Raw genomic sequence first — 72,089 nt, 5'->3', positions numbered from 1 at the left:
ACGACAGCCATGAAGATAGTCCCCTAGACACCTCTCTGTTCCGGTGTTTCCTGAAGACGATACCATCATCGACAATAATATCTCTGGCTCGTCTCTTTCAATGAAGCGGAAAAAATGCCTCAGAGATCGTAGAGGAGACCGAGGGGGAGTATATGCTGTGAAAAACTAAGAGATTGCACTTGAAAAGATATGTGAAGGATGGCTAGTAATCGTTGCCAACTCAGATCTTCAGTACCAAGATCAGCTACCAGTGACCAGCGAAAATAGAAAAGGGAGCTCTTCTTGTATCTTCTATAGATAGACTCTAATCAGATCTCCCATACTCGGCGACACGGTAAGAACAGTGAAGATCAGCGACCGATCCTTATAACGGCAGAAATAGAGATGGAGAGATCTCCGATGGTGAGATCTTCCTCAGGATCACTCACTCACTGAAACTCAGATCTGCATTTCTCCTCAGTCCTCTTCTTCTCGCTTCACCAACGAACAAAATTTTCATTTTGTATGCAGTGGCAGGGTTCCATTTTGACATCAGCCAGTTAAGGTTTTTACACGAAGCTGGGAAAAGAAAACATTGAACAATGGCAATGGATCTCTGTGCTCTGATACCAATATAGTAGATCGACTTCACCGGAGAGATGAGAGTCGAGTTCGCCGGTGACATATGGTACCAGTTTAGAGAAGAAGAAGATAACAGAGTGATCGGACGATTTCAGTCTCCACTTGCATTAATATTTTCTGATGATTATTCCAACTCTTAAAACCAAGTTTTATGGGAGTCTATAGAACCGTTGTGGAGAGTCCAACGGTTCCTTCCTTAACGCGGAATCGCCCCCACTTTATTCTCTCCACCTCCCATGATATACGGGAGCACTACAAGGATAAAGACGTGAAGAGATTGACGTGGCCACAACTCCAACAATTGGAGGGTTTAGAATTAGCTTATCTTTTTCCTTTTCTTCTCCTATTTCTTGCATCATTAGTGCTAACCCTTTTAAAATCCACTTATCTTTATTTTTTTGGTAAAATCCAATCCACTTATCTGAGAGCCACGAACACAGTGTCGGTGTTTCCAGAAAGAGAGAGAAAAAATTAAGGCGTCGGACTCCTCTCTAGCATTGGGCTCTCTCCAGCGGGCATCCAGTGGCTGAGCTAACATGAGCTGCACCGGGATGTGTGTCTAGGTGCAAATCATGCCAACCCAGTCGTTTGATGCTCACTAGGCACTCGCTGGAGAAGAGCCCAATCCAGGAATAAGAGGGAGAGGATAAAACAAGAAAAGGGAGATTAAAACCCCATTTGTTTAGAGGTGAAGGTGGGGGTGGAATTGTTGGAAAAATGGGACCCACATGTTGGTGGGATTTTGTTATGATGGAAATGTTGAGGTAAAGTTGAAGTAAAATTACTTTTCTCATTAATAGTAACCAAATACCAAATGATAGCAGAGGGTGGGATTTGAAGTGCCACATTAGCAAGCAAAACCACTAATGGTCTCTTGAGCTTTTGTAAGTTCATCACCCCAAATTAAAACAAGATTGGGGTGGGATTTTGAATTGCCACATCAACATTTTTCCACCCCAATTGTCCTACTCCACCTAAATCCCCTTTAAACAAATGGAGCCTAAGAGATATAGATGGATAACCGAAGACATGGACAATGGGTTTCTTCCTCTCTTTTTTTTGGTACTCGAAGTCAAAATGCCAAAACTAGACACCATGAGGATTTGCATTAGAGATATAGATGGATAACCGAAAAATCCAATTCGATTCCAATTCATATCAGTTTATTCAGATATTTATTAGGATATATAATAAAATATCAAATACAAATTAAGATAGCAGTTGATATCCAGATGATAATCGAATACGAATTTGAATATTGATGCATCGACTTCGATAAACATGCAATTGATGTTATTCATAGTCGTACAAGATCGGTCCCAACTCAATGTCAGACCATTGTCTCGGGTGTGTTTCAAATGGAAACTTTTTTTGCCTCCTGTAATTTTACCCATGTTTCTAGGGAGTCAAACGGTGTCGCCGATACCCTAGCAAGGAAGGCCCTGGCTAGTAGGTGTTCGACAGTGTGGCCAATTTCTACTCCGTGGTTGACAGAATCTTGTAATTCCTCATCTACGTGTACCACGCACAATGAAAATATTACTATTTACCAAAAAAAAAACTTTGATAACTTTGACTTCAAGAGTAACTTCATATTATCTATAACTATTAAGAACTTAGGGTTGATATATATTATATAGGAGAAAGAACGTCAACCTATCATGTTAGACACACCACCCCTGCACCCTGCCACAGGGGCACACAAAATAACTGCCATGCCCTTGGTCATTTTTGGGGTTACGGGGATTGAGGCAATCATTTCGCGTGCTCCTGTGTCAAGGCACAAGGGCTGCGTGTGTTGTGTGATACCTTGGGGGCACGTGGAATCAAATCCAGGTCAGACGAATGATAGTGATCCGGAGCCTGAGATGTCATGTAATGAGCAACGCATTGGGTTATGATAGTGATCTGAAGCCTAACATGTTATGTAACAAGCAACGCATTGGGTTGCCCTTGCCCTGCAACGGTCCATTGTCAGTCACGAAGTCTTTGAAGTCGCGGGCTACCATATCGAGAAGGAAAGGGTAATTTCGCGACCTATACTAAAAATCGCTAGGGGATGGGATTCATTCACTTGCATTTCTGCTAGCACTACAAAAAGCTCTAGTCTTAACCCCCTAACTACTGTTGTGCAAACTTTCCTCGGGTTCGTAGAGTCGGGTTTCCCGTTTACCCACAATAGAGGAATCGCCCCCACAAGGCAGGCGGCCATGGGTCATAACGCCTCTTCACACAACAAATCCACTTTGAAGTTGACTTATTCGCTCGGCCAATCGCCAGAAGTGACGTTCTCTTTCCTAAATTATATATTGTATGTTTATTTATATTCTCATCTAGTAGAAATAATTGTGCATTATTTTTATTTTATTTTCATTTATATTTATAGATTAAAATATGCAATCAGATATTATTAGATTTGAATTTGGATATCTGACTACTTGGCTAATACGTTTTCGGATGCTCAATTGAAATATCCATCGGATATCTGATCAAATTTAATTAGATACATATTCAGATACTAGTGTATCCACTTCGAATTCGCTGGTGTATCCACTTCGAATTCGTTTTATTGACATCACTAGTTTGCATCATGGCTTCAAATATCGGTATCAGCCTCAGCCAATTTCATAGGGTGGCATGGTTCTAATGGTTAATCTGTCTAGAAAACAGATGTTTTATTATAATTGAGAGCAAAACCGTCCAATAAGGCCCGATACAATCAATATATTATTAGTATTTGTATCAACATCGGCCAATAACAGTATGGATATCGATACTGATATTAAAAACCAAGGTTTGCATTGAGGATCCGAAGACGGGCACAATGTCCCTCCCCCAACATATATGCTTCAAAGTCAGTGTTTTTTTAAGATCCATGGATCGGAAATAGGCCATACTATCGTACATGTCAACCGATGATAGGGCCTTCCTTGCCAAAGAGTCAACCAAGTTGTTAATCTCCCTTGGAATAAAGTGAAAAGCTACATGTTTCCAAATAAGAGGACAAAAAAATAATATCTTCCAAAATAGGTCTGAGGTTAAGTGGTGAAAAAGATAAACCTCCCTAAAGATAATTGATGATGCTCTTGTTGTCAGACTCCAATTGTTCATGATCAAAACCCTTTGAAATAGCCTCCAATTGTAATACTCTTATGGCCAATACCTCCCAAACTGCAGAATCATTGAAACACAAGGGAATGAACATAACATGAAGAAGTTTCCCATGACAGTCACGAGTTTGGTGAGTTTGGTTGTAGATTGGCATCACAAGTGATCTTCACCACACCAAGAGGAGGAGCAGTCCAGGATGGTACAACATTGGAGAGATTTCAAAGTCAATTATTCAAAGAACCTTTCAACAGGCCCAAGTAGTACACAAATCTTTTAGAGAATGGAAATTGCTAGACTCTTTTTGTCACCGAAAAAAATGGATGATTCTTCACTACCTACTATAGTAGATTGTTCATGTGGTATCTTCTTAGATTTTGCACGTGTGATACATGTTCCTTCTATTTCTTATTTCATAGATAGATCATACTAGATGATCACAACTGACAAATGCTCTCATCAAGGGCATTGCTTTCTCAATCTCAATCTCACACTCGAAAAGCATCTATCAAGCTAGCCTTTTTTTACCCGGAATAGCTATTTATGATACTATGCAATTTGTGCCACTAGATGTGCATACAATATGCATGGGATTAGCCGCTTCAATGGGATCTTTTATCCTGGTCGGAGGAGAAATTACCACGTGAGCAAACTTGAAAGCAAAGGTTCAAGGCTTGGTAGAGTAAAGGACAGTTAAAAAAAAATTTGGATTTTTTTTTTTTTTTTGGTTAAAAGGGAGCTTATATTAATAGGGATTTAGTAAAGAGATTACAATCTAAAATATTTCTTCCCAGTGGCATCATTCCAAATTAGTTCAGAAAGTGCCACAGGAAGGCTCTGTAGAAAAAAATGGGATTCTTGAGAAGAGTATGTAAACCCCGCCAAGAAGTCAGCATAGCTGTTGAGTTTCCTTGCATGATGTATGAAGGTGCAGCTACGAAAGGAATCTCGCAACTCTCGTATCTCCTCAATCAACCATAAAGCATCCCACAGGATCTGGTATTGACCCACGATCATTTGAATAGCGACAAAAGAGTCCGAGCAAACCTGAATTTGAGGTAGCTATAGCACTCTGGCCCTTAACAATCCATGATTGATTGCATGAAGCTCAACATTAACCACATTGGATGGTCTCCTTCAAACCACCCGTAAGAGCAAAAACTGGTTTACCCAAGATGTCTCTACCAATGGCCCCATATCCACCCATCTCATTCTTCACTGATCCACACAGTTTATAGCAACCCAGACAAGGGGAGGGGGAGGCCAAGTATAGGTGGTTGCCATAAGTCGTGAATAGGTTACCCGAATACCCCATTTATCAAAAAAATCTCTATTCCTGCTGTTGTCAAGAATTAGAGAAGGAAGATCAGAAAACTTGCCTTGAGTATCTAAGACAATGCGATGAAGCACACCCTCTGGAGAATTGGCTTGCTGTTGAAACACTCTCACATTCCTCTCTTCCCATATATAGTACACAACGGCAACAAAGCTGAATTTGCGAACGCTATTCACCAAGGAATCAGGGTTAGTAACCTCAGAATAATGAAGAACTTCGTAATCAAATTCATCAAGAAATTTAATCATTTTTCTTACATATTTATTTTTATTTGGACATTCATTTGTAAAATGCCCTTTTTCATTACACAGGTAGCAAGTACATTCGGACTTGTTCTTTCTTGTGTAAGGAGTTTTCTTTTTACTAATAACCCGTTTTTTGGTAAATGTTTTATCTCTTTGGTTAAATGAAAAATCATTTGGTGTAAAGGGTTTCCATCTATATCTTTTGTTAGAAAACCGTTTGGTTTTCTATTTATTTTTCTTATGATAATTTGGCTTTATACCAAATTCAAATTCATTTTTAAGCATATCTTTACAAAGACCAGGTGTGATCTTATGCTCTTAGGATTGCTCACAAGCGAGCAAGAGTAATATTTGCTTATGTTCTAAGAATAACAACGAGGATCTATCCCAGATCGTCGCTTCTATTCTCAAGATCAGCGGCAGAGTGAAAGAGGAGAACTTATCTCCGACTACTTGAATTGAAAGTAAGTATTAAACTTCTTCTGGTATTTTTCTCTTCTACAACACTTGTTTTTGTTTTTGTACTGTTTCCTCACAGACGGTTCTACTGCTAACGAGGTGTGAAGTACGTTTCATTATTGCTTTACTTTCAGTTATTTTCATTTGTGGTTTCCACGGCCATATATTATGTAGTGGTTTGATGTCTTGTTAACCTCAAGGCTAGAATGCCAAAAGTGATATTTGGACCATTGTCAACCTATACTATAGAACGGGTTTAGCCCCCAGAAAATCAACTTGTGATTTATTTGATTTTTCGAGTAATTATGACTCAATATCAAACCCCTTGTTATGCCGACAAAGAACATCCGTATCTGCATAGTACTCATGCTACTTCTAATACAACCCTTAGCAGTACGTTAAATTTTCTTGTACATTTAAATATTTTAAACAATGAAAAAGTCACAAAAAAATTAGATTATATTGAAAAACTGTTATCGAAGTCGGTTGACACACAACCAGACTATGATATTCCTCCAAGGGCAACATTCTTATGTATAAGCACTATTACTGAAGACCCTGACCCTGATGATGATATTCTTTATTTAAAAGAAATTATGGATCATTGGAAGGATCGTTATAAAGAAAGTTCCAATCTCACTGAACAAACCCGAATTTTGGGGATGATGCAATAACTCTATGCTGACCACCAACAGAGTTTTGAAGCACATCAATTCATTTTATTTTCGGACGAAGATGAAAAAACCATCTATGTCGAATCCTCTTCTAACTCTGACAACTCAGAATCAGAAACTGAACCTCCCAGTATCCATGAGGAAGGAACCAGTTCCACCTCAAAACGAAAGGTTGATAGTCATGATCATCTCAACGATGATGAAGACTTCCATCCTCGACTTGACCCATATACCTTTCAAAGACTATGATAAAGCCATTAATGAATGGGCACAAACCTTTGCCATTCTAATAGTCAATAATAAAACTACCTGGAAAGCTGAGATGTTCTTAGAATATCTTAGCGGATCCCTACAAGGTGACGTTTTTCAATTCATCAAAAAATATGACCAAACTGATGAAGGAAAAGCGACCAAAACAAACTTGTTAACCTTACAGACCAATTTTGAAAAAATATTGGTTGAATTTACGAAGATCATAAAAATAGAATTTTGTGGTTTTCATGCGCCTGATAAACTTGTCGAGGATGTTACTTTTAATTTAACAAAGATTAAATTAAACAACCTTGATGAATTCAAAATTAAACAACCTTTTCAAAAAAATATATGAGCCTATATCAATTTCTTGATTCGGCCAAGTCTGAGTACTGGCGCGATCAGTTTTTTCCAAAGTTACCCCCACCTTGGGATGAACTATGTTACACAACCTATCTTGAATTTATCAATACTACCAAAAGTAGCGATACATTGGGCAATCGGATAAACTTTGTTTTTCATAAGATCACGCCTGGTCTTTGTAAAGATATGCTTAAAAATGAATTTGAATTTGGTATAAAGCCAAATTATCATAAGAAAAATAAACAGAAAACCGAACGGTTTTCTAACAAAAGATATAGATAGAAACCCTTTACACCAAAGGATTTTTCATCCAACAAAAAAGACAAAACGGTTTACCAAAAACCAATTTATTAGTAAAAAGAAAGCTCCTTACACAAGAAAGAACAAGTTCGAATGTACTTGTTAGTCGTGTAATCAAAAAGAGCATTTTGCAAATGAATGTCCAAATAAAAATAAAAATGCAAGAAAAATGATTAAATTTCTTGATGAATTTGATTACAAAGTTCTTCATTATTCTGAGGTTACTAACCCTGATGAACTCCTATATGAACTCATTTCTGAGTTAGAAATTAATGATTCTGACACTGAAGATTTTGTGTTTATGACTAATGAATCTACTTCTTCCCCAGCCATTGAAATTACAAAAATTTCGGAGGAAGAAACGGCTTTCGTCTCTCTTAACGATCTTGTTAGAGAAGATGTCTCTTTTGACTTAAATCTCTTTGACAAAACAAAGGAGATCACACATAGCGAGGTTTACAAGCTATCCAAGCTTAACCTCTGGAGTAATCGTTTCTTGGATCAGACTAATGGAAATACCACAGCCCAGTCTGCAGACGATGCCAATCTTGAGATTAACCTATTTAACCCTGACCAAATCAAGCGGTTAATTAAAAAACATTCTAAATTGAGATACAAGTATATTGGTCTCATACAGGTTGAACTCACAGCCCTTTTCCATCAAGGAATAGACACACTTATCATGGCGGCTGTTTTTGACAAAAGATTCCTCAAAGAGCCACTAAATGCTCTAATAGGTGGAATCGAATCAAATATGATTAATGGTTCGGTTTGGTTTAAACTTAAACCAAATTTCTTCATCTCCATCCATGACCCGAATCTTTGAGATTCTATGGTTTTAAAAATTAAGACGGGATGGATTGGCATGAAAGCTGATTCCCACAATCTTGTTGTGAGCTGGAAATGCTTACATGAGTTGACAAACGTCACCTCTACAAAACTTCTGCCCCCTTCCGATAAAAAATTCGTGGAACTTTTTGAGTCTCGACCGTTTGAATCAGAAATTCAACCATGAGTGCTTAATTGGAGAGATATTAAATTACCAAAAGAATGGTTAATCAATGATATCCTTGATACTCCAAAGCATCTTAGGTTAGAACAAAATCCAACCTTTGCACTACAATCCTCGGGAAACAACCTCGACATTAAACGTAGAAATTCTGTTTCTGGCCCAGCCACCTCTTCTCTTTCCGGTACTGCTTCCTCTTCTTTTTACAAAGGAAAGCAAGCTTTACCTTCGCCACCTCTTCATTATCTTCCAGCACGGTTATATAAAAGTAATCAATAGCAGGATCAGACTGAAGAACTAGGTGTAGTAACCACTTCTTGGACACCCCCTGTACTATGGCCTAATTACTTAGTCTTGCTAACGTTTGAAATAACTACTTGAACACCCCCTGCAGTTTACTACTTCTTTCAAGTAACCCTATCCGTTAGTCAATCACTGTTACCATGGACTAAATATTTAATAAATTTCTAAACTACCCTTAAGGTGTAATGAAATGATATATGACAGATTTACCCCTACTTCTTCCACCTGCAACCCCACGGCCCCTACCCCCTACTGCATCGCATCTGCAACACGATTGTTCAATGCCCGTGGAATGGAAAACAAAATTGAAATAACCCTAAAAATTGATACAAAGGCTGGTTCTAGGGTTCTTGGGGATCGACTGTAACTTCAAGTCCCGATGAAGCCTGAAGTTGATTGCGATTACAAGATCCGTCGGCTAAGAAAGAACTCTAGCAAAGCTTGGAATCCGTTAAATCCTTGCCTCAAAGGAGCAAACTTCTCCAATCGGACTGGTTCTCTGAGTTTCTGAAGACGAAAACCATTCTGAACGGCTGAAACCCCTTTCGTTTTCTCTCTTTTCTTCTCCGATTTGGTCTCTCTGCCCCCCTGATTTCACGATATCTCTCCCCTTCTCTCTCCCTGTTCCCCTATTGTCCCCTCTGTTCCCCCGATTTCTTTCTTGCTCTCTCCAAAACTAAAAACCAAAACAAAATGCAGAACTTCAGCTCAATCTTATGATACAGAGGCTAGATCTGTTCCCCTATTTTCCACTATGATACAAAGGCTTTGATCTTCTTCCCGTGGCTCAAAACTGTTCCCTACCCTGAACTCCATTGCGCGTCAGATTTGCACCTCCATTGTTACCGCCCAGTACAGATTTTCATATGTAGGGATCATACTTTGGACTTGCGATTTAGGTGAGTCAATACCTAGACTTCAGAGGCGCTAGATTGGGCATGGCGTTCTAAAATCCCCTGTCGATTGGGTTCGTATGAGGGGTTCCTTCCTTCCAAACGATTCTGATTTCCGCCATTGTTCATGATAGAGTCGTGAGGTTGAAGACTCTGGTCTTCTTCCCTCAGTTTATTGCTTTAATTTATTAATCCTCCACTTTTTATTAATGCTCCACTTTCCATTTATATCGTCCTCCTTAACTAAAATTCTGTTTTGTCCTTATTTTGCTTTTGAATCAATAGTAATTCATTTGAGTCTGCATTTGAAGAAAAAGAAGAGAGTGAAACGTCATCTGGTTTTAGAGATGAGATGAGATTTGGAGTGAAGCAGCATTTGGGCTGTTAGAAGATTGTTGCCATGAGGAAGAGAATCAGAAATCTCTCAGATGACGAACTATCTTTTGTCACCAACAAAATAGAGAAAGGGGGAGAGAGGAGCTGTTTTCATCTCTGCAGCTCCTCGATGGCTTCACAGAGGAGACTCGTGAGTGTTATACAAGGAGGTTTCCCCAATCTCAGCTTTCGTGGGTTGTTTGCAGGAGGAGGAAGAAGAAAGGAAGAAAGCAAGAAAGCAAGAAAGAAAGAAGAAAAAGGGCAATTTGGTAATTTTCATTTTACTGTTTTCTATTGAATAAGTGATAAGGGTAAAACGGACATTTCCATTTAAACACTAACAGCAGACTAACACCATCAGGTTTCAGGGGGTGTCAAGTAATTGTTTGAAACGTTGGTAATCGTAAATAATTAGGCCATAGTACAGGGGGTGTCCAAGTAATTTTCTCCATTTTTAACCACTACATCACAGAAAGGTCGGATATGATTTTTTCGACTAATCAAAGTCAAAATTAAAAAAATTATACTTATGTTAAAGGACACTTTATTTTTTTTGGATTTAAATCTTATACCCTTGATGTCCATATGGATACCGGAGCTACAGGTTGTATATGCAAACGCAATGCTATACCTAAACATTTCTGGACAAAATTGGACAAACCAATTTTTGTCAGCGGAGTCTCTGGACCTTCTATCATTTTAGAGTACAAAGCTCTAAATGTCCCAATTACCCTGGACAGTAAAAAATTCATAATACCAAAAATCACATGTTTTCCTTCAATGCATGGTGACTTCATATTAGATACCAATTTTCTTTTTAATTATATGCCTATCACCATCTTACCTCATGTCCTTCGGATACAACATCCTACGGGCATTGTAGATTTAAAATTACTCTCATCCCATTCTTATGTTTGTGATAGGGGATTTACACAGGTACCTATCACAATTACCATAATAGAATCAACCCATTGGCTCTATGATCAGCTCAAAACCAATTTTAGTGACAATCCTTTGTTATTTTGGGATAAAAGCCCCAGGTTTTGCTCTATTAAATTGGATCATCCACATAAAAATTATCCGTGTAAAACCAATTCTTTATTTTAAGCCGGAAATTGAGGAATTTGACAAACAGATTCCCGAACTACTTAATTTAGGATTAATTGAACCTTCAACTAGTCCTCATACTTGCCCGGCATTTATGGTACGCAACCATGTTGAAATTAAGCGCGGAAAGGCTCAATTGGTTATTAACTACAAAAGATTAAACCAGAATATTATCTTTAATGGATACTTCATTCCACGCAAAGATGTCTTGATCCATAGAGCTAAAGAAGCCACTATTTACAGTAAATTTGATTGTAAATCAGGTTTCTGGCAACTTAAGTTAACTGCGGAATCTAAACCGCTAACTGCTTTCAGTATTCCTTTTAATAAACACTATTAGTGGACTGTTATGCCTTTCGGATTATGCACTGCTCCACAGATCTTTCAGAGATGGATAGATTCCATTTTTGGAGATCTTCCTTTCTGTGTTGCATACATTGATGACATTCTCGTTTTTTCTAAATCATGGGAAGAACATCAAACACATCTTAAGATAATTGTTGAACTATTCCAACATCATGGAATAATATTGTCACCCAACAAAATCAAATTGGAACAAACCAAACTCGAATTTCTCGATGTAGTCTTATCTGATCAAGGCCTCCAACTCCAAGATCATATTTTAGTCAAAATTAAAGATTTTCCTACCAAACTGATTGATAAAAAATATTTACAACAGTTCCTAGGAATTCTTAATTATAGTCGAAGTTATATAAAAGATCTTTCTACCAAAGAAAAGAGGCTTTTATTAAAATTAAAAAAAGATGTTGAGTTCTCTTGGACAGCCGAAGATTCTCAACTTGTTCAATCCATCAAGGATGAGATACAACAATCTTGCCCTTCTGTTTACTTTCCCCTTGCTGGCGATCTGCTAATTTTAGAAACCAACGCTAGCAACGAACATTGGGGCTGCGTCTTAAAGGTACGTCCGCTCAAAAATCCTGCAGATGAGCAAATTTGTGGATATAATTCTGGTAAATTTACTCCTGCTCAAATCAATTATCTAATTTATGAAAAAGAAATTCTTGCAATCGTAAATGCTTTGCAACGATTCAAAATTTACCTTATTCCTGAAAATTTTCTTATTCGCACTGACAATCAGGCTGTAAGAGATTTTCTTAAATCTAAAAAACGCGAAGAGAATTCCCGACGGATTAATTGGTACAACACCATTAATCAATATACTTTTGAACTTGTTCATATTAAGGGCACTGACAATTTTTTGGCTGATTATCTTAGCAGAGATGAATCCTCGTCCCCCAGACAAAGGTAAATCACCTCTTAGGAGTAAGCAGAAGAAATCCTTAAAGGGAAAACTTCCCTTTATTCCCCGTCCTGGCGGAATTCTCATCCGGGAACCCCAGTCAACAGTTACATCTCCTACCCCAAGGAATGCTTTTGGATCATATTGTCCTACCCAAAGGACTGATTATATACAAATTCCTGCCACCCAAGCAGAATTCACTCCATCCGATTTTCAACCTTTTAGTCCCTATTTCTACCCAGGAAATAGTAATGAATAGGACAGTCAAGACCCTTATTTTCTGTGGAATATGACCCCAGTCAGCTATTCACAAGCAGTACAACAACTGCCAGCAATGACTACTATTCCATCTTTTTCTCAGTCTGTTACCCAAACGACTGATTTCCACAAACATGATGGTGTACCTACAAAATGGTATGAACTAATCAACAAATTATGGAAAGCACATTTGTCCGATCAAAAGAAACCCTTCCGGACAACACTAACATAGTTTTCCAAATCTCTAGGCGCTTTCTACAAAAATCACCTAGAATTTCAATCTATTGTTCTTCACTCAATCAAACAAATTGATTGGGATGATACTGTTTCTCCTGAGAAAGTACACACCTTTCTAAAAATTTCTGATTTCGTAGATAATGATCAAAAGGACCCCATTTTTCACAAAATTAGAAAAATATATTTATATGAAAAAGCACGGGATACCCTTCCCAGAAAAATCTTCCCATTGATACAACGTCAATGTGATGAGGAACAATATTTTGTCTACAAAAATTTTATGCTAGAGTATAATAAAAGCATATTTCGCACACATAATCAACAGCATAGACTTATCTTCTACCCCGGACATGAACCCTGGAGTATTGCTGCTGTTGAATGGGGCCTTGTCGGACAGTTAATATTCCAAAGCGACTATACTCAGGTCCTTGATCAGCTACCCATGATGATCCGCACCATGGTGGCATACACCACTGCCAACTGGCGATTCTCTGGAGGACTAGAGTTCACCATTACCAATACATTGGGATGGAGACAAAGAGAACATTTCTTCCAGCCGTATAAAATCTGGCACCTTCGACCGGCCTCCTGTTACTCATTTTAGGAACCTTCGATTATTTCTGATGATGATGAAGCCGCTACCATTGCGAACCTCTTCATCCATGTAGACCAGCACTATAAGCAGTCTTTAATGGCTCTACACAAAGAGGCTCTTAATTACTCTTTTAGTATAATCTACCTGCTTTTCGGTACATTGTGGCTGACGGAAGACGTATTTTTGTCACCCAATTTTCTATGGATTACAAAATCCCTGAAGAAATTGCTAATGCTACTTGAGAATTAGTCTTAAATCTTCAGCAACTAACTCTATTAGACGTTCCGGCCGATCTCCTTTTTGAGGTTGAAGAAGCTCTCACAGAACTTGAAGCTCAGGCTGTAGCTGATGAAGCAACTGCACCTCCAATTACGGCTTCAAACTTTCAAATGGATTCGGATGATCCCAACAACGGATCCAATTGATTTTGCTTATGTCACCACCTACGTCAGCACACTTTATGAACAGTACCCGACAAAAAACACAATTCATGAATAGTGCCGGCGCTCCGCACCTACCTTTACTATTCAGATTTAAAAACAAAATTTTAAATCCGGATTTCTTTATTTAAGGAGGACAACGCTCTTACAAGAGAGGCATCTGCTGGAACGACATCGGCGCTCCCATCTCTCTCTTCTCCTTTCGTCTTTGTTTTATGATTTCTTATGTTTGTAAAGCTTCCGTTTTCGCCTGCTTATTTGTATCTGGTATCCTTAAAGTGATTAACCGCCCAATTTCCTCCATCCAGGGATTTAGAGGCTCTCTACTAAAGCCGTTCAGGCACAAAACATTCTTTCAAATTACCGTAGAGAAAGAGCATTTGAAGAGTAAATGGTCTGTGGTCTCAGGAGTTGCATGGCATAGATAATAGGATGTATCAGTAGCCATCCCCCATTGAGCAATGATACAACGAGTAGTCAGTCTACCCAACACCGCTAACCAGGCAACAAAGGAGAACCTAGGTTGCGTATGGGAAAACCAAATCAAGTTGTACCACCCCACTTTGTCACCATGAGTTTTCACTGCCTCCCATGCTAACTTGAGGGAGAACTTCCCATTTGAAGAGGGAGTCCAAACCGCCAAATCACCTTGAAGTCTTTTGTGAATCTTGGTGTTCACAATCTCCTCCCATCTAGCACGAAGCACCAAATCACTTACAGAGTCATCCCAGGTGGTATCATCTGCATGAATCATGGTTACTCGATCAAAGTTGGATCGACCGAGAGCTTCTGCTATCAACATGCCTGGCCAAGCAATAGGACCATTAGGTAGCCATGGATTAGTCATAGCAGTGTCTGCGTTCCCGTGTTGATAAGATGATGGGTGCACCCAGCTGCAAGATGGCAGATTTTCAATATCTCACGAAAGCTGGTGGAACCCTGAGAAGGTTGAGGTAGAGACCAGATAGAATGTTTTTTCAACCCCCTATGTCTAACAAAATGAGACCAACTCTGATCATTTGAAGGGATGGACCAAATGTGTCGCATTAATGCAGCCGTATTCCAATCCCAAATGCGACGTAGGCCAAGACCTCCCTCTTCTTTTGGTCGACAAATAGCAGACCATGCAACCTTGTACATCCCAGAATTAGAGTTTTCCTTCCACAAATATTTTTCCATTATCTTCTCTAGAACATCAACAGTGTGTTGAGGGATGCAAAAGACATTGACCCAATAGGAGATACACCCATAATAACAGATTTGATGAGTACTAGCCGGCCAGCAAAGGAGAGTGCTCTTGCTTTCCACAAAGAAAGCTTCAGCTCTACCTTAGAGATAAGTTCCTGGAAGTCATGTGCTTTAGGACTACAAGTTACAAGTGGCACTCCAAGGTATTTTATAGGCAAACAACCCGCTGCAATGCCCAAAGTATCTTCAAAAAATGATTGAACCCCACCAGAGCAGTTCGCAAAGAACAAGGATGATATGCCTTGATTAATGTTGAGGCAGGAAAGGCAAGAGAAATCATGCAGCAAATTTTTCAACGTAGATGCATTGATCGATGTAGGTTTGCAGAAGACAAAAAGATCATCTGCAAAGCAAACTGAGGTTAATTCAGGCTTATCACAGAATTGATGATAAGCAAAGGAACCCGTCTTAGCCGCCGCAGTTAAGGAATCTTTTGCTTGTAGAATAAATGACAAGGGGCGTTGTTACATATAAACAGTAACCAAGCAAGAACCCCAGCAACATTGTACATTAGAAACCATTTTAGTGTAGAGAAAGAAGTGGGGATAAGACAGAGACCCAAACATATACCTTTTTTTATTACAAGCCTGCCTATAAAGTTACAAGTAAAACAGAAATCTACCTTCCCTAAGCAAGAACTGCACTCAGCTTAACCATTCGTCCCCCGTCTCTCCCCCCCCCCCCCCTCTCCTTTCAACCTCTACTGGCAGTAAGCACCTGATTAAGAAGATACTGTCTACTTTTGATGTACAAAAAAAATGTGAGAGAAATGCCACCACCTTGAAGCTTTTTTAGCCTCCTGTGGTTCAATCATCTAGCAAGTCTTCCTGATAAATAGAAGGCCGAATTAATAACAGTAAATAAATCAAAATGACTACGCTCCTTAATACTATATCCAAACACCCATTTAAACATCAACAACCCACCCCCTTAAAAAAAATTTTAAGTAATAATAAATAAAATACACTGGAGCTAAAAATAAATTCTCCTTACATTATTCAGCATGACTGGTGCCCAAGAATTGAAGGGGGAGAGACAGGCTCTCAAGTATGGAGATAATTAGCCGCCATCATTAACTCAAGGGTCAATTCAGGTTCGATATGGAACTCAGTCTCCTTTCCAATGTCAACAAGTAACATTACGATGTAAGAACTCATAAGACTCCAAGGACATGCGACATCAAGTACGGGTGACTAATGTGTACTGTACCAGCCAGGTCAGTTTCATATCATGTTGGGAAGCTCTCAACCAGGGGTTGTGGGGGGGGGGGTGTTAACCATCCAGTTATCCAAGTCCTAACAGTTCAAAATCCAATTCTAGGAAAGCAAACAGACAATGTACCAAAGACTGAGACCCAGAGTGCCAATTACCAAACACAAAAACAAACATGGTAAGTTCTAATTATTAATTTAATTAGCTGGCCATTCATAAAAGTGAAAACATAACAGTTAATTCAGTGTATAATTAAGTTGATTATTCAATTATCAATAAGAAAGAAGTTTATTAGGCTACATTTGTTTGTCAAGAAATGGATAGAAAAGAAAAGAGTATTGGGAGAAGAGAAGTGTTCTAATATGGGGTATAAGGGTAGAATTGTCCGTAGGGTTTATATTGTGTTGCCCTACGGGCTTTATTCTCTTTGTACTCCATTACTCATTATTATAAATAAAGGCGGGCTGTGTCTCATAGACACAAGTCACAATTCCCAAAACCATCATGGTATCAGAGCAGGGAGAATTGACCTAGGGATTCTCGCTGCCGCCGCCATCTCTCTCCTCTTCCCTTCTCTTTCTCGCTTTCCCCTTAGCACCGCCACCATCTAACCATCGCCTTTGCGTTCCATCTCACCACTACCGCCTCACCTTGCGCCTCCCTCTCTCTCGGTCTCCCTTCTAGTGTCAGCGAGATTCAAAGAGTTCCACCTCCCTTCATCCGCCACCCCTCAGAGGTGCTGTTCTCCACCACCAAGAGCTTTTTCCCTCCTTGTTTTAATCCCCAGCCTTTATTCATGAACTAAAAAGGCTATGGTTCTTGCCCTGAGAAATTTTTTATGGAATTGTTGATGATCTAGTATTTCCCTTCAGATCTGTGGTTGATTATCCCCTTTTTTTGGAAACGATGTTGGATCTTTCTTCTGCTACATCTGGTATGGAAGGGCAAGTTTGTGGTTTTCATGACGGCATCCCTACTTTCCCTGTGTGCGTCATCCGGTTGGATGGAAGCAATTATTTGATGTGGTCTAGATCTTTTTATCTCAACATCAACTCCCACAAGTATTTGTGTCATCTCACTGGAGCAAAGGAGAAACCCACCACTACAAGTCCTAAACAAGACAAGTGGAGTTCTTCCAACTCCCGAGTGATGTCCTATCTTCTCTCCAGCATGACACCTCAACTTGCTCGTGGTTATTTCATGTTAGACACGGCTGCAAAAATTTGGAAGTATGCTCAAGAGACCTATTCACAGGTTGGGAATGATGCACAAGTCTATGAATTGCGTAAGAAACTTCATGAGACCAAGCAGAAGGAACTCAACCTATCCCAATACTACTCTAAGTTGCGGAGCTTATGGCCGGAATTGGATTTTTATGATACATTCCAGGGCTCTACCCCTGAAGATGTGATCAAGTTGAAGAAACAAGAAGATAAATTCAGGATGTATGATTTTCTTGCTAGACTTAATGTGGAGTATGATCAGCTCCGTGCCCAGGTTCTTAGCAGGGATCCGTTCCATACTTTGGAACAAGCTTACTCCCTGATCCAACTTGAGGACAGCCGTCGCTCTGCTATGCTGTCCCCCTCTTCCCAGAACCGATCGACTCCTCTGTTTGGTCTACCTGTGCAATCCAAAGGTAATTCTGCTCGCCCTAGTGATCATTCTGAATGCGATCCTATTAAATGTGATTAATGTGGGAAAGAGACACACACCTTGGAAAGTCCATGGGTGCCTCAATGCCCCTCCCAACAAGGGTCGGGGTCGTGGTCGTGGGAAACCTTCAACAAATCATATTGAGGCTACTACAGATGATTCTCCTCCGGGTACTGCCCCTTCTCCTCCTCCAAATGAGCTCACTAAGCTTCTTCATCATTTGGTAACCAATTTGGACTCCACTGGCCCTACTAGTTCCGCTTCCGCTTCTTCCACCTTGGTACCTTCGGGATTCTGCAACCCCAGATATTTCTTTTGCTGGTCTTTGTGCACCTACTATTTCCCAATCCTGGATTCTTGACTCTGGTGCCTCAGACCACATGACCGGTAAAGCTAATTTTTTCTCCATATATTCTCCATGCCCTAGTAAGGATAAAGTTTGCATCATTGATGGCTCTCTTTCCTCTATTTCTGGGAAGGGATCCATCACATGTTCTCCCACCTTGACATTAAATTCTGTTTTACATGTTCCTAATTTTACTACAAATCTCCTTTCTATTAGTCATTTCACATCCGACCTTAATTGTAAAGCGACTTTTTTTCCTTCTCATTGTCCTTTCCAGGATCTAGTAATGGGGGAAACGATTGGATCTGGTAAAGTTTATGCTGGCCTCGATTTGCTTGATGTAGATCTCACTCCTCTTAGTCATGCTCATCCAACTGTTGTTGATCCCATTGTTCCTCCTAACTTATTACTTTGGCATAGATGTTTAAGACACCCCCTGTGGGTACTTTAGTTAAAGCATTTTCTAAATTATTTTCTAAGTGTAATTTCAAAGATGTTTTTTGTGATGCTTGCATTTTAGCCGAAGCAAACACGTTCTTCTTATTCTAGTTTGAATTCTCGAAGTACTGCTCCTTTTATGTTAATCCATTTGGATGTGTGGGGCCCTGCCCGGGTTTCTTCCATTTCTGGTTATAAATTTGGTTTGTTTCCTTTATTAATTGTCATACTCATTGCACTTGGCTTTATTTGATACACCATAAAAGTGATGTTTTCAGTTGTTTTCAATCATTTCATAATTTTGTTCGTACCCAGTTTAATGCCCAGATTAAAATTCTCCGTAGTGATAATAGAAAGGAGTATACATATGGAGCATTTCAGGCATATCTTACATCTCAGGGCATTCTCCATCAAACTAGTTGTGTTGACACACCTACTCAGAATGGGGTGACTGAACGCAAGAACAGCCACTTATTGGAAGTAGCTCGCGCCTTGATGTTTGAAATGAATGTCCCACCACATTATTGTAGTGAGGTTGTTCTGACCGCTGCATATTTAATCAACATGATGCCTTCTCATGTTCTCAATTTTAGCTCTCCTATTCAGGTTCTCCAGGGCTCCAATACCTTTATGGTATTTGGCTGTGTTTGTTATGTCCGAAACCATCAACATCCTAGTAAGTTGGAGTCGTGAGGTATGAAATGCATCTTTGTTGGTTATTCTCCTACTCAGAAGGGCTACCGCTACTATTATCTGCCAAACCGTTGTATGTATGTGACTATGGATGTTGTCTTCAATGAAGCTGTTCCATATTATGCTTCGGCATCTCGTCAAGGGTGTGACTTGGTTAGTGCCGATATGCCTGATATACTTGATATGCCTATGCCTTCCCTTCCCATGCCTTCTGTCCATGGGAGTCTCTCATTCCCATCCAAGGGGAAACTCAACTTCTTGTTATTCCACCAATTGTTCATACCTACACTCGTCAACGTACTCATGGGACGCAAATAGACACTACCATAGTTGTTGCTCTAGATCCACCGGCTCCTCCTATATTGGATCCATCACCTCCAGGTAATCTTTCTCCACCATCTCCCATTCTTTCAGATCCTTCTTTAGCTTAGCCCATTGCAATCCGTAAAGGAGTTCGAGCTTGTATGCAACACCCCATTTCTCAAGTTGTTTCATATGAGCCTCTTTCACCTTCATACTGTGCCTTTGTTACGTCTTTGTCCTCTGTTTCTCTTCCTAAAAACTGGCAAGAAGCTCTTAGAGATCCAAAGTGGAAGGTAGGTATGATGGAAGAAATGCATGCTCTGGAAAAAAAATGGCACTTGGGATTTAATATTTCTTCCTTCACAAAAAAGGACAGTCAGCAGCAAGTGGATATTTGCTGTCAAACAGAATCCTATGTATTGTGGATAGATACAAGGCATGATTGGTTGACAGGGGATTTGCCTAGACCTACGGTCTTGACTACCAAGAAACTTTTTCTCATGTTGCAAAGATGAACAAGATACGAGTTCTTTTGTCATGTGCAGTCAACCTCGTATAGGAGTTGCAACAATTAGATGTGAAAAATGTTTTTCTCCATGGGGAGCTGGAAGAAGTATATCTGGACATCCCTCTTAGTTTTGCCACTCAGGAGACTCATGGGAAGGTGTGCAAACTAAAGAGTGCCTTGTATGGTCTAAAGTCCAAGGACTTGGTTCGGAAGATTTCATGGTGCAATGGTCTCATTCGGCTACACCTAGAGTAATGTTGATCACGCCCTTTTTATCAAGAGATCGGGAACCAAAATTGCTGTTCTTATCGCCTATGTGGACGCTATTGTTGTCACGGGCAGTGACACTGAAGAAATTGGTCGTCTCAAATTATATCTTGGAAAGGAATTTGAGATCGAAGACCTTGGGCCCATTAAGGTATTTTCTTGGAATTGAGATTGCCCGTTCTACCAAAGGAGTATTTCTTTCTCAACTGAAATGATTTGTTATCCGAGACTAGCATGTTAGGGTGTAAACCGTTCGATACTCTTCTTGAAAGCAAATGCTCGCCTCTCTAGTAAAACCGGTGACCCTATGGACAAAGGAAAATATCAAAGGTTGGTTGGGAAGCTGATCTAACTTTCCCATACTCGGCCGGACATAGCCTTTGTTGTCAGTGTGGTAAGCCAGTGGGGTAAGCCAGTACATGCATGACCCGTATACTTCCCATTGGGATGCTGTGATCCATATCCTATGGTATTTGAAGGTTGCCCCCGCAAAATGAATTTTGTTCTCTCCACATGATCATCTGCGAGTGGAGGCTTTTACAGACTCTGATTGGGCTTGTTGCGTCAAGAAACCTCCGATGGGGCCGCCAAGGGTAAGACCTAGGTAAAGACCTGCACAGCACAACAAACGAGCAAAGGGAGGTGAGCACCGGCCCGGGGGGCGCCAGCAAGGGATTCTCTGATGCCTAAGTTAGGTCTCTCTTAGCAAACAGATGAAACAAATAAGAGTTTCATACCTTTCAGTTGTCTCCCCCTGTAAGGGGGGTTATCTTCCTTTTCATAGGGCTTGATCCCCTTGGGGGCGTAATGTCGATGAAAAGGTCCTGATGTGACCAATGGAGAAGCCTCCTCTATTTAGGAGGCGGAGTATTTCTCTGTTTCTGATGTTGAGTCCTTTGTTGAGGTGAGGTCCCCTATAGAACATAGAGTTCCCTTTTCTTATGAGCATCGTGGGAGGCTCATAAATGTGATAGAGAGTTTGGATAATGGATGCCCTTTCCAGAGAGTGGTATTGTCCACTTGATCGCTGCTTTTGGGGGCCATTGGTATTCTTAGGCCTTCTGCAATACGGCTGCCCCTAGTGAGAGGTGATGTCTTGGGGTGTATAGAGTTGGCACTGATGGATTGATTGACCAGATAGGCACCAGCTTCTTCTTGCTTCCATGGGACGTCCCGTGGACCTTTTAGCTATGGATCTTTGGGCGGGTAACACTCTACCCAACATACTCATCTTAAGCCTTTTACCCATCCTATCCGTCATGGGTCTTCGGACGGGTGGTTCTTACCCATCGACCCTCTTTAGTTGTCTTCCCTGGTGCCATGTGCCGTGAATCTATTGGATGGTCATTATATGGTATAACAGGGCTAATTCTCTTACTGATCGAAGGTCGACTTCTGGTTACTGCACCTTTGTTGGAGGAAATTTGGTCACATGGCGGAGCAAGAAACAGATTGTTGTTGCCCGATCAAGTACTGAAACCGAGTTTCGTGCCATGTCCCATGGAATTTGTGAATTGATGTGGCTCGAAGGACTGTTGAAAGACTTGGATCTTCCTACATCATTACCTATGATGCTTTTTACTATGACAACAAGTCTTCTATTAGCATTGCCCATAATCCGGTTCAGCATGACCAAACCAAGCATGTGGAGATCGACCATCATTTCATCAAAGAGAAATTGGAACAAGGGCTGATTTGCACTCCATTTGTCAAGTCTGGAGACCAGTTGGCTGATGTTTTCACCAAAGGCTTAAGTGGTATAGTATTTTGTCCTCTTGTACGCAAGTTGGTCATGTGTGATATCCATGCTCCAACTTGAGGGGGAGTGTTGTAATACGGGGTATAAGGGTAGAATTGTCCTTAGGGTTTATATTGTGTTGCCGTAGGGGCTTTATTCTCTTTGTACTCCATTACTCATTATTATAAATAAAGGTGGGCTGTGTCTCATAGACACAAGTCACAATTCCCAAAACCATCAAAAAGAAATGAAAAGGAAAAAATTCTGGTTGTTCGGTTAGGATAAAAAATTTAAAAAAATTGGGACAAAGGGCGAGATATCTGAGAGAGAGAGAGAGAGAAGCTTGTTGGGGAGGTTGGTGTTGTGTCTATGGTGGCAGCGGTGGATATGAATAACGAGGAGGCCCAACAGGTCGAGATCCAGCAGCGAGCGTTGGTGGTGGTGGACCTGGAGGTAAAGGTGGAGTAAGAGGATTCTCGCCATTCTTGTTGGACCCAACAACCCAATAGGATTCCTTGAAGAAGGAAACCCTTCTAACTCCCTGAGCAACAATGGAACTGTGGCCAGATTACCACGGCGAACTGCAGAGAATCCTGATGAAACAAACCTTCATGGGTCGGTATCTCAGTGCGTACCCCCAATGGGGAGAAGCTCCTCTGGAACTGAGCAGGACCCTTCTCCCCCGTTCACTTTCTCTCTCTCTCTCTCTCTTCCCCCACCTTCTTTGCATATCTCTCTCTTTCCCCCCAACACTGTATCTCTCCCCCTCTCTCTGCATATCTTTCCCACAGCCCTCTCTTTCTCTAACTCGCTTGGACTGACATAGCTGCTGTTACCCGTTGTTTGGCTGTGGCTTTGGCCTTCTGCCATAGCTGTACTCGTCACTGCCCCTGGGGGATACTGAGGCCTGGGCTTGGAGGCGTGCCGTAGTTGAAAACAGAGGGGTGAGAGAGAGAGAGAGAGAGAGATTGTCGGGGTGGGGGGAACAGCAGTCTCCTTGCCCGGAGAGATTTGTTTTGTGGTGGCGAGAGAAAATCATGATCAGTCCAAGGTGATTTCAATTTTCAAAACCAGAATCTTCTATCGACGCCAGTGCCTTCCAAACACCAAGAAAATTAAGAGCCAAGAAACACAGCCTAGAAGAAAAGGAAGAGATGATGCAAGGATAGGCAACAAAGCCAAGTAGGGAAAAGCATTAAAACAAAAAACAAACTTGAAATTACAAGGCCAAAACAATCATACTAGAGCTGGACTGAGAAACACCTACAAATTTGAATAGCCAGATTGGGACATTGCCTGAACTAGAATAAAGATCCAAGCCTCCCTAAGAAATATGCACAACCTATTGAGGGAAAGTTTCAGTTAAAATAATTTCAGAGGTTAGGGTTTCCAAAACGTAGTTTAAGGTTCTTAATTTTGAGAATAAGGTTTACGCTTTTGGGAAATTTAAGAATATTGATGAAGATGTAAGAGAAGAGAATCAAGCATTTTGACATATCAAATAGATGATTTGGTTTAGGGCTACTCAGTTAGTGGTATATGATATAGAAATGAAAACAAACAAACCCACACACACATACAGAGAGAGAGAATGCAGATTATTAAGTTGACTAGTTGGGCATTATTGTAGTGAAAAGAAAACAGTTAATTTGCAAGTATCATTGTTTTTAAATTTACCAAAAAGATATCTACTACAAAAAAAGGGAGAGATGATGCAAGGAAAGATGACCGAACCAACAATGGAAAGGAACCAAAACAATAACATACTTAAAATCAAAAGGAAAAAAAAGATTGTACTGCGAGCTGGGCTAGAAACATTTTCATTATTGATAAGAGTCATAGACTTGAGTAATTGCTTGATCTTGAGGATAAAAGTCCAAGCCTCTGTTAGAATATATATGCAACCTCTACAAAACTTGAGAATTAGGGTTTGGGTCTTAGGAAATTGGAGAATATGGAAGATTGTGAGTTTTGAAATATGGAATAGATGGATGATTTTGGGCTACTCAATAAGTGGTATAGGCTAAAGAAATCAAATTATGCAGGTTGGTTGACATGCATTAGCAATCAATAGATGTATCAATAAAAGCTCTACTGTTTTAGGGGATTGTATAATTTGAGAAGGGCTTTCCATGTGACTGATAGATATCTAAGCATGGTCTGAAAGCATCACACTTCTGAGAATTAAATATTTGAATTGAAGACCAAATGAGCATGTATGCAAGCAATGTCATCACGCAAAAAAATTCAAAACAAGAGACCTTTATATAAGCTTCACATGACTGGACCAAGACTTGATTCAAATTCCAACATAGATAAATCCAATACCCTGCCCATATTGTCGCCATAACTATCCCAATTCATAATCAACTTGAGAGTTCTCACGTTCATTAATAGGTAACTATAGAACCTTCCTAATTGTGGAAAAGTTAAGCTCAATGGACAAGTTTTGACCAGTGGAAATTAGATATAAGTCGCAACAATATACCCGTACCAACTCAAACTACTAGAAAGGGTGTACCCAGTGCACGAGGCTCCCGCCACTGCAGAGTCTGGGGAGGGTCATAATGTACGCAGCCTTACCCCTGCTTTCACAGAGAGACTGTTTCCAGACTTGAACCTGTGACCACTTGGTCACAATGGGGTAACTTTTACCATTGCAACTCAAACTACTAAAGTGGAAAAAAGAAAATAAAGACAACTTCAAAGAACAATTGTACATGAAGTGAAAATATAAAGCTACCCAAAAAATAGCACACTAAACCATCCCCCACCCCACCTTAAAAAAAAACAAGGACTATACTTGAACTCAATGCCAAATAAAAATATAAAGCAGGCACATTCTATTATACAACTAATAATTCCTCAGCCTATGATGCACAGAATCATGAACTGTGCCTACTAGCTGAACCTCTGTGAAGAAGTTGTTTCCATCACTTTTATTTAGGAGGACTTCTCTTGGGGTAAAACCTTCCATTCAGCATGACTATGATGGTGTTCTAAAGTTTGCCCAGTTAAATTTAGAATGAGACCACGATCTTTCAAATAGAACCATAGAAGTTATTTTAAGAAACTTATGACAAAATATGAGGAACTTTTAATTAAAAGAGTCCAATTTCTGTTTTTCAGTTGGTACTTGTCATTAAGGAGGATCAAACACTCATAGGAGTTGCTAAACTGTAATTGGAGACAAATATTAGTGTCCATTTATGGACTTTTCAATCTTATTAGGAGTAAAATTAAGAGAATCTGTACAAGTGGTGTTAGGATGTCCATGGTGATCATCTTATTTCTTATTGAAATTTTAATCCTTCAAAGGAAGAATTTTGCTCGATTGGAGCTGTTTAGCTCAGCAAGTGCTGTTTTCATGCTAATTCTTTTGATCAGTTGATGTCATTATCTTCATTTGCTTTGTGTTTGTACCTTCCTAAGTTCCTAACTGGAATGTTTGCAGTTCCTAGCTTTTCTTTTTTTATTGTTCTTCGAGTCTGTAGGGCCTACTACTAGCAAGACTTGAATTCATCTTGCAAAAAGGTATAAGGTAGAAGATGCCAAAAAAGATCCATGTAATACCTCCATAAAGTAATGTGTATCCGGCTTTGTGCCACTACAACTCAAAGACAGAAACAGTGAACCACTGAGCCCTAACCCTCACAGAAGTCCCTCCTAACCCCCCCCCCTTTCTTCTTCTTCCATTATATGTTTATCTTTGATTTGATGTAAGGTGGATATTACTTAGTGATTGAGCCAGGCCTTTACCCTTCTTAGTCCTTGTCTTTGACCAAATCATGAATTGCATGTTCATTATTTCATTCTGAATCTGGATTCTATATTATAAGCTTGGAAATATTAACTCTTTTATAGTTGTCAAAACAGGTACCAGATCAATTCCTTTATGTTACTGCATTACTGTTGGCTTTTGCTTCTTGAGGAGATTGAAGCCTTGGCTGGAAAACAGATTGGAATTCCTACCATCTTAAATCTGTATATATGTGCATGTGTGCGCAAACTCTCAAAAAGAATATTGTGGATTGGGCCAATGAAGTTAAAAAATAACGCTAATTCTTAATAATGTAAGGCTAGAGTATAGGTAAGCTAACTCGAAGAATACCCACAATACAGTATACCCAAACAGCAATCAAATCCCTTGCCGCGGGTCAGTGCTAGGTCTAAGAACAGAATCCCAATGTCCAGCCTTTTGATAGACCTGAAACTTAAGTCAAGTGTAGGCCTAAAGAGGGTAAGCTAGCCCTCCAAGTTAAGGCTAACTCTGATGGCCAGATAGGAGTGTGAAGGTTGGTCACAGAATTAGAAAGTAAAATTGAAATTAGGAAGTAAAGTTGTATCTAGCAAACCAGCAGCAGTGATGACTGCAAACTGGGATAGAAGATAGGCCTCAATGATAGGTAATAGCCCTCCAAAACTCAGTTGATTCTGATCTGCAGTTGCAGAGATACCAAGGCCTGAAGTTGCAGCAGAATCTGGTCTGGAAGTCTGAGCCCCAGGTGTGCAGAACTCTCCTAATGCCTGTGTGCAGCAACAGCAGCCTAAAAGTATTTAAAACCCAACTCAGAAGTAACAGGATAAGGACCCCATACATTAGAATGGACTAAAGCAAAAGGGTGCATAGACCATTTATTGACATGAGGGGGAAAACTCATACGATGAAATTTCCCAAACTGACACGACTCACATTCTAAACTAGAAGGAGAACGAAAACTAGCATCCAATTTTTGTAGATTCTGCAAAGACGGATGACCCAAGCGGTAGTGAATCTGATGAGGTGACAAAACACTTAAGCATGCAAAGGAAGGAGAATCGTCTTCAAGAAGATACAGACCCCCCCCCCCCCGGATTCACAGCCCCTACCAATCATCCTCTTCGTCGTAAGGTCCTGAAAAACACAAGAATCTAGATAAAAAGTTACGGAACAATTATAGGCACGGGTAAGCTTGCTTACAAATAAGAGATTAAAAGGAAATTGCGGTAAACGAAGGACAGAGGATAACGACAGAGAAGTAGGATAAACAGTGTCAGTACCAAGAAGAGGAGAAAATACCTGAAACACTAGACATGTGATCCGAAGCACCTGAATCAATGATCCAAGGACGCGAAGTGGAGAGACATGCAATGGCATTACCTATCTAGACAAAAGTAGCAGTGGAGGACTTAGTAGGCGGAGAAATCTAAAAACTGATTATACCGTGCAAATTCTTCATCGGTCATCATAACCATCTTACTCTTAGGTTGGACAGGCTGAGGGGAAGACACATTAGTTGTTGCTGAATTACCAAATTGCTTTTGAAAATGTTTGCCATTAAGTTTCCAACAAAAACGATGGATATGTCCTGGTTTACCACAATGGTCCCATGTAGCATCATCAGCAGGCTTCACCTTGGTGAGATGATCTTGTTGTTCACAACCAGTCAAAACCAAATGCACAATTTTCTTCCATTGTGGAAAATTGGCAACCCCAGTAAGCTTCTTTTCTGTGATCCGGTGAGAGGATGAGGATACAACCTCAGCCACCATATTTGTTGGAATATGTAATCCAGAATACCGTGGGGGTATTCTGGTCCTTTAGGGCTTACTTAGTTGTTAAGTTATTAGGATTAGATTGCTGCTCTTATTGAGTCAGCTAGTTAGGGGTAATTATGTCTATTTCAGTCCCTTTATAACTTTCTCCTCTATTATAAATAGTGGGGCTTACCTATCAATGAGTACAACACATTCTATTCTCTAATTCTCTCTTTCTAACCCACGGTTCTGCTAACATGGTATCAGAGCAAGTCTGATCTAGGTTAGAAAGGAAAAAAAAAACCCACCATTACTTCTTCTCTTCAATCGACTTCTCCCTCCTTTCTCTATTTTTCAGCTTCTCCATCTTGTTTTTCTTCTTCTCATCCTTGTAAGGGGGTAGCACTAATGAGGTAATCAAAGCATCCAATGGTTTAGTTGCTGCCCTCCTCCCAATCTACCTTTTTCATTACAATTTTTTCTAATCGATAGCTGCTGAAACTACCACTGCGAAATTGGAGCTTTCCAGAAATTTTTGAAGATCAGATTTCTCTCACTCATGAAGGCTAATCCTCCATTGTTGGAGCTTTCTATGCAACCATTCCCAACACCTATCTACCTTCTTCCATCTACTCCCCTCTCCTTTTTATTCTCCAGCCTGGATTGACTCCAATCGATCTCCTTTATCAAAACCCTGACTCCATCGATTTTTTGGGTTCCTCCTTTCAGTTGCAGCTGATTTTTTAGGGGTGATTTTCTACTATTATAAGCCCCACTCGACCTGAGTTTGGACCCTTTCTGATGGCTGGATTAGTTATTACAGCAAAGCTTCCTCAACCTTCTAATTTGGTTAACTGCTAAAAACCCTGACAAAACCCTGATTCCAATCGAATTTAGGGTTACAGGATTTAGCTTTTGCTGATTTTTGGAGGGCTGATTACTTCCATTACTAGGACCACTCGACCTCAATCTTGCACCTATCCAAGTTTTCTAGAAGACCCCTACCCCAATCGATCTCTACTTTTCAAGGTTTTCCAAAACCCTGACATTAATCGGTTTTTTGGCTTAGGGTTACTTGCTGCTTCTGGAGTTTTTCAGAGGTGTTTCTACTATCAAGAGAGGCAATTTACTTCAATTATTCATGACTTGAAGGTGGTCTTTTACACAAGATAGCTGCTACCCTATTTTTTCTGCACTCTTAGGTGTTTCTCCCACTTGAAGATCAAGTCTCAAACCCTACAAGAGATTGGTTATTCGTATTGGAGATCCATTCAAGCAGCAGAGGACAGCATCTATTCCAAGACATCATCAATCTTAGACAAGTCATCATCAATTTTTTGAAGCCCCCTTCCCTTCAATCAATCTCAACTTTCAGGGTTTTTTACAAAACCCTGACTCTAATCGATCTTAGAGGAAGGGATGTCCTATCTTGCTATTTTTTGAGGGGGCTTTTATCAACATCAAAGGAGTATTCAACCCAAATTTCAGCATCATTCTTGGAGTTTTTTTTTTTTTTTGAAAAAATTCAGGTTTCACTCTTATGGCTCGATTTCACCAACTATCAACCTATTTTTTTCTAGTTCCTATGTGGATGGCTGCATAACTTACTATTGGATCTGCTGAGTTATTTCTCTTATACTTGCTGGTTCTATTGAGCTTTACTACATACCTTGCTAGTTCTATTGATTGGCTTCTGTAAACATGACTGGTTGACATGTCATTGCTGCCTTTATGAGGACTACTACTGCCCTGCTCTTGAGACTGAGTATCCTACTATTGGAGATCGAATTTCTTTCATTGTTGAAGACTCGAATCTACTACCCTGGAGATCAGTTTATTTGGGATTACAACAGTGTGTTCCATAGTTATTGGTTGCAACTACAAACCTATTCAGTTGTGTGAAGTTTTCTCTACTGATTCAAATTCAACTTACTTTGAGAGCTTGATCCTAGCATTGTTCACTAATTCAGATCTGATCCAAGTTTTTTTGAAGTTTATTACATCAATTCTGCCCAGATATCTTCGTCAGTTCTATTTAGCATGTGGGAGTTTACAAATTGGAGTTTTGCACACTGGTTCTTCCGTGTTTGAAGATTGATCAAGCCTTGAAGATTGGAGTCTTTCCTTACTTCAAATCAAATCTGTTTACTTATCAGATTTGAATATTGGAGTTTGGTGTCTCTCCCCTGCAGGAGTTTCCATCTAAGGAGTTTGTTTGATCGTTTGAAGATGGTTGACAATTTTTATGTTGCATTGTTTTTCTCCGTGATTCATTATCCCACTATTTTTTTCTTTTTCTTTTTTTCACTTCACCACCTCCCATACCATACCATACCTTTGGTATATACCCATAACCACTTTGGAAGTTTATGGTATTCTCTAAATTGTCATTTCTTCCTTTTCCATTATCCTTAGCACCATTTGGAAAATTCTGGAATATTATACTTTTGCACTATTTCTTACATCATCTCCGTTATCTGTCCACGTGTACTACTACACGTGAGGGGGGGATTATGTACAATACACCTGCAGCCATTGTAGAAAGCAGAACTTGCAGGAACATTGGTGCAAAATATAGAAGATCAGTCTTCTCCACCATTGCTATTGGGTTGAGTTTGCCGTAAGGGGGAGATTGAAGTTTTGAAGTGTATTGAAGATATTTGGTTGTTGCCTACCTATATGAGGATCTACAATTGGGTTGATCATTTCCGCTGCCTGATTCATTTGTTTCCCCGCTACTTGCTGCCCTAGTTGCTTATCTCCAAGATTATCAGTCAGAGATTCATCACTAGACAGCTATAGAAGATTGGTGAAAGCTGCCTTTTTTGGAAGACATTCCAGTCCCGGTTTGCTGATCAAGTCTGCCCAGGTTTTGAAGATCTATTTTTCAAGTTCTTGAAGGTTTAATTGGGAGCTGCATTCATCTTTCAAGCTGGACTCTGCTGCAACTTTGTTTCTTCCCGTTTTGTTCAAGTTGGGCATTAGTGCCTTGTATGCGCCAACTTGAGGGGGAGTGTTAGCATTATTATGGAGTTTTTTTTTTTTCTTATTAGTTCAAGCTGGTTCCTCCTCCTTTACTTATATGTATAATCTAGCTTGAGGGGGAGTGTTGGAATATGTAATCCAGAATACCGTGGGGGTATTCTGGTCCTTTTGGGCTTACTTAGTTGTTAAGTTATTAGGATTAGATTGCTGCTCTTATTGAGTCAGCTAGTTAGGTTGTAACTTTCCCCTCTATTATAAGTAGAGGGGCTTACCTATCAATGAGTACAACACATTCTCTCTTTCTAACCCACAATTCTGCTAACAATATTCTTTCCCTCAGCCATGAACACAAAGAAATCAGCAAGCAAATTTGATCAACAATCAAGTCTAAAAAAGAAAATCGATCTTCCAAAACCTTGACAGTATCGATTTGAGATGAAAATCTAAACAGTAGCACACCTTCCAAATAATAGTACCCTCCAAGCAGCATCGATTTGAGATGAAAACCCAAACAGCAGCACACCTTCCAAATAATAGTATCCTCCAAACAGTAGCACTCTCCAAAAAAAAACGATTCCAAAAACCCTAACAAGGTGCAAAACTTTGATCGATTTTAGTAAAAAATCGATTTCCAATCTCCAAAAGAGCAAAATATCGATCTCCAATCTCCAAAACAGAACCAACCGATCAATGGGACATTCCTTTTGAATCAATCCCTCCAAAAAATTGATTGATCATCAATTTTGATTGATTGATCAATCAAATCTTCATTGCAGTCGAACAAAAAAACAGCAAACCAGGGGACGAAATCTCCCCTCTAAGCGTAGCCACGACCTGTGATGTAAACCAGCAGCAACCAAAGAAGAAAAGAAGTTGTGTTGGATGTAGGGATATCAAACTCGACGTGGGGTTTAAGGATCGAACTCTAATATCAAGTAAATAATAAAGGAAAAGAAGAAGAAGAGAGAGAGCTGTAACTTGGGAGTCACAACCTTGTGTTGAGATTCCCACTTCATTCAATATATAATAAGTCATAACTCTATTCAAGGGCATAAAAGGAAATACATCATAAATAACAAAATTACTGTTCACGTGAACAGTGCCCAAGAATTTTGTTCATGACACTGTTCACGTGAACAATGTTGTGAACCCCTTAATCGATAACTTCTAACAGTGTGGATCTCTTAATGAGGAAGGAATTTGGACCCCAAATTTTGTGTGCACGTAAGTGATTTAGGGATAGTTGACTCTACCAATTGGGCCTCCATCCAAATTCACTTGGTATGCCAAACTAATGCAAACTTGGGTCGGATATGCTGACATGACAGAATTTGACCATGTATTTGGGGAGGGTTAAAACCCAAATCAAACTAAGAATTTGGACTTAGAATTAGGTGTGTAAGATCCTTTTTTAGTGTAGTTTAATCCTGAAAAAGGATTGAATTATTTGAGTCTGGAAAGTGGTAGTTTTTGCATCATTCTATTGCAATGCGCAGATTTTGACAGAATTTGTACACTTAATTTTAGTCACATGAAATAAGAAAAATTCAGAATTGGGACCTATTTTTTTAAGAAGCTCATGACCTAAGGGTTGGTTATTGACCTATAAAATTTGGGAATCTCAGGAATTTTCTATGTGGGAGAAACTATAAACCCTAAGAAGGGAAAACTGACAAAGTGGCATAGAATGAAAATTCAGGGGAATAAGTGTAAATCATTAAAATACCATGTTAAATAGGGTAATTGAGGATCACTACACGTGTTGAATATAGGTAGCAACTGAGTGATTGGATCGTTGAGGGATCATTGGTTTAGACGTCATCGACTTAAGTGGAACTTGGTATGACTACGCGTGTAATTTCATATGTTGTAGTATATTTGTAACATTATTGTATTATTTAATGATTTTTCATTCAAGGAGTATTTAAGCATGTGATTTATGTGACTGGCATGAAAAGTTGGAATCATGGAATGTGGGACAATTTTACATGGTGGTGGACAAAAGGAAAATTTTGCAACAACTCAGCCTTATCCCAACTAGAAGAGGTCGGCTACAACTTTACAAGGATCCTTGCAAAGAAAAAAAGTGAAAAATAGTAGTAAGAAGAAAAGAACCCAACAACATCGACAAAACTCAGCAATAACCCACCTATATGGGGTCGGCTACATGGACCGTAGCCCTTCAATCAGCTCTATTCGAGGGCATACTCGAGACAAGGCCCAAACTATGCATATCTTTCCTCACTACTTCTCCTAGGGACATTTTGTAAATTCTAAATTGTTTTAAAACTGTGTATAATATGGTAAATTAGACTTGACTACAACCCTATCCAACAGAGGGTGGGTTATGTGTTGGGTTTCGGCCGATTCATTGTTGAGCCCCGTGCACAGGCTGGTGCCATATTGAGAGGTATTATGATGACTCAACAGGGGTGAGATGTGTGTGTAGCCTCACTTAGCCTGCTAGATGCCCCGCTTAGCCACGGGATGCTCCACTTGGGGTGGAAGGTGTGTTTTGTGCCACCTAGCCTGTGGTGATGGCTATGGTCGTTGTGATTACCTGGGACACCCCGTCTAGCTCGTGAGCCACCCGTCTGACCAACAGGATACCTCACTTAAATGTATGTGCAGTGGCAGTTAGTCATTCCTGTAATTTACTTTACTTGATGAATTTAATATGTTTTGCATTATTTGGAAGGTTTTCGGGCTCATTTCGATGAGATTGTTGTTACATGGTGAACAAAGTGTTGTATGTACTTTTCTTATTTAGTGTGGTTATGCCTATTCTATTTTATTGGGCTTTGCAGCTCATTCTATTATTTTTCTTTACAGATCAGTAGAGGAGGTTAGTATAGCTCGGATGGAGATTCTGATGAACGGACATGATTTGTTTGGGACTTTATTTCATCATAATTCAATAGATTGAGTTCTAGGACTGGAGCAGATGTAATAATCTAATTAATTTTAATTTTAATTGTCGCCAGATGGTTTGGATGTGGAGTTTTAATTGATAAGGTTTCAGGTGTAGACTGTTGAGATTATTTTATGTGATTATGAGAATTAAATAATATTGGAGTATTTAAAAAAAAAATTGTCTAAAATTTTACGGAGTGTGAATGGAAGACAGAAATCTAAGGATCCTAACTCTAATGGGTTTGGGTCGTAACATATACCACCAAATCTACAAAAGCCAACATGCCCTCCAGAATGGACGCTCATAAAACGACTATATGGATAGCAAACAAGCAATAGCTATCACAGCAACTAGGCAAACCAAGGCGTTGGGAGGGGCTTGGATGCAAGGCAGCACCAACAAGGCGACAACCACGAGACAAACAGTAAATGAGATGAAGAACCCTCAATCTGCTTTACTCATTATACATAGATGAGATAACTTTCCCTTCTTTGGTCTTCTGTAGGAAATGTCATTGTTGTTGACTACCTTTTAAGCCACCACCCAACCAAAAGACACTAACACCAGCAGGACGTTTTTGTGGGAGTAATAGCAGATGAAAATGGCCATTTGATATCAGAAGTAAGGGATTTCATCTTTCCTTTGGCATGAATGTAGACTTGGACAGCTTGAGCCCTTATCAAGTAATTAGAGACTCCATTAAGTTTAATAGTAGTAATCTGAATAAGAACGTTATCAACAGGAACTTTAGTGTCAGCCATCATGCACACAGGTAATATAGGAAGCAAGGTGAGCATTAAAATCAACAACCACAACCAGTAGTAACACAACAAGGGAGCAAACGCACTGTTCCGATAGTGACCTAAAAGCCGGCGGATAAAACTCCAAGTAGATACCGTAAATACCCCAATAATATAAAGTATCAGGTCAGATAGACCTGAACCTGAAACCGAAGGGACTCCAAGGAGAGTATATTGATGTCCCAAAATAGTAGTTGAATCGGCCGGACAGATTCAAAGTAATTGCAGATAACAAAGGTCTGATTTTTCACCTAAAAACAGAGTACCGCCTAAGGAATAGAAGAAATTTGATAGCAGCAAATCAGGGGCTTAGAAAAGCCCAAAACAAGGATTGAGTGTACTTCTCTATAGCATTGATCAACCCTAAAGAATAGGGCAACATCCAATGGTAGGATAAAAAGTAATTTGAGAGTTTTCCTCAAAAAGAAATCCAGAACTTAGTCTGAGAGCAATAATCTTCACATAATATGACTGCGGTAGACATAAATCTTCATGAGCAGCAGAGAATAGTAGTAGATAGCCCTAGTGCATATCCGAATCATCAATAACTAGGGCATGAAGAAGTATGTAAGCAGCATAGGCTGCTGCATCCAGAACAGAGAGGGCTTCATGAAGGAACTATCAGAACAAGAAGAAAAAGAAGATGATCACTGGTTGATTTTGCTCTGATACCATGTAACAGTGTCAGGAACTTAAACAACCAGCAATCACATGAGAGAAGAGGAAAAGAACTGAGGAAGAAAAGGTGGGAAAGATTGCTAGAGAGTTTAGCAATCATTCGTCTCAGCAGTCCCCACGGTTGTATTATGATTAGCAACATTACACTTCGGGATAGTATCCTAGATAGGATAGAAAACATTATAAGAAACAAATCTGTTAAAATATATCGAGACACAAATAACAAGAGACACATACGAGGGAATCTCAATCAGAATAATTGGATATTCTAATCGAGATTCCCTTCTCCTATATGCTAGATATACTTCAACAAAATCCTAGCTAAATTAAGTAAGCAATATTTAACCTTTAACAGGTTCAAAACAAGCAAACAGAACAGGTAATCAACACGAAGAAGTAGTTCGGGTTTAAATAACAAATGACAGAATATACAGAATTCAGATCCGCAATCCAAGAGAGTAATAGAACAGAATAAAAGAAAACCCAGACCTGATGTTAATCTCCTGCAAACAGAGCATAGAATTAAATAAACTGACCCGTTATTGACAAAACAGATATAGGAAGCCTCTTCAGCGCTTGTGACAGGGTGGACTGATCTGGACATAGAAGAGAAACAGAATGTTGGAAAGAAGGAGAGAGAGAGAGAAGTAGAAGATAGCAGAGTTGCTGTCCTGGAGAGAAAATAGATCAATAGCAGGGATGGAAAGGCAATCAATGCAGAGAAGGGGAGGGAGTAAACAGAAACCGATGGGGAAGAAAAAGAAGAGAAGAGATATGAGAGATCGACAGTGGAGCGAGAGAGAGAGAGAACAGCTCTCAATTTCCAATGAAATAATATATTCATTCCAGTCAATTGGGGGGGGGGGGGGGTTACAATCCTTTTTTACATTTAAACGGAAACTAGAAATCTAATGAACTTCAACCTCCTAACAAGTAATAGCATTAACAACTTAAAATAAGACTTTAAAATAATAAATAAATAAAAACTGGACCTGAAACCAGACTGGGGCCCACAACTTATGAGAGCTAGCTATTAAAACAATTAAAAGAAAAAACTACACAGAGACCCCCCCAAAGAAATAAAGAATTACATAAAAACTCATTAGAAGAATTATAGAAAAACCCTTCTACTACCATTGACAAGAATCAGATGGCCTGTAATTCTTTGACTTTGGAAGTCAAAGCATATTGTATTTGTTCAGCCAATTCAATGCTACTGCATCAATTTACCATGGTCGCTAACAGTGAGGTAATCCAACAGCTTAATTCCTTTAAGGATAAGAATCTGACAGATACAGCCCACCTCACTAACTGAGTTGCAGCCCTAGAAACTAATACCAGCACTCTTCAAGCCAAGGTTGATAACCTCAACAATACTCCTCCTTCTATTTCGTCCATGATGGCATCCCTACAAGCTGCCATTAACAGACTTGCATCTCCCAAAGAAAGGAAAGAGTCAAATTCAGCTAGGAGACTCTTCTAATTCCATCCCATTACCATCTAGTTCTTCTCACAGCCAACCTTCATTGATAACTCTCATTAATTCTAATCAGCATGAGATGAATTCCTTCGAAGGGAGTGTGGGCTCTCAACAAGGTGGTCAGTCTCCTATTATTCCTCCACCGCCACACATCACGCCACTATCACCACCCTGTGGGACGGATCGGCATTTTGACGATCCTCCTTATGGAGCTGAGAGAGGAGCCAAGTTGAATGTTCAAGATTTTTATGGAGACAACAGTCCTGAACAATTCCTTGACTCAACACACAGCTTGGAGCTATTCTTTCGTTGGTATGGCTTAAGTGAGGTCAGGAAAATCCTATTTGCTAAAGCCAAGTTGAAGGGAATGGCTCGAGTTAGGTGAATAAAATATCAAAAGAATTGGAAGCGAGGCATTAGGTTGGTTAACATATGGGCTGAGATGAAAGATGCCATGACGAGAATATTCTTGCCTATAGACTACAAGCATCGCATGCACATTCAGTTCACAGAGTTGAGGCAAATTAGTATGTCAGTAGAGAAGTATGTGGCAAAATCTATTTCTTGGCCACCAGGCCTGACTTTGAGTGGGATGAAGAGGTGTTAGTGGCTCAGTTTCGGAACGGGTTACATACTTAAATTAGTGTTGGTCTGGCTTACGGTAGGCTTCAACAAAGGATAATGCAGTCCCACTGGGCTTATCAAGTAGAGGAGAATCTGAAGAAGTCCTACAATCGAAAAAACTTCACAGGCACTTTCTCTAAGGGTGACAGAGCAAGTCAGCACCCTTCTCACCTGGGAAAGACATTCAGTAATCGCAGGCCAACAAATCTTCTGCAGCATCTTCTAGGCCAAACAGCAATTGTATTCCTCCTTAAAGGCATAGTTCTGAAACAATTACTTGGAATACAAGGGCAGAAATACAGTGCTCACTTGATAATGAATACGGACATTTTTTTTGCCCACAGTCCTAATCGTCTGGTAGCCTTGGCTGATAAGGACGCACTCATAGCTACTGCTTCGAAGGAGCAAACAAGGGTGAGGTGCAATGACCAATTGTGCACAATGGTGATTGATAATGGAAGTTAAAGTAATGTCGTTTGTGAAAATGTTGTTCATATACTTGGGTTGAAAATAGTGCAATGTGGCATGCTACCTTTGAAGGTTTGTCACATTCTTCTTGAGCAACCATGGCTCTTTGACAATAAGGTGCAGCAATGTGGGTTTTAGAATACTTATTATACTTTCAAGAACGGAGAGCTAGAGATAAAGCTCCTTCCCACCAAGGACCTCCAAGCCCTTAAGCTCAAGAGGAAAGCATGAATTTTTCTCCTCCAACGTTTTGAATAGGATGGCATACTATATCCTCATCCAAACTCGACAAGGGCTAGAGATAAAGCTCCTTCCCACCAAGGACCTCCCAGCCCTTAAGCTCAAGAGGAAAGCATGACTTTTTCTCCTCCAACGTGTTGAATAGGATGGCATACTATATCCTCATCCAAACTCGACAAGGTCGAGTTTTTTTCAAGGAGGAAGAATTGATGCAGCAGCAGTGGATTGGGTGAACGAATACAATGGGCTTTGGAAGCCAAAACCTATGAATTACAGGCCATCCAAGTTTGGTCGAAGGCACTAAAAGGGTTTTCTGTAATTCTTTAATTCCTATTAAGGGTATTTATGTAATTCTTCCATTGAAGTCTCTATGTAATTTTTTATTTTAATTTTTTTTTGGGGTGAATGAAAGTATTAAAGAAAAAAGAAAACAACACAATAGCCATAAATGCTAACCAAGGAGAAAACCCCAACCTAAGGAAAACAACCATCAAAGGGAGGATACAACAAAAAACAAAGGGAAGAAACAACTAACAAAAAGGAGACAAATCAAAACTTCAGAGGGAAGAAACAAAATCAAAGGATGATACATCAAATTTTAGGGGGGAGAAACAAGTGGGAGATCTCATGAATGGGCCAAATGCCTATTTCTAACAGAGTCAAGGCATACTGAACAACTGAGGAAATTTTATTTCTGATCACAAAATTAATGGCATTCCAAATATGCTCAATAGAATGCAACAAGGACGACCATCTTCTTTTGTTTCTTTCCCACGAAATATGATGAATCACTGCATTAAAAGCCAACTTGCCAAGAGAATCAATAGACGATTTGCCATTAAATGTTTTTAGGATCCATCTCTATTCTCTGTCAAAAGGAAGGATAACTCTAGGGTTTGACCAACATTTTCTAAGAATACCTTTCCAAACAGAATTGGAGAAAGGACAGGAAAACAATAAATGGGATTGACAAATTTCTCTAAAGAAGAAACTCCTGAGTATGAAGCAAAGACAACAATTTCCAAGGAAATCCAACAAAGACAACAATTTGGGATTGACTTCTCTAAAGAAGAAACGCCTGAGTAGAAGCACATTGGTCATAGCTCTCCAAACAGTAAAGCAATGTCTAGGAATATTTGAGCTAAGCTAAACCATCTTGTACCAAGGAACTCTAGGGACTCTAGATGTCACCAAATTCAAAGTAGAGGAAGAGGATAATTTCTCGGAAGAATTAGTAATCCAAAGAATTAGATCCCCATTGCCCCCAAATATTAAACGAATACTAGGAAGCTTACTCCAAACCTCAATGAGATAGAGATAATTACAGGGGCCAGGAAATAAGAACCATCATGTAAAATGGAAGACAACTTGGCAAGTCTATCAGAGCCAACATCATATCTGATCCTGCCATCATATTTAGAAATGAGCACACCATCAGAATATCGATTATCAAGCCAAAGGAAGGTGTCAAAATCATCATCAAGAGATGTCTAGATGTAATTAGAAACAAGATGCCTATATTTAAGAATATTTCTTCAAACCCATAAAGCATCTTGAGTACACAAGGTAGTCTAGATGGAATCAGACTTGAGATATTTGGAATACACCCCAGTCAACCCAAGTGCTCTTCTTTCTAGAAACAATATTCTAAATAAGCTTAATTATTCCAGCAATGTTTGATTCTTTGACCCTACAAAGCCCCAGACCACCCTCATCTTTTGGAAGACAAACCCTAGCCCAAGCGATGGGATGCAAAAATCTTGAGGATTTCTGACCTTCCTAATAAAAGACGACATAAGAGACTCAATCTTGGAAGTGATTAATGCATAGTTGTCACGACTCCTAGGCAAACCAAGGCAGTTTAGGGGGGCAAAAATTAAGGCGACACTAGTAAGGCGCCAATCCAGACAAAGCCAACTGGATGCCTAGGCGATACCTTGACAACTATGGATAGATGTCAAAAGACCAAAAACACTTCAGGCACCCCGCAAAGGAGAGTAATTTACTCTACCATAATTGAAGTCTCTTTCTGAGCCAATCAAGAATAGGAGAACAATGCTGAGCAGCAAGCTTGGAAGAGATCAGCGGAAGCCCCAAATAGGTAATAGGAAGATGGCCCTCAGGGAACCCCAAGATGCCACTCAAACAAGCTTTTAGATACTTAAAAACACCCTCAAAAAATGAGAGGGACTTATAAGGATTAATGGAAAGGCCAGACATCGCAGAAAAAGAATTTAACCTGTCTGAAATTGTTGAAACACAAGAAAGAGGGCCTTTAGCGAAGATCATCAGCAAAAGATAAATGCGTGATCTTCAAGGCCTTACATTTAGGGATTGACTGAATGAAATTCGCCTCAGTTTTAATCATCAGGATTTTGGAGAGGCCCTCAGTGGCAATAGAGAAAAGCAAAGGAGAGCTAGGACAACCATGACGAACCCCTAATTTTGTTCCAAAGAAACCGTGAGGGATCCATTGACTAAAACTGAGAAATAACCTGATGAAAATGCAACAATGAAGTTCCCTGGAGGTTGGTTTGGTTTAGCTATAATATTCCTAGACATTACCTTACTTGGAGAGCTATGACTAGATTGCTTCCCATAAAGGAGTTTCTTCTTCAGAGAAATATGTTAATTCCTAATTGCTGTCTCTGTTGGAATTCCTTAGAGAGTTTTGATCTTTTTTTTCCTATCCTACTCCAATTCTATTTGGAAAGGTATTTTTAGCAAGTGTTGGCCAAACCATAGGGTTATCCTTCCTTTCGACGAAGAATGGAGGTGAGTTCAAAAATTATTAAATGCCAAGTCTTTTCTATGACTACCTGGGCAGATAGCTTTCAATGTTCTCATTCATCATATCTGGAGGGCGCGAAACAAAAGAAGATGGACTTCTTCATCACGGTCAATTGAGCACATTTGGAATGATATTAATTTTGAGATCAAGAATAAAATTCTTCCAACATGCTTTGTGTGTCCTAACATTGCTAGATGCATTAGGCATATGACCTATTCTTGGGATCTTCCTCTTTTTCCTCCCCCCTCCCCCTCCCCCTCCCCCTCATTTTATTGTATCATCCTCTGTTTTGTTTTTCCCCCTATCTTTGTTGTTCCCCTATTTGTTTTTGTTTCCTCCCCCACCCCACCCTAATGTTTTGTTGTATTCTCCTTTGAATGATTGTTTTCTTTAGTTAGGGGCTTTCCCCTTGGTTTGCCGTCGTGGCTTGTGTTTTTTCTCTATTTCTTTTAATATACTATCTATTCACCCAAAAAACAATGAATCCAAAAGATGAAATTAGGCGGGAAGTTCATCCTAGAAAGAAGCTGATCTATACAGTCCCATCTGATGGAGTCAAAATTCAAAAGCCTTATGAATGTCCAGCTTAAGAAGAACAGAAGCAGGAAAGTTCTTCCTATCATAACCCCTAACAATTTCATGGCAATGAACTACCAATGATAAAAGTTGCTTGATTATGGTTAACAATAGCATCAATCACCAACTTAAGTCTAATTGCAATGATTTTGCAGTACAATTATAAAGGAGGTTAGCACGAGAACTGGGGCGAAAAAAAGAAACCGAGTCAGCCGCCTCACGCTTGGGAAGAGTCTGGTTTGAATTATTTTAAGAGCTAGTTGTCATAAGTTGTGGGCCTAAGTCTGGTTTTATGTCCAGTTTAGGCTAGTATTTTATTCTTTTAAAATATCATTTTAAATTGTTAATGTTGTTACTTGTTTGGAGGTTGAAGTCCATTAGATGTCTACTTTCTGTTTTAATATAAAAGGATTGTAAATCCCCTAATCGATTGGAATAAAATATTCTCTCTCAAGATCAATCCATCCTATAGCAAGCACTGAATAGGTTCTTGCTATCTGGTTTTTCAATAACAGGTTACTTTATTTAATACTATATTCTGTTAGCAAGAACTTAACTTTAGATCTGGTTTTCTGTTATCCTGTTCTAGTTATAATTCTCTTTGATTATAGATCTGAAGTTCTGTATATTCTGTGGTCCCTTATCTAAACCAGAACTATTACTTTCTGTTATTTCACGGACACCCCCTGTAAGTATATCAAATATCACGGACACCCCAAACATTGTCAAAATATCAACCTTCCCCCTGACGTTAAGCACAGTTAGTACCCAAAGTTGAAATGTCCATTTTACCCACTTAGTTATTAAAATAAAAAAGGATAAATCACACCCAGGATACCTAACGTTTCGACATTTGTAGCACAGATACCCATTCTTCCTCTTCTTCATCTTCTTCTTTTTCCTGCAACACCACCGTCCCCCCTACCTGCTGCAAACCAACCCAACTCCACCAGCTCATACCCCTCCTCCAACCCTAACCCACCTTCACCGTTACTTCCACTTCCAACCCTGGCCACCACCTCACCCACTGCAACATATACATTGTAGCAAATCTTAACAATCTGAATCAAACAATCGCCTCGGATCAATACGCAGGGAGACCGGACAGCAGTACACAAGGCCTTCAGCACGGCAAGCTCATTCCCATCTTCACCAACACCGGCACATTTGAAAATGGAATCAATCAACCGATACAAAACAGAGGGATTGTCATTACCCTCGGGACGATCGATCTCACCGTGGATTAGGCCTCGAGAGAACAGCTTAACAGCGCATTCCAGAGCAGGCTCGATGACCTTAACGGAAGCCGACTCAATAGCAAGGATTAAAGGTTGGAGAACGAATTCAGCATCTGCAGGAATTAACCCAAAGATGGGCATGTCTGGTAATGGATCAGGTGAATCTTTGATGGTCTCGAGCTTGTCAAGTACTGATTTGCAGGCAGCAACCAATTGAGCATGCTCCCACCACGCTACATTCTTGATGATCTTGTCTAACGAAGGACCGAGAATGTGACCGGCGCCGTGGCGCGGGAGATTCCGCCTAAGACCTGCAAAAAGGACATGGAGAATAATCGAATTCAGATAATGGATAGGGTTTCAGAGCTGAAATAGGTCCGTTGTGTCTCTTGTTTTTCCTTGTGTTTTCTAACTTTATAAAGAGAAACCTGACAACCCACCAAGAACCCAAAATAACAACACTCTTTGTGGCGATGGTGATGGCGGCAGTGGTGGTGGTTGGGGTCAAGGTTGAAAGGGAGGTGAAGGTCAATGGTGGTAGTGGGATTAAGAAGGATAAAATTGAAAATATGCATACTAGTTCACTACTTCCCATGGAGGTGAAGAATAACATTGGGAGAGATTGTTTACATGGAGAGAGAGAGAGAGAGAGAGGAAAGAAGAACGTGGGAGAGATGTTATGGAACAGAGGTAAGTTACCCTTAAGGGTATTATGGGCAGTTCACCCTGTAGTAAGGGTAATTTTGTCATTATAAAAGAACTAACAGTGACTTAACTGCACAGCCCTAACAGAGTGGACTAAGATGAAATAAAATCATAAATAAGGGGGTGTCTGTGATATTTTGATTGTTAGTAATCAGTGTGCGATCCAGCGGAAGCATAACAGGAACAATAGCTATCAATGGGAGATGTCATTCAATGAACAAGAACAGCAAGGGAATCAATCGTTACCTAGAGTTTCACAGATGCAAAACCTCCAACCGATGATAGCCTTTCGCAATCGTTCCACGCACCATGCAAAGCTTTGCGTTCCCACACGATCAAGCCAACTCCTCCACACTCTAGGGTTCTCAAAACCCTAGACTATCTCCAAGATCAAACACCAAGAGAGGGAAGGGAAGAGAGAACGGTTTCTAGGAGGGGAGGTGCTCCACGTTTTGGGTTGTGAGAGAGTGATCCTTGTATTTTGGCAATCTGATATTATTATATATCATTCCCCTTTCTCAACCCTAATTGGTAGCACACGTGGGTAAGGAATATTGAGTTGCCTATTGGGATTCAATCACCAACCCATCAAATCTTTTCCGCCAAGGAAAGATCCCTATTGCTAGAGGAATCCAATATTGGGTCCAATATCCAATATTGACCCAACATCTTTCCTTTTCTAACATTGACAACGTTTGGGGTGTCCATGATATTTGATATACTTACAAGGGGTGTGCGTGAAATCTTCCCTTTTTCAAAAACAGGTCAGTTTATTAATACTATATTCTGTTAGCAAGAACTTAACTTAAGATCTGGTTTTCTGTTATCCTGTTCTAGTTATAATTCTCTTTGATTATAGATCTGAAATTCTGCATGTTATGTGATCCCTTATCTAAACCAGAACTACTACTTTCTGTTATTTACCTGTTTAAGTTGCTTGTTTGAACCCCACTTGATCAATATTAAGTTCTGATTTTGACTCACATCTAATAGTATATTAGTGGGCCTGTTTGCTTCTGTGATCAATATTAGTCGGTGTATGTTGGAGGTATTGAGCTAACAATAGAGGCTATAGGACTGTCTTTGACATCCAATCTACAACTAGTTAGATATCTACTTGAAGCAGTAAATAGAACGATAGCCAAAGAAATTTTAGAGGTTTTCTGACTGTCTGAGTGAAAATAAAATTGTTCTTGGAACTTCAATGTTGGTTTTCTTCTCAAACTGAAAAACATCCTTTAATGCAGGAGCATGATCTCAATACTTTGAGATGAATTGATCATTCAATTTGGGTCTTAGATTTGAATTTTATTATGTGGAGCAATACATTAATATGGTCCTAATGGCGTAAGAATATTTAATAGTTGTTTTAAGTGACATTATGGTCTAAGTTGATAGAGATAGAAGTGGGAAGTTGTTAGTATCTTGTGAGGCCCATCCATTCAAAGGATTCTAGATTTAAGGAATATCATATGCACAGTATCATAGGGAGAAGTTTCCTTTTTCAAGTCTTTATTTCTTTTAGTATTGTAAGTGTTGGAGTCAACTAGGGACTCCCCAAGATAGCTTGCATTTGGAGAGTTTTAGGCAATTGAAAGTTCCTTTCTTTGGATTGAATCAAATTAATAATATGTAAAGGCTTAACATCCCTCATTACAATTAAAGGAATACAATTGGTTTAGTTTATTGGATAGTGAGGTCAGTACCTCTCTCTCTCAATTCTTGCTTATTCACTTCCTTTTACCTACCACAAGGAGATCTGATCGAATCTGAATCGACTTGGTGTCAGAGCCGAACCTGAAGCTCTTCACATGGAGGACGATCAATATATCTACAGCCTATTACTTTCATTAAAAGAAAGTATGCATGCCCAAAGAGGGTATCAAAGACAAACCTCTGAAGAATTTATTCAAAAAATTTGGGTTATACTTAAAGTTCTACAACCACAAGTTGAAGCCGAGTTGATCAAAGAAGCCTTTGACTATGAAGACCCTCAAGAGGAGCCCATGATCACAATCAAAGACAAATTGATCAAAGATCAAGAACCTTGGACGGAAGATAATGATGAAGAGGAGCAAATCACGATCAACCCTTTAGAGATCAAACACGTGGAAATTGTGCTTCTGCAGTAGATCTTCAACGTCAATCCGATGGTCACTAATTTTGTCCATGATGTCCGTAAGAAGCATCGGATCGACGAACCAAGGCAATAGATCGTGGATACTGCCAATCAAGTGGTAGACATACTCCCATACTTTAAAACATAAAGACGATTTTTTTCTAACAATGGGAGAATAATGCAAGAGCATGATCTCAACACTTTGAGATGGATTGATCTTTCAATTTGGGTCTAAGATTTGAATTTTATCATGTGGAGCAATATAATAATATTGTCCTAATAACGTAAGATAATATTTAAAAGTTTTTTTAAGTGTCATAGTAGTCTAAGTCGATAGAGATAGAAGTGGGAAGTTGTTAGTGTCTTGTGGGGCCCATCCATTCCAAGCATTCCTAGATTTAAGGAATCTTATATGCACACAATCGTGGGTACATAGGAGCAGTTTCCTTTTTCAATTAGTCTTTATTTCTTTATAATTAAAGTGTTGAAGTCAAAACTCTCCAAGATAGCTTGCGGTTGGAGAGTTCTAGGCAATTTAAAATTACTTTTTTTATTTGGATTGAATCAGATTTATAAATATGTAAAGGCTTAACAGCCCTCTTTACAATTAAAGGAATGCAATCGGTTTAGTTTATTGGATGGTTAGGTCAGTGCCTCTCTCCCTCTCTCTCCTCTCTCTTCCCCCATGACTTGGGGTTTTCTATCCTTGCTGCCAGTTTCACTGTTAGCTTTAACTATTATATGCCTTCTGTGAGACCAACTGATGATAGCCTAAGTTTCATCCTTTTCCCTTGGAACAATCGGCGAATTTTCCACAATTTGGCCTTTGTTCTTCTGCTCTAAACATACTTTGCATATTAGTGTAAGGAATCACAGTTCAGCTCTGTTCTATATAGTTCTAAACTTCTAATGATTTGAGACCAGAGCTCAAATTACTGATATAAGTTTTATTGCTGCTTTCGAAGTTTTCAACCAGCAATTACATCCGCACAAGACTAGACGTACAGTTATATTTTAGCAGAACACATTGGTTCACAACTTGCTGCCTTGTCTTCGAGTCTAGTATATCACCATTAAGATCTGGTTAAACCATCCAGAAGTGAGTCAAATGGACAGTCATTTTTGGAACCTAAAATTCCAGGCACCATTAGTTGGAACATTTTCTTATTTCAGCTACTTATCCTACACCAATCTCTCAATGATGACTTCCCTTCTGTACAGTACTGTCCATTGACCATCACTTTTATCTTCCAAACTTTATCTCTTACACACATTTTATAACTCCTTCACCTTTAACACCACCACCAGCCCCCCAAAAAAAATAATATGTGAGAATTGACGACCAATATATTGCTTCTGGCTTCTATTGGAAGGAGGCATATTCTATTCCTTCTTTATTCATAGCTCTTACAAACAATTAATCCTCACTTTTGCTATAGGACAAATAAGAATGAACTTAGAAATTATCTTTTTCTCATTCGGAATTCAAGGCTGATTGTACTGTACAGGCCCACTGGATTTACTTAGCCCTATATGACAGATCCTAACAAATAAATCTACTGATCTGTTGCCAAAGGGAAATGATGGCCATCCACAGAAAATATTAAATTTGAAAACAAGTAAAGCAGATCAACTACAAATTCTATTGAGGTGTTCCATAGGATTCTCAAATTATAAATATAAAGAAAACAAGAATTGAAAAACTAAATTTATAGAATAAATATGAATTCCCTGACAAAGCTACATCCATACAAAACTCATAGAATGAGAAAATTACATCTGAACCCCAATAAATAGCTTAGGCCTCATGCTTATCCAAGGCTCTGGTGACAATAACTAAAATAAATTTAAAAATTCAAAATACTTTAAGGAGAAAAAACCAGCCAAAAGATTGATACAACACAAGCAGACAGAAAACTAGAAATTGTTTAAGAATGAAATACACTTTCGTAATTAAGAAATGTTTATTTCAAAACATCAACATTCAATGGCCTAACCCCTTTATTTTTTTCTCTTTCATTTTTTTTTTCCCTTTGGTTGGGGTGGACATAGATAGTATGAAGAAAGGCCTAATTTTGGAGCTTAAATGTACTGCCGTTAGGTAAGTCTAATTAAAATGCTGCATTGTGGAACCTAAACAATCTAAGGCAAATCCCAGAAACACCTTTTCAATTTTTAGATTTTTTCCTCCTCAGAAAATTTCTTAAATTTCTTTTTTGAAAAAGAGTCTTAAATATCTCCTATCATAAATATTTTGTAATTGAATTCACAGTTGCAAAAAAGCTGCAAGAAATTAAAAGTATCCAATTCAAACTATGGCCTTCGGCATGAGGGAAACACGCAAAAAGACAGGCAAAACATAATAGATTGGTTACAAACAGACACGCACGGAAAGAAGAGAGAAGAATTGGAACCTAGCGTATTGCAGAGACCAATAGAAATACTGACAGATCTTCTCCAAGATAGTGGTACTTATCTCTGGGAACGTGACTTCTCCATGCTGAGTTTCAGCAAAACTCCCTGCCAATTTAAAACGCGATAGCAGACGATTAGCACAAAAGCTTAAAACGAAATCCCTAAATTTCTCCAATTAAACACTATCAACATTAACTTCAGATTGGGAGAGAGACCTGGAGAAGTGAGCATGTTACGAATAGTCTGAGAAACCATGGCAGCTTATTTTTCGATGACGAATTCGAAGCCCTCAGCACTGATCAGCTTTACCATGTCTTCCTTTTTCATCTTTCCAAATTCCATCCGAAACTTTCGAAGAACTTTGATCTACCAAACAACTTTTTGAAGACGGAAAGGAAAAAAAATACATTTGGATTAACGGGAAAGTTTTCCTTCGCCGCATGGTTACAGATAGGGTTGTAAACGGATCGGATTTGCATCGTATAGTGCTATATTTGCATCGCATCTGATTAGCTATCGGACGGATTCGGATAATGCTAAACGGATACAAACACGGATACGGATCGAATATTTTATCCGTTTACATGTAAATATAGCTTTTCGGATAGCTATAACCTATCCGTATCCGCATCCGTTTAGCTTTCGGACGGATTCGGATTGTGCTAAATAGATACAGACACGGATACGGAAATGGATTTCGACTATTCATTTACACCCCTAGTCACATAAGAATCCGCCACTATTTTAATATTATAACATCATAATCATTAAATCTAGACCGTTGAATATGAACAAATGTATTAGATCATGTAGTATACTTTCTTCTAAACATATAACACATGTCATGTATAAATATATAGATACCCATTTTTTTATGAAAACAAAAAAAAATATTAATTAAACAAAGGGTTTTCTTTCCATTATATGCTCAGTGAAGTATAATGTTTCACTATTTGCCTCATTGTACTATTTTTTTTGGATAAAGCCACATGATAGTACATGGGCAAAACTTCGGCTTAAAATGAGAAAAGGACTAGGCAAGCATATAGATACCACTTTTTTAATGAAAACAAAAAAAAACTTGGCAGTACATGGGTACAACTTCGGCTTAAAATGAGTACAAGACTAGGCAAGCATCACTTTTTTTTTGTTTTTTTTGGTAGATAGGCAAGCATCTCATTGGTACAATTTCAGCTTAAAATGAGTGAAGGAAGTAGCTGAAATTACAAGATTCCATTTTGATTTTATATTCATCTTCATTTGATGGTATTTTTTGTAATTTGACTAAAACTATGAATCAAAATTTGAGCAACTTTCTTTGCTTACTTTGGAATAAAAGTTAACCATTGAGATGTATTTGGGGTCCTCTGTCAAATGGACTAATCTATGTACTGTTAAGTTGTAAATAGTGAAGTGTTATACGTCACTAGGCATAGTGATGCCTAGAAGGACTAAAAAAAAGACATACCAAGTGCACGCCACTGTGGGGTTTGGGGAGGGTCATAACGTACACTGCCTAACCCCTTCTTTTGCAAAGAGATTATTTTCTGATTTGAACCCGTGATCATTTATCACAATGGACTGTGGAGCAACCTTTACCAGTGCCTAGGACTCTTAAACAAAAGAACATTCTACATTATCCTTGACCACGGCTCATGTCTCAAAACTCTAGCCATCCTAGCCCATCAATGAGCAACTGGCATTACATGTTTATCCTTCTTCATAATAAATGCAGACTGAAAAGTTTTATATGAGTTGCAAAATGTCGTACAATAAATTGAGAAAAACTACTCTATGGGGAGGGTGGCCCCTACACCTAAACACGGAGGGGGTGAAATTGTAATACCCCACACATGATTATGAATTATTTATAATATTTTCATTGTTGGGTAGGTGTATCATTAAGTCCGGGCCGGAGCTAGCTGTGACTAGCTAGAATCGTGTCTAATGGATATATGATTTATTTAAGGTGTATATTTGGAAATTTGTATGTCTGGTTTATACGGTTTGATTAATTGATTTGTACTATGGTTTAATTTAAGGGTTCAATGGATGGGTTAGTTCACTGGTTTGGTTCAACAATGGTCTAATTTAAGTTGTATGGGTTTCATATGTATATAGGAGTTGGACCCAAGGGTAATTTTGGAAAGAAAAAAGGTTGATGAGCTATGCATGAAAATCTATTGGATCTTTATACTAGTAGAGAATAGAGATGGAATATTCCAAAGGCAAATGTGGAAATTTGATATGGACAATAAAATGTTACAAATCTGCCATTGAGACTTTTTACCTTGAATACGGGTAACTGAGGATTTGAACCCTCATTTGTGTATGTTTTGAGAATGCTAGAAAATCTGTAGAGGGAAGAGAAGAGACCTTAAAGAAGAAGAATTTGCTAAATCCCTTGATGCATGGAGGATCTGATGAGGGAATTTTGCTAAGAAAATGCTGGGATTTTGTTGTATGAACTTGTTTTGAGTAATATCAAGCGGTTGGACTGCAACTGAAGTTTTGAGGAGGAAAATTTGAGAAAAATAGTGGTAATTTTGAGGTAAGCTTTTGGTACATGTGGTTTTAGAAGCTATTTTGAGAGGACTAAGAGTTGGGGAAGAGTCTACGGGATGTAGTGAGCCGGTGCCCATGAATCCAAATCCAGATGCCAAGCAGTGAACCAGTTCCTCAAGCGAGCTGTGCCGGTTGCTCTCGGGAAGAAATCCAGCGAGCCGGAACCCAGGAATCCTGATCTGATTGGTGCTGAAAAGTTGATTTTGGCTGTTTGTGTATCTTTTTAGGTATTCCTCCCTCCCAAGAGAAATTGTAAGAATTTTTTTTGGTCAATTGGATTATTTTGAGACTAAAGGTGAGTAGGATTACTCAAGTAATGCTATTTAATTCATTACTTGATTATATTACATCAAACAACAATGACTAATATGTTTGAATAAAAACAAACCACGATGATTTCATATTTTGTGATTGTTGATTGTTATGTGTTCCAGTGTCATGAACTACTATATGTAATACTATTTCATGAAAACATTTATTATATATGAGTATATCAGGTTATAGAACGAAACGAATGCAAAATGAATGCTTATGAATGAATGGAAGAATGTTCATGTTAAGTCTAATGCAAATATACAACTCGATGAGGTATATCAAGCCTTTATAGGCAATCACGATGAGAAAGATCCGGCCTTTCTAGGCAATCACGACTTGAACGGTCCGAACCTTAATTGGCACCCTACAAGTATACGCACCAATAAGAGGAGTTGATGTAACGGCCCCAAATACCAAGCCTAGCTAGGCCTACAAGACCAGAGCTGACTAAGAAGTTACACAGGAGAATTATACTCTAACATCTTAATATAAACTACAGTGGAAAGATGGAAACATTCATGTCAAGACAAAAATAAGATAAATCAACTACTATGAAGAAACAGATCTGATGGCTAGCCTACATTCATATATATGTATCTCTATTGATGAGAGACTATGTTACACCCATGCCCCAACCATACTAATAGGACAACACTTTGATGAAGATCATGTGATTATTCAATAACTAATGATGCCCAATTATACCACTCTTATGTGTATGGACCCCCTCGAGAAGACCCCACCTCATTTGGAGTGGAATAACCCTGGAATTCACCTGAGCGGATGATCTAGTAGGAATCCAGCGGACGATGCCATCATCTGCTCTATCCTTTGTCCGCTCAGTGTAAAAATGCCCAGAATCGGGTATATTGGTGTTGGACCTGCGTAGTCAAGCCTACGGCTCCACCGTGGGTTAGTCTAACCTATTTAAGACCTAATGTGACCATTTAAGACCTAAGACTAAAACCCTACACCCCATTTGGGATCCCAAACATCTAGAACCCCATTTTGACCCTAAATTACTCCCCAACAAAACACACCCTAACTTCCTTAGCTAAGTTGAGCTAAATCCTACCTCTCCTCTCATTTCCCTCATTTCTAAACCCCAAGGAAGAGGGGAAAACGTGGAGACCTCAGCTTGGAGAGGAGAAGAAGATGGAGAAAGGAGGGATCCTAAGGCCATTTTGAGCTATCATTGAGCTTATCTCACTCCCATAACTTAGCTTAGCACCAATTAACCTTGGACTTGGAGCTCGTGGAAGAGGTGGATTGAAGCTCAAATCCAGCCTTGGAGCTTATTCCCTTGTTGTACCAAGCTCACCTCATTGTAAGCAAGCTAAACAATGAAGTTCCAAGGCTAATCTCTTAGCATTTGATTGAAATGTCATCTAATCTCTAGTCTAAGCTTAGGGTTTCTTGTTTAATAGTTGTTAGAACTTCTATTATGTTGATTTAATGTCAATTAATGACCTCTATTAGTTGGTTTCCTAACCCATAGCCAAGCCACCATGAAACCCTAAGCTTGAACCTCTCAAATTGGGGATTCTTGTTGAATTGAACCCAAACCCTCATAAGGATCCTAAATGGATCAAATCCCTAGGATTAGTAGCTCCTATGGAGGCTAAGATCCTCATGGACCTCCAATTGGCCCCATGGCCATTAGCCAAGAGCTGGTTCGTGCTCAAGCCAAGACTCAATAGTTTTGGCCTGAGTGGACGATGTAGCCATAACGAAACATCATCTGCTAAAAAAACAGAGCATCGTTCGCTCTAATCATATTGAGCTGATGTCTGCATAGCCCGCTGGCCTGCGGATGATGTGCACAGTTCACTCAGGCCAGTAACTAATGGCTTTGGGGTTGACTTCAAACTTGATGCCCAGACCTTCTCTCACCTATTGTATGGTTATTTATGGACATGTTGGGGTAGTGTACACCTACGGCGGAAGGCGTGCACTACATGGAACCCATGATTGCTTACACTTCGACGATTGTGAGTGGATTAAACATTTGAACTATTTTATGGAATGTTTCTCATTAGGCATATGCCTAGTATGTGCATCATATGTGATGTGTTGGTTATGCATGTTATGTCATATAAGTTGATGTGAACATGATGAGATACAACTGTGATATATGATGCTAAGTCGAAATTTTATTTTAAATGTTGTATAATTGATGACATGAAGGATATGAAACAGGAACGAGTGATGGAATCCAAGTGCCGTGAGTGTGCACTGGACTTGGGATTACCATGAGAGTGATGTGAGAAGAGTGACATGAATATACAATGGTGGATATTTACTATATGCTTTGACTCCATACAGTTGTTCTTATGGTACTTATTACTTATTACTAATTAGATGCTTGAGGAAAATTTGTATAAATAATTATATGATATCATTTAGAAATCCTCAATCATATATTGTATTATTCTCTAACTCTTCTGCTGTGACTCTGAACTTTCCTCTGAACTTTATTCTTGGAATGGTGAATGCGGTACTGCAATATATCGATCCTGTGTTTTTGGTGTGGAATACGAGGGTATTCCCATCACATAGCCCTAGTTTGGGATAGGGGTGTGACAACATGGTATTAGAGTGCTTTTGCTTTACCCAGTTCATTGTTCGATTCATTCCATCTTAACCTGATCTGCGATAGGAATCGAAATAATAAAACTTTTCTCTTTTCATTGCTTTTTTTTTTTTTTTTCTCTTTCATATGGTCACTTTCACAGGCATCCAATAACTTAACCCCTGTTGACAAGGGTGCGTAGCATGGGTGATGATACTCTAGCCCAATGCATCTATATGGCATCGTATGAGTCGGGTGGTGTCAACCGCATCTCATTCTACGGGCTACCACATGCCTCATTTTCAAGTCGGTTACGGCATCTAGTCTAGCAATTCACATACAGCTTTCATTGTCCATACACAGAATTCACCAGGCAAGCATTCTTTATTCAATAGAATTCATAGTAATTGAATTAAGTGAACGGTGCAATAGTATCATTATAATTTGTATTGACATATGAGCCATGTTGCATTTACATACATGGTGTAATTTCACTCACCTTGTTCTAGTCCTACTGGTTCAGCTGTTGGTTCTGTTCCGGTTGGTGTCTGACTGTACACCTCGAGCATCGGGATCAAAACCTAATTTATCGGATCATAAATGTGTGTCAATTAATACTTAAAGTTATATTAATATCCTAGTGTTGGTCTAGGCTTACTGGTCTGACTTGTATTTATACTGATGTTACTTGGAATATCTCTGGGTCTTGCACTGGGCTTTCGGGCCTATCTCTCGGTGCATCATCCAAAGATGTGGAATTTATCTGACTTGGTACCTTTACAGCATAATCAGCCAATACATGGCCCAAACAGTCACACAAACCAGTACCCAGGTCAGCAGTTCAGCTGAAACCAATCCTGGGCATGGTTACCTGGCCCTGTGGGGCCCACTTGAGGACCCAGAGTATGGATGATAGCATGCATAAGTGGAGAGAGGTATTTTGGTCATTTACCTCCCCATCACATTGCCAATAGGTCACTGGTGAAGGTCCAAAAAGGCAGGACACAAATTGAGCCCAATTTATATCTCTGGGCGTTTCACTGGGTGATTGGGCAATTTCCCAGTGCATCGCTCAGAGCCTGTTTGACATGGTTTGGGTAGTTTTTCTTAGATTTTGCAGCAAGGGCTGCCATGATTTCGATCTGGGATGCATGAGGAATGGTCATGGACCATAATTGAAGTAAAATCCATTGGTCTAAATGGTTTTGGGTTTGGTTTTTCCATTTGGAAGCCAGGAGGTGTTCTGACAGCACAGAGAACAGCTGTCCAGGCTGAGCTCAAGCTCAAGGATTCAATTTGGGCTACATGCAGGGCTTCTTTTACGTATATTTTTATGGTAGGACTCTAATCCTATGCTAAAATATGCAAGGATCATCATGCATGCAAAGATCCATGCCCAGACTGCCTATTCAGGATGCAACTATGCAGTGCAGTCAGGCACAGAGACTGACTTCAGTCTCAGTTGCAGAAACAGTAGCACAACTTGATATATTATGATCAGATCTTACATGCAATGGCTTTTCATGTTAGATCTGATGCATCCCAAGGCATTCCCATGGTGTTTTGAGCATTAGTAGCCAGAGGTACCACCAACAGAGCAGAGATCAGAGGTTAAACACAGAGAACAACAACATACAGTGTTTGTGATTATTACCTGGAGGTTGTATGCAACTGGATCAGAGCTCAGAATGTAGCACATGTCCCCCTTCCTTCTTCTCTCTTCCTTTCCTTTTCTTCTTCCTTTTCCTTCTCTTTCTCTCTTTCTATTTCAGCTACCGCAGCAAGGACGAAATGGTAGCTGCCCCCCTCTATTTATAGAGTTGGGCTGACTAAGGCCTATTTGGCCTCAGGGTCCATTTCCCAAGAATGCATTTTTAAGTGCATTTTGGGCCATTCTGGCTGTACAAGTGGGGTCCACATGGCTCTAGGGGTGGGTAATGGTTCTTAAAATTTCCATCTACCCCTAGAGGGTGTTCATGGTCTGTATGGGTGGTCCCACACATCTGGAGTCCAATAAACCCATTTCAGCCACTCTGGGCGATTCTCTGGGCCTTTAGGCCAATCGCCCAGTGCATCGCCCAGAGATTGCAACATTGTTGTATAGGCCTTGGGCTTGCACAGGTGCTTGGTCTATGGCTTGGGCATTGCACTAGCATCTCATCCAAGGTCTAACACACATCTGAACAGGTGTGGGCCTCACATATATGGATAGGAGAGAGAGGACCTAGGGTTGATGCAGTACATCATGTTGTGGGCAGTGCAACTGCATAAGTCTGCAACCCATCTTCTGACAGGTATATAGGAGGACATCCTCAGGGGTTCTCCACTGAATTCAACCACTGGAGTGATGCTCCACATTGTGTTTAGGTGTCTGGTCAAAGGTTCCTGTCCTTCATCCAAAATTTCAGTCAGTCAGGGGCAGGTTTGACAGTACTAGATGCGAAAAAAATGTGGCCTACCTCCTCGTGGACTGTAGTAGTCTGCCATCTAAATATTAGGAATGATCCTTTAAGACTCTATTTGAATCTACCACTTTAGTCTATCTCTTTCTTAATTTTCTCTCAAGTTTTGTCTTCTTAATGGGACGAGACAAGTGGTTAAATAGAAAGAGAGACTTAAATATTCACCTCATATGCAATTCTTCCATTTCCTCCCATGAAGGAAGTGGATGTAGTTACATGACTTCATTACATATCTAATTAAAACAATAAATGGAAGTTTATATAACTTCATTGCTTGCTTAATGGAAAACATTAAGTGGAAGTTTACATAACTTCATTGCTTGCTTAATGAAAAACATTAAGTAGAAGTTTAATTATGCTAATGTGATAATCATATGCTACATTAGCCAACATTCTCCCACTTGGTTTAGATTGCCACATGCCAAATAGATGATTAAGTCCTAAACTTGATGTCTGGCCATACTGAACTTAATCTCAGTAGAGAATCCTACATTCAAGATGAAAATTTCAACTTAACAAATCATGGCAGTCCAAGTTCTTAATACTTAACTTTTCCCTTCCATGTATCACAATGAGCTAATCCTTCTCAACTTGAACCATTATATAATGAAGTTTAAGCTTTATAGAATTAATCCCATGATTAATTCTGTATTGACTCAATGGTCAATTTAAGTCCAAACTTTCTTGCCTAATGACTTGATAGGCATCTGTTATTCTAAACAAATGTGCATAACTATAATGAATAATAGAAAAATCAAATTCACAGTAACTTTATTGATACTTTAATCGGAATCAAACTTTATACTGTAATATCTGAAATTACATTTAAACACACCATGATTTGCATAAGCCCATGTTCCTTACATGATCTATAAAAACCTTAGGTGCAAGCCCTTTAGTAAATGGGTTAGCAATCATTTCATTGGTACCTATATGTTTAATCGAGACCTTGTGATCCCGAACATCTTCCTTTATGACAAAATACTTGAACGATGTGTCTGCATCAACTAATTGAGCAAGTATTATTAAAAAATCTAACCGCTGCCGTATTATCATAGTAGACACAAATCGACTTCTCAATGGAGGGTACAACTTTGATGTCTGTGATAAATTTCCTCAACCATGATGCTTGAAAAATAGCCTCATAGCATGCCACCACTTTAGCTTCCATAGTAGATGAAGCAGTCTTTGGTTGCTTTATGCTTCTCCAAGATACTGCTCCTCCAACCAGTAAAAATAAAGCCTGATGTAGATCGTCTTGTATCTTCACATCCAGCATAGCCTGAATCTGAGAACCATTCAGCTCCAATTTTATGAACATGCCTGTAGGTTAGCATGTAGTCTCTGGTGCCTTTAAGGTATCTCAGTACTTTCTTTGTTGCTGTCCAATGTGACATTCCAGGATTCTTTTAGAATCTACCTAATACTCCCACTGCAAAAGCAATGTCAAGTCTTGTACACCCTTGAGCATACATAAGACTGCCCACTACAGATGCATAGGGGTTGTTCTCCATTTTTTTCAGGTCTAAATTATTCATCGGGCATTGTTCTTGACTAAGTTTGTCACCTTTAAGAACTGGTGCAATACTTGATTTGGAATCCTTCATCTTGAACCGATCCAAAATTTTATCGATATAACCTCTTTGGGATTATCCTAGGGTCTTGCTGACCTATCCCAGTGAATTTCTATGCCTGAGACATAAAAGACTTCACCCATGTCCTTCATATTAAAATTTTGTGTTAAGAATTCCTTAGTTTCATGTAGTAGTGCGAGATTACTGCTTGCTAAGAGAATATTTACATATAGAACTAAAATAATGAAACCACTTCTATTAGTCTTAATATAGATACATTGATCTACACGATTCTCTACAAAACTAAATGAAATGATTATATGATCAAACTTTAAGTACCATTGTCGAGAAACCTATTTCAATCCGTATATAGATCTCTTTAGCTTACAAACAAGATTTCCTTTATCCGATGAAAAACCTTTAGGTTGTTTCATGTATACCTTCTCATCAAGATCTCCATTTAAAAATGCAGTCTTGACATCCATCTGGTGTAACCCAAAATCATAGGGAGCCACCAATGCCATAAAAATGCACATTGAATCCTTTCTAGATACTGGCAAAAACGTTTCTTTATAGTCTATGTCTTCCTTTTGACTATAACCTTTTGCCACTAATCAGGTCTTGTATCGCTCTATGTTACCGCTAGAGTCTCTTTTGGTTTTGTAAACCCATTTACATCCTGCAGTTATAACTCCTTTTGGTAACTCAACAAGTTCCCACACTTGATTCTTAGACATTGATTCAATCTCATCCTTCATGGCGTTAAGCCATAAGTTGGAATCATGACTGTCAATGGCTTGTTTAAATGACATTGGATCTTCATTTATTCCAATATCATTTTCACATTCTTGTAGGTAAACATAATATTCTAAAGGTATAGCCGACCTTCTAACTCTTGAGGATCGTCTTAATTCTTGATGTTCATGTTAAAACAACTTGTTCATTAATAATCTGATCCTCTTGTGGTGACTGCTCATGAGTTGGTTCCTCATGAGTTAAATTTTGATGTACTACAGGAATTGGATCAAATGTCATAGATAAAGGTATTATCCTTGATCCTTCACCTTGTGACGTGGAATCTTCTTGTGAAACTGTTAGTTCATGGAACTTATATTTCATTTCTTTATACTCCCACTATTGTTGTCATCCTCTAAGATTGGCTATTTTAGACTCGACAATAATAAGGGTGTGTGAAAGGCAATAAATATGTGACCCTTAGATCTTTCTAGATATCCAATGGAATATCCACTAACGGTCCTGGATTCTTGATGAGCACATTTATGTGTGAAATCTTAGGGCATAAAGCATACATTTTACAACATTGGACAGAGTTACTTGATGCTTTCTTGTGCTTTTCAGGTTTTAGGTGAATTCTTGTGAAAATGGAGAAGATGATGCTAAGGAGATGTTTTTTAAGCTATTTAGAGGTGTTAATGGCATGGATACGTAGCCCATCGAGTCAGTTTCGCAACGGTTTAAACGGCACATGATTCCGAGTTGAAACGAAGAAGTTACGGCCGTTTCCGTAACAAAGCGCGAAAATGGTCTGTAGGGGTTTATTTGCAATTATTGACAGTCGGCCGGAGACAAAGTGAAGCGAAAGTTCGGATTCTAGGGGCCTTAACGCAATAATCAAAAGTTATATTTCCTGTACCCGAAAAATTTCATTTGGAGGGCTCTGGACAGTCCAACTTCAACTTGAGATATCTTGGGCTCCCGAACTCCAAATTGGACGAAATTTGGGTCTATTTTGGGTGATTTTTCGCAAGGAACACAATGGTGAGGCCTATATAAACACCCCATGCTCCACGTTTTCTGAAGGATAGAATGGGTATTTTATTTATTCTTGAAAGAATCCTAGTCATCACCCTTACTCTCTCTCTCCTCCAACTTCTCAAGGGCACTTCTGAAATTCTACTTGGGATAGATTTATTTTGAAAGATATTTTCTCACCTATGGAAAGTTGAAAAGTCAAAGCATCTTTGATTTTATTGCTTGGAGGAGATATCTACAAAGAAAAGGAAGCACTTGTTATAATTGGAAGTTTACTTTTCTAGAAATAGAAGTTCTATGTAAACAATTTTCTCTTCTTCTTCTTTCTATTTTTTTCCTTTTTTCTTAGGATTCAAGGCTTTGTAAAAGAGGAAGGAGAAGAGAATATTCTCTTTTCTTAGGGAATATTTCTCCTACACTTCCCTCTTCTCCTCTCTTCCCCTTATAAATACCCCTTGCCCTCTGGGTTGTAAGGGTTAGTTTTTTTTAGTTCAGTTTTTAGTTAGTTTTTAGTTCAATTTTAATTCAGTTTTTTAGTGTAATTTCTATTTCATTCACTTAGTGAAATTTTCTCTTCTTTTCCTATTTTTGGCTTAAGTTCTTAGTTTTGATTTCAAGTTCTTAGTTTTGATTTCATAAGTCTAGTTTAATGGTTGTAATAGTTTTAGTTTAAAGCTTCCTAGTCTAAGTTCCTATGTTGATGACAAGACATGGAGATTTAGAAGAGGAAGCCATGGTGAGTTTATTCAAGTATTCAAGCACATCAAGGTATCTCATTCTCTAAACCCTTAATATCAGTCTCCCTTTCCTCTATCTCTCTCTATCTTCTTCTTCTTCTCCCTCTATTTCTTTTATTTTTTTATATGGTTGTGGTATGTGGATGCACTTTTATTCCCTTATTTCTTTTTATGTGATTATGAAGTGTGGCTGCGTTTTTGTTATTCCTTTCAATTCACTTTAGTTTGATAGGTTAGATGCTCATGTGTTAGGACGCCAATTTAGTCCCTTAATTTTGTTAGATGCTTATGAGTTAGGATGCATTAATTTTCATTAGTTTAATTAGTTTAATTTAACACTTTAATTTGGTTCACTTTGCATTACTTTTAAGTTAATTAAATAGAGTGGCGTATATCTCCTCGTGTTCGACCTGTAGCTACGATTGACCCGTACGCTTGCGGTATTATTTTAACTCAAACAATTCTAATTCGGTTTCATGTGGATTATATACCCTCACCTCAGCTGGACATCCCTAAACACGCAAGTGTTGTAAACTAGGTTTCCTTCCTGTCTAAAGCTCGTAAGGAGTCTTTGGTACAGCCTTTGAAGGAACTCTATTCAAAATGTGTATAACTATTTTCAGGGCTTCACTTCACAATGATATAGGGAGATTAGAGTTGCTAATCATACTTCGAACCATTTTCATTAGCGTACGATTCCTTCTTTCATAAACACCATTTTGATCTGAAGATCCAGGCATGGTATACTGAGCTATAATCATAGAAGAAGAACTCAATCGAAACCTGTCAAAACCACCAAGTTAACTCGGTTTTGTAGGTTTTCGAGACGAGTTGAAGGGTGATTTTAAAAAATCCAAGGTTTCGACTGAAATTTAATGGTTTCAACTGGTTTCAATCAAGATGTTGGTAATTTTGCAAGTTTCGACACTTATGCCCATCGAAACTTGGGGAAACCTGGCTCGAAACCAATACAGATACTTAAGTATACCAGTAACCAAGCCAGAAACCAGGACAGACACTTATTTATGCTTAATATCATTTAAGTAAATGTCTTTGTATTTCATTTACTTAAGATATTATTCATAAATAAGCAAATACCCCCTATTTGAATCCAATAAAAATAGTTAAAAAATCAAATTCCAAAAGGAAAAAAGTCAACCCCCCAGTTCAAGAACATAAACTAGATTTTCGACAATAGGTATAATTTTTAACTCTCTAATGCTGGGGTTTTTCTCATATCTAAAAATTCCATAAATCATAATATGGTAAAACATTACTAAAAACCAAAGTGTGGTAAAATATTCATTTGTTTTGATGTCCAAAAAAATATTTTCATTCAGAGCGATTTTGACAGCATTTGCATACCAAATTAAGTTTGATCGATACATAACTCCTTCAATATAAATCAGATTTAAGCAATCTTGGACTTGTTGGAAAGCTATCAAAATAAATCTTTCTAACAAATCCAAAATTATTTAAACCTAATTTATATTGAAGGTGTTATGTTCCGGTCAAACCTTATTCGATACCATGTCCAAGAACAATATACAATATCAAACTTGGATCAAAACCACAAGTATTATTTTTAGTGTTCTCTATCTGAAACAAATGCACAGATCGGATATAAAATGTAAAAAATAGACAGTACGACAAGAATCAAGGCAAAAAAAGAACTTTTGGGCCTCAAAACCAAGGTTCGAGTTAGCCTGGAGAAAGTTCCGGGTTTCGACCGAGATATGGTCGAAATCAAGACGAACTCGGTTTCTAGCTCGTCGAAACCTAGTCGAAACCCGAGTTTTAGAACCTTGGTTATAATACCTTGTTTTTGAAGATAACGAGCAAATGGATCGGGTTTCTGTCTGGACTTTATGTGCTTACCATATTATTCACCACCTCTATCTGACCTAACAATCTTAATTGTTTGACCAGTTTGTTTCTTTACTTTCGCTTGAAAGATCTTGACGACATCTAAGGTCTCATCTTTATGATCTAGAAGATAAAGATACATGTACCTAGAATGACCATCTATAAAAGATATGAAATATCTTTGATCATTTAGGCATGGTGTAGTGAAAGGTCCACAGATATCTGTATGTATGATTTCAAGTATTTTTGTACTCCTTTTAGCATCTTTCTTGGACTTGTTAGTCTGTTTTCCTTTAATACAGTCTACACAAGTTCTAAAATCAGTAAAATCTAGAATATTAATTACTTCTTTTACCAATATTTTCATTCTCTCAATAGAGATGTGACCTAATCTTTGGTGCCACAGCATGGAGGATTTCTCATTAACAATAATTCTTTTAGTGCTTACATTATTGAATGTAGATAATAAACTATTTTCATAAGCAGAATCCAAATGCAACAAATATAAACCATCGATTAAGCTACTAGAACCAATTATCATATTATTTTTCAAAACTTTTAAAGTTGTACCAAATTGAAAAATAAGTCCTAATGGTGCCAAACGTGACACTGATATCAAGTTCTTTTTAAAAGATGGAATAAAAAAGTTCTATCCAAATCCATTACAAATCCTGAATGCAAAACTAATCTGAAAATTCCTACAGCTACGACTTCAGATTGCATTCAATTGTCTGAATAGATGCATCTTTCATTTTCCGTTGGTAGCCTTGTTTCCAGAAAGCCCTGCATTGTAGTGACAATGTGAGTCGTACAACCTAAATCAACCCACCAGTTATTGTTATGAGAATCAATCAGAAATGACTAATAACATACAAAGGTTTCAAACATACCTTTCTTCTTTAGCCACATCATGTATTTAGTGCAGTCCTTCTTTTGATGTCCTGGTTTCTTGCAAAAGAAACATTTTGGAGAAGCCTTTATGCCTTCAGTCTTTATAGGCATTTTCTTTTGTTTTTCTTCATTTTGGTCTTGCGGGACTGTCCCTTATACTTAGTGATCGTGACATTTGCACTTTCCACCTTTGAATCTCTCTTCAACTTGTCTTCCTCCTCAACACAAATGCAAGATAAGTCATTAAGTGACCATTCACCTTTCTGTGTGTTATAGTTGGTCTTTATGCCGGTAAAATCCTTAGAGAGAATTCAAAATGTGGTATACCAGATAATTATCTGGCAAAACCACCTTAAGTGTCTTTAATTGTGTTACTATGTCTCTCATTTCCCCAATATAAGCTCTCACTCCTTTAGTTTTATCATACCTTATGTAGGGATGTAAACGGATCGAATTCGGTCGGATAGTGGCATTATCATATTCGTATCCGATTATATTCAGACGGATTCGGATAATTTTTGGATAGTGATTTTTTGAATACAGGTTCTCCTAAATGGATATGAATATGGATCGAATTCGATTTTTTGACTATCCGTTGACATATTTACCGTTTTTATGATGAGGGTTAGGGTTGAGACTTGAGAGTTCAGTAACTACCCTTTCTTCTACTCTTCTTAGTCTTTTATTCTCTTACGTTTTTTACTTTTGATTTTTTAATAGATATTTAATTCCATGTATCACATTGCATAAAACAATATATGTAAACCAATAGCAAATCTAGAAAAAGAATCACATTATCTTAACTTATAAATTTATAAAAATAAGATAACAAAATCCAATAAGGTAACTTAAAAGGATAGACAAACACAGAGTTATATTTCAGATATTTTATTACCGTTGGACTGCTAAACGAATCTAATAATAATCGGTTGATAAAACTAAAGTTATGGACTTATCTGACTTGACAAATTGTTCATCCACAGCCTTAAGATAATCAATTGCTTTATCACTCTCTGGAATTGATCCCTTGATGGTCTGGCTTATATTTCTTTTTATTATGGCAAGACAGACCTTGTTGGATCGCTCCCACTCTTTAAAGTGATCTTTTTCATCTTGCGTACTTGATTCCATGAGAGGAGAATGTTTCTTTTCGGAAATCACAAGGTCATTGTCCATAACTATCAACATCGTTTCGACTTTCTCCCTCTGATCCTGGTAATTGTTCCTAAGCATGGGAATTCTGTAAACATTATCTAGGTTTATTGCAATTAATTTAACAGAAGTAACTAATTAATTGAATAAATAAAGCATGCTAATATTATACTAAAAGTTAACTCATGTTAATTTTAGTCACCTTATGCTGACATCAGCCAATGCCAATTACCAACAACATACTAAAACTCATTATAGCCTGTCGTTGGACTGTAGTTGTAACTTGCAATAGTCTGTCAAGTTTAAAACAAATTCAATGTCAAATCGGGTTTCATTACAACTCGCCGTTGGGCTGCAGTTGTAATAACAAAATTTGACTCTTATGTGGTAAAACTAGTGTGCATCACACCAACTCAAATCATACCGTTGGGTGTAGTGTCTAGTGTTTATTACAATTATCTTACCCCAACTTACACGTATGTAAAATAGTCCCCTCCCGTTGGGGATGGAAAACTATCCACATACATCGGTTGCAATATAATGATCTAATTCATGTATTAAAGGAATACATATCACTTTATGGGATTCAACATAAATAGCAATCCCTTAATAACATTTTTTACAATACTACATCTAGACCGCTTATATGCTTTCATAAGCTTGATTTTATATTTTCATAAATAAAATAATAATGCTAATAAATTATTAAGCTTATTATAATTTTAATTATTTTCTCAAGTAAAATTCATCGAGCACTAATACAAATGCCACTAACTTTAATGCATTTACAATATAATTAATACTAACACATAATCATCATGTGAAAAAGGTAATATATGAAAACATGCATAAACATTTACTAGAATATGTAGATATTCAAAACCCTATGGTTCACTGAAGAACCAAGCCATAAAAGAAAATTCAAAATATATTGAGAATATAAGTAGTCTTGATTTGTTCGATCCGATTCAATGTGATGATCTAAACCATACCAATCCACCCAATCAAAATGGGTCGATTACTTGAGTGAGTTTGAATCTTGGATATGGGACAATCAATATTGATCCAGACTTTTACCTCTTTCAGTAACCACATAATTAATATTATTTTGATCCACTGATGACTCTCATAATTAAACATGGTTTAAATGGGAACAAGTAATTAAAACAACTTAAAAATTAATTGTAAGTTCCTACAAGAATTCCATTATAATTATGTTCCTTTAAGAATCTCAATTATAACTGTGTACCTTTAAGAGTCTCATATAACCATATTCCTTTAAACTCATTATAACCACGCAAAATATAAGTAATGCCCGTATATATGTAATTGTTGCCTCTTATCACCTCAATTTTTTAAAATATATTTTATGAAGGTTATTCTTTATGAAAAGAATTATAGGGAAAGATTCATCTTTCTTTTTCCCCCTATGACCGACCCAACAAAGATCCAATGTAGCTGTCGATCGTAGGACTGATGCTGATTCTGACCAAACCAAAAAATTACCAAAAAAAGGGAGAAAAATAAAAAATAAATTAAACCTTCAATGGACCTTGAAATTACCCAATTCCATCAATTATCTATTCTAACCAAAATCCAAATCCAGAGGTTGGAAAAACCTGCTCTGATACCAAATGTAGGGAGGAGGATAATCTAAGAGGATGCATGCACTAGATGCGAAAAAAATGTGGTCTACCTCCTCGTAGATCGTAGTAGCCTGTCATCTGAATATTGGGAATGATCCTTTAAGACTCTATTTGAATCTACCACTTTAGTCTATCTCTTTTTTAATTTTCTCTTAAGTCTTGTCTTCTCAATGGGATGAGACAAATGATTAAATAAAAATAGGGACTTAAGTATTCACCTCATATATACCTTTCTTCTCAAGCCATTTCTTGTATCCAAAACAATCTGTCTTCCTATGCCCATCCTTCTTACAGAAATAACACTTTCCCTCGAAAGCTTCACTCTTTGGATTCAAACTCTGATCAGTTTTCTCAGATTTTGCCTGCTGGTTACCTGACTTCTTGCCTTTCCAATTTTTCTTGAATTTCTTCTTCTTACCCCCATTATTGGAAATAAAATGGGTTGAATTTGCTTTCTCCTTTTTCTTTCTTTCTTCTTCCTGCACCAATATGGTAGTCATCTCCTTAAGACTCCACTCCGCCTGATTAGCACCATAGGAGCTCTTGAGACTTTCAAACTGTGATGGAAGTGACTTCATAATCTGCCACACAAGAAAAGAATCTGATATGGTCACTTCCATCTCCCCCAACTTGTTGGCATAGTTGGTCATCTTCATGATATGGTTGCGTACACCACTTATACCATCATACTCGGTGTTTGTGAACCATTCCATGTAAGTACCCTTTTCAGCCTTATCATGTTTGGTGAATTTCTTGCTGACAGCTACAAGAAAATCCTTAGCCTTTTCAGTTGCAAACACACTCTTCTTTATCATCTTGTCCATGGTGTGCTGCATGATCAATAAGCACAACCTATTTGAATCCTCCCATTTTTCATAGAGAGCCTTTGCTGCAGTGTCACTATCAGCTGTGGGCTTGGTGGGCTCATCAACTCTCAGGGCAAAATCAAGTCGCATAATCCCAAGAGTAATAATAAGAGAATCTTTCCATTCCTCAAAATTTGAACCATTCAGAACTTTGATGGAAGATAATTGGGAAGTCACAATTGGCAAACATAATTACAAATATTTACCAAAACATACAATATGCAAAAAATGAAAGCATATCAACATCCCAAGAATATAATCAAAACTGATTAATTTGGGTTCATTAATCAGATTTATCCCAATTTTATTTTCAATAACTGTAGGAAAACATAAACTAGGGAAAGATCCGGCGTCATCGGGGTCACACCTGTGGTGGCAAGATCGCCAACACACAGTGGAATCTCTCACATGCAAGGCAAGACGCTTGAAACAACACTACTCTGAAGATTCTGTCACCTGTGGTGACAAGACAAGAACCTCCAAAGCTGTGAAGCCCAAAACGTCACCCTTACACCATCAAGCGAAATCGACCAAACGAAGACTCACCTGTGGTGGCAAGAGCACATCGTTCGTCATATGGTTTCCTTGACTGCAATCCATCTGGATGGTCAATAGCGATTTCACAACCTCAACAATCAGCCCACTGAGTGGAAGCATAATTATTAAAATTACGGAACCCTACATACCTGAATTGCTACTGTATGCCCATTTAATTTTAAACAATTTCCATCAAAGATTTATACTTTAATTTTGAATACAAAGGTATGAAACAATATATATCCAAGGTGTTCATATCATGCCATTGCTAGATCCAACAAGTAAATAATATACCAACACAATGACAATCACAAAGTCTCACAATGTGAAAATTGGAAACACATCAAAACTTTCTAAGTGTTAGTAACTATGTGTTCCCTATCGTGACAGATCAGAATAGCACAAGGTATAAATAGAAACAGAATGGAAACCAAAACTTCATTGTTTATTTCTGTTTATAAATGAAAGGAGAAATAAACCAAAAATAAACTATAAATAAAAACCAAAACAACTTCATTTCTGTTTTTGTTTTCTGTTTTCCGTTTTTGTATCTGTTTTCTGTTTTTGTTTATGTTTTCTGGTCAACGATTAAACTTTGACTGGTCAACGGGTCAATTAACTCTGGTCAGGTCAAAATCCGGGTCACACACTCGGGTCACTGGATCGGGTCACCGGGTCGACTCGACCCGGGTGCACGTTAGCAAAACCCAAAGGCACATGATAGCATAACCCTTATAACCCCTTTTGACCTTTTGACCTTTTGACTTTCCCTTTTTTTTTTTTTTTTTTTTTATAATAAAAAAGGTAAGGGAATCGACAGGGGAATATTCCCCTGTCTTCTTGCCAAAACACAAAACAGAAAACGAAAAGCTCTTTTGGGTTTTTTTTTTTTTGTTTTTTTTTTTAAAAACAAAACCACCACTATCGACAGTCTCTGGAGGCCAAAACAAGGGCCGACGGCCAAGAAAATGACCGGCGAAGGTCTGGCTTCCTCCGGCGAACACAACCCCAGATGGGATTCCGGTAAATAACCCAAGCAGAGACCAGATTTGGGAAAAATAAAAAAAATTTTAGGGTTTCAAAAAAAAAAACAAAACCCCATTGCCGCCCCTTGCGATGGTCGGACAGGGACACGGCAGCCACTGGTAACCCCGGCGAAGGATCCTTTCCGTCCGGTGACCATTATGCTGAGGTCAGATGCCCCAAAAACAGATCGAACAGAAGACAACGGCCATTGCAAGGAAATCCTTTTTTTTTATTTTTCTATTTTTTATATTTGTAACCCGCCATAGCAAAACAGCTACGGCCATGGCTGTAGCAGGGTTTCCACCTTTTTTTTTTTTTTTTTTTTTTTGATATATCTGATGTTTTCACATACAACCAAAAAACAAAATTGCAACTCATTGATCACCCATGATCGGCTTTGATACCATTGGTAAAAACAATCATGCGGAACATTGATGGAGATCAATGAGCATACACATAAATTATAGAGATGCGAATGGCGTACCTGGATCCATGGCTGACGCAGAGAACTTGCTTTACGATCCCAGTCGCACACGAACGTTGGTCTGGTTTCCCCTCTTCCACTTGACTTTAGGTTTTCACTAAGAAGTCACTTAATGGGCCAGTGACAACTATTTATAGTGGTGAGGGTAGGGACCAACCCTGCATAGAAACTAGGATTTTCTTCCCATTAAGGAAATAATACTTTAGGTCTACACATGATAACTTGACTCATACCATTAAGGCAGCTCCCATCAACACAACTAAGCCGATTTTAATAAAATCAAGTGGGACTATGCCAGCCCACCTTATGAAAATCTTACAAACAAATGATGATTGAAGAAGATAGAAAGGAGCATGGAGATGCAAAATAGAAAAAAGAAAAAAGCATGGAGATGTAAAAGACAAAGCATGAAGATGCCATAAGATGGAGCAAGCACTATTTTTGAGCATCACTTGATGCATTGGATGCATGATTCTTTTTCACATTAAAATTAATTAAATAATTATTAATTTAGCCGGAGTAATAATACGTTATTATTCTCACTAAACCTACCATCTCATAACCATAATTTTTATATGTGTTACCTTGTGCGTTGCATTTTTTATATATGGTGATATATTTTGTGCGTAATTGTTTACGCTCTATTTTTGAAAGCATGTGTGATATGGATAAATCTTAGCCGGTAGATCTTTGTTCATGGTCCCTATTGATGATGGATGTAGAGGTAGGTAATGAGGTCCCCATAATAGAGCCGATAGGATGTTGTGAGGATCTCACTATCATATGGTTTACACCTTCTCCCATTGGATAAGAAATGGACATGGATAGTAGCAGGGCACTGCATTAGTGGGCCATCTCTCATGATGTCATGATTCATTCCAAATCATTAGAAATACACATGACTTGAGTGTGTGTCAGCCGATAGGATATGGACATGAAACTCAAGTGGCCAATTATATTGGAAGCCTAAGAGGCGGACTGAGTAGTCCACCCAATCACCGTATGTGGGCTGATTCCCGATAGGATAGGTTTTACATGCAAGGATTGGTGAGTTCCAATACATTTTCTTTTTCATTATGGAGGGATATGAAAAAGATGAAGGACCATTGTTTTAATTAGTTCAAAATAAAAAATTAAATGGTCACGGTATTTGGCTTTTACTTGTACATGTGTAGTTCTTTTTTCGACATACCTGCCCCAATCAACACCTTTATGTCACTTATCAACCAATCAAAATTGACCAGACCAAATTATGAGGATTGGCATCGCAACATTATGCTCCTTCTCAAGGCTGAGGGACTTGACTCTGTTCTAACAGAAGAGTCTCCCACCATACCCTTCGCTAACATGGATGGGACTGAGGTTACTTCTGAATTTACCGCGGAACACCTAAAGGAAAGAGTTGGCATCTTCAAATCCTATCATCAAAGGGATTCAAAGACCCAACTATACATTTTGAATTCCATTGACATATCGATTGTCGAGTTTGTCAAGTCTGTCAAGGAAATATCTTCTGCGGGTGACATGATGGCTAGAATCAAAGAGTTTGTATAGCCAACAAGACACCCACATTGTCACACCCCAAACCACCCCCTGGGATGATTAGGTAGGTGACCCGAATTACGTAACGGCAATCTGCCAAATCCCACGGATCTAGAAGCAGTTAATACATTCACGGTCCCACATTCATAACATTACTACAAGTAAGATCAGAATGCTGCAGATAATCTACAATTGTAACAAAGAAAGAAAGCGTAGCGATACGGGAATGATGATGATGATGATGATGATGATGATGATATATATATATATATATATATATATATATATATATATATATATATATATATATATATATATATATTTTATATATATATATATATATATATAACATAAGTGAGTTCTAATACATTCCCTCCCAGTACAACCCACAATTGAAAGATATAGCTGACAAAAGCTAAAAGGAAATACATACATATATATATATATACAGGGTGAGATAACTCGACCCCAAAACAGAAGAGAAAACTATAAACTAAACCAGAAGCAGAGACGGGGATAAACTCCTGTCAAAAGCAAAAAGAGTCCCCAAGACAAAAAGCATCAAGTGCACCCCTCACTGATCTTCTTCAATGACCACAGAGAACACATGCATTATTGGCACGACCTCCGTCGGAGTCCATACCAATAGCATCATAATCACGATGGCTCTCCTCCTCGTAATGAGCCTCCATGCCACAGTGGCATCGATCTGCACAATCATCTAAAGAAAAACATATATAACAGAGTGTGAGCCCCACTGAGCTCGTGAGTAAAAACATATCATCATTCATGCATATGCAACCACAATCCACATGTTCCTACATGATATGCAAGTCTAGATTATTTAATTAGCCACGTAACAATACAGCTAAGTCAGGTTAGTGCTACTACAATCCCCAACACATGTATCCCTGGTGTGGGCTTGGTTACCCCTTACCGCGATACACCCATTGAGTTGTCGGAGAGAACCAGCAGGCCCCAGCATCTCCCTACCCAGGACAGCCCGACCGGTCCCCTGGATTAACTCCTATAAGGTAACCGACCCAATATAATCTCACCTTCCGATGCTTCTCGACATGTAATTCGAGGATAAATTTCATGTGTGGCATATAGCCAAAATTCACTTATTGGTGCTTCCCAAGCTTGTAGCCCGAGGCTTCCCGACATATTTGCCTTGGGGCATCCCAGTTGTGCGGAGGCTTCCCGGTGTAAACACCTCTAGGGTTTTACGGTAGTCCTCACAATTATCCAACACCTTAACCCCTATTGGCAAGGGTGCGTAGCACGGGTGATGAAACTCTAACCCCATGTCTATATGACATCATACGAGTCGGGCGGTGTCAACCGTATCCCATACTACGGGCTACCACCGACCTCGTTTTCAAGCCGACTACGACATCTAGTCTAACATTCACAGTCATCATGATATAATCACAGAGTTGATCACATACATACGATGTATAACAGTTTTGAGTAATTGCATTGAATTTAAATAACACAGCATTATAAATTTAAGAAATTAATTGCCAGCATGATATTACTGTTACATGTACATACACGATAATATTTCACTCACTTGGGTCTGTTCTAAGAACTCAGTTGCAAATTCAGTTTCGGCTGCAGTCTGGCTATAGGCCTCGAGCGCGGGATCAAACCCTAGATATAAATTAGAAATTGTCATTTAATATTCCAAACTATTTTTGGAGGTTCTAGGGTTGATCTAAGTTCACTGGGTTGACCCGGTGTACGGTTGGTCATTACTTGGAATTCTCTGGGCCTTGCACTGGGCCTTAGGCCTATATCCCGGTGCATCATCCAGAGTTGGTGGCCTAGGGGTAGAATGGTCATTTATTACATTAGTACATGTTCCTAGGTCACATTAGTCTTACAATGTTGTCCCCAACTTGACAGTGCTGCAGGACCATCATAAGCAGGGTTTCCAAGTCCTACGGGGCCCACTTGGGTTCCCAAAATATTCACACACATGGACAGATGTGGGGAGGGGCATTCTGGTCATTTTTCACTTCCCAACATTGAATCATGGCCCTAGGGTGAGGATCCCCAGGTCAGAGCATCAAAACAGCAAAGTTTCCTTCACTAGGCGATGTCTGCATCGCCCAGAGATTGCAAAATCGGAATCAGGCTGAGATTCCTAGGTTTTGTACCATGGGTAGTGCATGGACCTTCTCCCAATGAATGTTAGGTCATTTTGGACCCCACAGGCATACTTTGCACTGGTCCTTGTGGATTTTCAATTGGGCCCACCACTTGGCTGCCCAGAAG

The 72,089-nt window shown here is 38.8% G+C and overlaps 1 long non-coding RNA gene across 1 annotated transcript; it reads right to left on the bottom strand.

Moving 5' to 3' along the window:
- Positions 1-25,761: 25,761 nt before the first annotated feature.
- LOC122650005 lies at positions 25,762-48,169 on the bottom strand. Its single transcript, XR_006331357.1, has 5 exons — positions 48,014-48,169; positions 47,798-47,903; positions 42,316-42,320; positions 28,399-28,404; positions 25,762-25,771 (listed from the first exon to the last, which is right to left on the bottom strand). It is a non-coding gene; the product is annotated as an uncharacterized LOC122650005 (long non-coding RNA).
- Positions 48,170-72,089: the final 23,920 nt, after the last annotated feature.

Source organism: Telopea speciosissima, chromosome 2 (genome assembly GCF_018873765.1).
Source record: "Telopea speciosissima isolate NSW1024214 ecotype Mountain lineage chromosome 2, Tspe_v1, whole genome shotgun sequence".
Classification (NCBI taxonomy): domain Eukaryota; kingdom Viridiplantae; phylum Streptophyta; class Magnoliopsida; order Proteales; family Proteaceae; genus Telopea; species Telopea speciosissima.
This window is presented reverse-complemented; position numbering and strand designations above follow the sequence as displayed.